At 30.2% G+C, this 72,089-nt stretch overlaps 5 protein-coding genes across 6 annotated transcripts in view; 3 read left to right on the top strand and 2 right to left on the bottom strand.

The window, feature by feature from the left end:
* LOC114173667 (peroxisomal adenine nucleotide carrier 1) overlaps nucleotides 1-1,848 on the bottom strand; it is a 3,659-nt gene extending 1,811 nt beyond the window's left edge. Inside the window, exons 1-2 of the mRNA XM_028058175.2 lie at nucleotides 1,433-1,848; nucleotides 1-6 (exon numbers count right to left, since the gene is read on the bottom strand). The exon at nucleotides 1-6 is cut by the window's left edge and continues 226 nt beyond it. Of these exons, the coding sequence (XP_027913976.1) occupies nucleotides 1-6; nucleotides 1,433-1,575 (149 nt within the window). The 5' untranslated portion in view covers nucleotides 1,576-1,848. The remainder of the gene's footprint in view (nucleotides 7-1,432) is intronic.
* An 18,759-nt stretch (nucleotides 1,849-20,607) lies between these two features.
* LOC114173894 (delta(8)-fatty-acid desaturase 1-like) lies at nucleotides 20,608-22,470 on the top strand. The gene has a single exon (XM_028058562.2). The coding sequence runs from the start codon at nucleotides 20,901-20,903 to the stop codon at nucleotides 22,242-22,244; it is 1,344 nt and encodes a 447-aa protein (XP_027914363.1). The 5' UTR covers nucleotides 20,608-20,900; the 3' UTR covers nucleotides 22,245-22,470.
* Nucleotides 22,471-30,298: 7,828 nt separating this feature from the next.
* On the bottom strand, nucleotides 30,299-36,522 carry LOC114170504 (Haloacid dehalogenase-like hydrolase (HAD) superfamily protein). Of its 2 annotated transcripts, none has more exons than XM_028055997.2 (9): nucleotides 36,352-36,522; nucleotides 36,070-36,180; nucleotides 35,685-35,767; nucleotides 35,146-35,229; nucleotides 34,486-34,561; nucleotides 34,301-34,373; nucleotides 34,101-34,174; nucleotides 33,888-33,981; nucleotides 30,299-30,713 (listed from the first exon to the last, which is right to left on the bottom strand). In XM_028055997.2, exons 1-9 carry the CDS (start codon nucleotides 36,464-36,466, stop codon nucleotides 30,647-30,649), a joined length of 777 nt encoding a protein of 258 aa, XP_027911798.1. In that variant the 5' UTR covers nucleotides 36,467-36,522; the 3' UTR covers nucleotides 30,299-30,646. The 2 variants fall into 2 exon arrangements, with proteins under 2 accessions (XP_027911798.1, XP_027911805.1); XM_028056004.2 differs by lacking the exon at nucleotides 30,299-30,713 and adding an exon at nucleotides 30,766-32,022.
* A 4,795-nt stretch (nucleotides 36,523-41,317) lies between these two features.
* LOC114173152 (origin of replication complex subunit 6) lies at nucleotides 41,318-44,696 on the top strand. Its single transcript, XM_028057398.2, has 9 exons — nucleotides 41,318-41,547; nucleotides 41,631-41,782; nucleotides 41,905-41,985; nucleotides 42,075-42,186; nucleotides 42,469-42,531; nucleotides 42,642-42,729; nucleotides 42,852-42,922; nucleotides 44,092-44,188; nucleotides 44,279-44,696. Exons 1-9 carry the CDS (start codon nucleotides 41,428-41,430, stop codon nucleotides 44,356-44,358), a joined length of 864 nt encoding a protein of 287 aa, XP_027913199.1. The 5' UTR covers nucleotides 41,318-41,427; the 3' UTR covers nucleotides 44,359-44,696.
* A 5,178-nt stretch (nucleotides 44,697-49,874) lies between these two features.
* On the top strand, nucleotides 49,875-53,804 carry SBH1 (sphingoid base hydroxylase 1). The gene is made up of 2 exons (XM_028058099.2): nucleotides 49,875-50,390; nucleotides 52,943-53,804. The coding sequence occupies exons 1-2, from the start codon at nucleotides 50,166-50,168 to the stop codon at nucleotides 53,495-53,497; spliced, it is 780 nt and encodes a 259-aa protein (XP_027913900.1). The 5' UTR covers nucleotides 49,875-50,165; the 3' UTR covers nucleotides 53,498-53,804.
* Nucleotides 53,805-72,089: the final 18,285 nt, after the last annotated feature.

Genomic DNA, 72,089 nt, shown 5'->3' with positions numbered 1-72,089 from the left:
AGATTCCTGCAAATGTGAAAACAATTAGAATGGAAGTAAGTAAGTATACATACCCAAGAGATACATTCTCTTGGATAATTTTGACACACAATGGCCAAGAGCTAAGATCAATCCCCCACTCAACCTCCATACTCAACCCAAGAAATTCCAATGTTACAAAATGATACTTTGATGCAAATGCAATTTGGTACACTACATGCAGAATAGTTTTATCATTTGTAAAATAAGAATGTTTCACTGTTCCCTGTTTAATTCCTTTAAAAGAAACATAAAGTGTAAGAGTCTCAATGAAAAATTAAACTATTAAGCAGACTAAACGACTTGATGGGTTCGAATAAGACTTAGTCTCCTTAATTTGGTCCCTCTACTTCCAATATTCATAATTGAAAGCTAAAGGGTCTAATTAGTCCAATACACAGGGGACAAGGTTTAGACATCAGAAATGTGTTCAAGGGACAAGCCCTTTCAGATGTTATTAAAGACAAACAAATTTTAGAAAACAGAAAGCTGTATATTGGAGTTAAAGATGAAGGAACACAAGCTGGTTAGTTATTCCATATATATAAGTTTGTTATTAGCTCCTTCCTGCTGCTATAAAGAGACTCCCCTGATATTTCAAACAGAGTGCATTTTTCAATCACAAAAGGTGTTATTCGGTTTCTTTCTGTTTTCTCTTATAATATGGTATAATTTTTCAGTAGGATATCTTTTCTGTGCTTCTCTTAGCCATCAAATACCGCAGAGACTGAGATCAGTCAATCTGCCACCGACAACCAGTGCCTCCGTTCCGTTCATCCAATACCATTTTTTGAAAACAGTAAGCAAATAAATGTTTAAACTTTTAAATTGATCTTAGGGGGTTTATACATTCTAGAATCTTTAAATCTTAAACAGTAAATAATCATTGTTGGGTGATCCGGTTACCTTGGAAAGTCCATCCCAAAGAATTGAGAACCAAAACCAGATAGAGAAAACTAGAATTACAATACCCCCAAGCTAAAAAGAATACACCTTTCAAGATCAACGATAATTTATCCCAGACTCCAAAACAAATACTTGAAAAGGGCAGGGCAATTACGCAGGTCTTTGATCACCATCTCCTCAACATGAGTATATTCACATTTAATAGAAACTTTTAGTACGCAAATTTCCCAAGGTGAAATTTCTATTCTAATTGAAGATCAGCATCAAAAGTTTTGTCTTCAAAATAAACCCAAGCTAAAAAATTACATCTTTCATCGTTGATCACCATCTCCCGAACACAACACTACAAGACAAAGTCCCGATCCAGAACACCCAATTCTGGGAGGAACACGGAGAAACCATTTACGATCACCCCATGAAGAAGGGGTGAGCATGGGGAGAAGAAATTGAAATTCAATTAACGATAAGAAGATAATATAGAAAGAAAAAAAGGTGGGGATTAAAGAACCTGTATCTGGTGCGACCATGGGAACGAGCATCGGCTTGGTACTTGGTCTTGCAGGTGTCAAGCGGGTAGAGAATAGTGGTGCTGATGAGTGATCCTATGGCCCCAGAAGTGGCCTCTGCTAATGACTCCAGATCCACGTTCATCTTCCTTCTGGGTGGGTTGTTGGAGAATAGAGGGTATGTATATTTTTTAACAGTAACAAAAATATTATATATAATGCAGAAATATAGTATAAGAGAGGGAACAAAAATGGGTGCTACAGAGAGAAAATAAAGAGGAAATGGAAAAGGAAAATATGGTTTGTAGGAACTAATTCACCAAGACAAAGAAGGGTGAGAGGGTCGTGGAAGGTCAACACCACCTAACGTTGTGAAAACATTTTATAGGGTTCCACGAAAGCAATGGACAGAACAAAAACGTGAGTGGCGTGGTACGTTGTGTTACGTTATAGAACCATGCTATCTACCCAAGTAAGTCCGTGTAGAACTAGCGCGTTATTGTGTGCGAGCTTCTTCTTTCTTGACTAAACGGTGTTTTCAACAAATAAAAGACACACTGTGTATATCCGACCCATGTGGATAAATACAGGGTGAAAAAGACACCACCGTGACGCATGCAAATACATATGATGATTATGTTAACACAATTTTTTTTTAAGTATTAAAATAGAATTGAAAAGGAACAAAAATGATAGAATAAATGGTTAGTGTATCATGGAATATATGATTATTATAAAGTTCAAATATGTTTTTAATTCTGTAATTACCAAATTGAAATGCATTTTTATATTCTAGTAATACATGAAATTTGTCTTACAAGATAGACGAATTTAACTTTTAACTCACATGTCTAATCATCATGAAATTTGTCAGGACATAATATTTTACCAAGAGGAGGTTTAAGATTTTCAACAGCTTTATAGATTGACTTTCAGATATAGATATGATGAATGTTAATCATCGTACGTAGCTTTGGTAATGTTTTATAACACCAATATTATGATAAACCATGGTTTTGCTATTTTTGATTAAAAAAATGGTTGACACATGTAATTTAAATTTTTCTTTTTTTCATTTTGATTCTAGAGGATGTAATTCATATATTATTAAAGTACGTGGATAAATTTTATATAAATTTTGAGGATGAGGGATAAATTTCAATTTCGCATGTAACTAAAAATATACTTAGCAGAATTAGTTATTTGAAATATTCATTATTTTAAGTTTAATTTAATTTAAATTATTTTAATTTTATAGTAATTCAATTTTAATTTTAAATTTAAATATAACCCAAATTTAAACTCCTATATTATTTATTTATTTTACTTTTTTTTTGTTTTGTTATAAAAGGGTGATAAGATGATAAATATTTATAGTATCTTTGGATTCATGTTAATTAATTTTTATTTATAATTTAATTATAAATTATTTAAATAATTTAATGACATGATTTTACTTTGAAATATATATATTTTTTATTTTAATCTACACTAATAGAAAATAACACATAATTTTTGTAATATATTAATTATTGTTGTATTAAAAAAAGGTAAAATTGGATCGACCAGAACATACAATTAATGATTTTATTTTCCCTTAGCATAAGTGACTCTTTATTCATGTCACATAAAGTCGATCATTTAATGGTCGTGATCCAATGATAATGAGCCTATCACTACACAGTCCCTTCAACATAAGCATTACACGCTAAATAAAACTATCAGAATTTGACCTGAAATGGAGTTAATGAAATTGAACCATACACCACAATTATATGTAATAAGATATTAATTCATAATAATTTTTTTTAATTTAGAAAATACGTAATATTTCAATAAATACTTCATTCAACCAACTTATATTTTAGAAAAAATGTTAACATTTCAATATTAATTTATATAAGTATTATCATTTAACACTTGTATAACACAATAATCAATTAATTAGTTCAAACAACTATTTTTGCTGAGAATGCTTTTAGTTTATAAATTTACATGCGAAATTAGAATTTGTCCCTCTTCCTCAAAGTTCATATCAAATTTGTCACTATACTTTAGTAATGCATAGAATATGTCCTCCAGAGCCAAAAGAAAAAAATATATATAAAACTTAATTTTTTTTAAAAATTACATGTGTCAGTCATATGCTTGTCAAGTGTTTTGACATGTCAGTTCAGTCAACTTGATCGTTAGCCATGTTAGCTAAAAGTTAACGTTGTCTGTTTTAGAGGACGAATTTCATGCATTACTAAAGTTGTTGAAAGTTTCACATAGACTAGAGATAAGACAATTTCATAATATATAAGTAGGGTGCAAACCTCACCTTACAAGCCAATTTTGTGGGGTTGAGTTAGGCTTAAAAGTCCACTTTCTAACAAAAGTATAAGGACAAATTTTATATGAACTTTCAGAGAGAGGTGAATTCCAATTTTGCATGTAAGTACATGGACTAAAAACATACTTAACACTTATTATAATATAATATGTTCTCTAATTATATTTTTGACTAGTGTGAGATCCTTAAAACAAAGTTTTTTTTTTAATATAATAGGCTCAGTTATAAATAGGCTTACTGTTAAGAAAGTTAAGTACACACAAAATTGTTCATCTTTGTAGAAAATATTTCTTCTAATTTCTCTGTCCTTTTTCTAGAAGATCTCACTCATATCTTATTTATTTTTCAATCAGAACCTACCTTTGGAATCACCGCAGAGAACTCTATAACTCTAGTCGATCAAAATCGCAAATAGAGTAAGTTCTCTTTCTTTCACGTTTATAGTGGTCCAATATGTGTTTTCTCATTCTCTGTGTATGGTTGAGTTTCATGTGGACTAATTATGTTCATATGTACTTCATGCATGTTTGTTGTTGTAACCGCGAAATAACGATGTGATGGCGAACAAAAAAATTAATTTTAAAAATATATAAATTTTACAAAGGAAGTCGCCACCATAGTTTATTAAGAGGAACTATGGAAAACCTAAAAATAAATTGGTTTGTGAAACCATATTAGGTCTGGGAGTTGGTTATGTGTGGGAAAAGTATTAGCATGCCACCAAGTATGTCCAAAAATAGTTCCCTTTAATCAAATGTGCAAAACTATCAAAATTTTCAAACATTTATTTTTCCCAAAGAATCAAATAAACATACAAATGTGAATAAAGAAAACATTTTTTCAATTTTTTAATTGGGCCCGACAAGTTGCTTGACCTTGCTCCTATGTATTCTCATTGAAAATGAGAAATTAAGGTTATGTAGTTCTTTTTAAAAAACAAATTATTTAGAAAAACCTTGATTTGATTAATATTTTTAAATTTCAAATTTTAATGTATTTTTTAGTTATCAAGTGAATATGAGATTTAACGTGATAAAAATTTATCATTAAGCAAGCCTAAGACTAGACGTGACGATTATATACTTTTAAAATTTTGTTAAAAAATCAATTATCAAGTAAATCCAAGACTCAACGTGATAATCATTTTATCTAAGAGTGAAAGATTCAATTATCAAGTAAGTCCGAGACTTAACATGATAATCAATTTTTTATTTAAGAATTTAGATTTAATTATCAAGTAAGTCTGAAACTTAACGTGATAGTCAAGTTGTATTCAAGAACTTAGATTTACTTAACAAGTAAGTATGAGACTTAATGTGATAATCAAATTGTATTTAAGAGTTTTAGATTTAATTATTAAGTAAGTTTGAGACTTAACGTGATAATCAAATTTTATTCAAAATGAAATATTTAATTATCAAGCAAGTTCGAAATTTAAGGTAATAGTCAAAACGTTTAAATTTTATAAAAATGAATTATCAAGGAAATCCAAGACTTAACATTGATAATTACCAATTTTTAGTATAATTATAAAATTTTTAATTTGTAATTTGGATTTAAAATACAAAAATTGGTTTGTACTAAAAATGCGAAATGACAAATAGTGGAACTATTGTAACTATAAAAACATGAATCCCAAATAAAAATGTGATTAAGAGTAAAAACAAGGGTGCAAACAACATAACTAATAATACAAGGGTATAAGATATAGTGTCAAGTTGTTGAAAATGATGACAAGTAAAATGATAATCTATTTCAATATATTTGGTTCGCTCATGAAAAATAGTGTTGCGAGCATTATAAATAACACTTTCATTGTAACAATGTAGAGGTGTAGGATCTTTCAAATAGACACTCATTATGCAATTAATCAATGGAGCTAAATAATCTCACAGATAGTCAAAGTCATGGCACAATACTTAACTTATGTGGACGATCGAGATTTAACATCTCATTTCTTACTCTTCCATAATTTCATGATATAAGTGAACCACAAAAAAAAAATCACTACCCAATATAATATTATTTATTTTTCCCCTTAAAACTTATGGTTTTATGGAATATTCATATCTAAATATTAAAACTAACATTATCTCACCCTATCATGCTTAAATGAAATTTTCCTAAAAAATTTACATATAAGATTCTTAATTTCAAAATTTATTAAGAAAATTCTTATATTTTAGTTTTGTAAATAAAATATTTGGAATTACAATACATAAACTTAAAAAAAAATTGAGAAATTTAACAAAATAAATTAAAGAAAAATATGAAAGGAAACAAAAATTTCAATTTCTGTTTTTATAAGTTTAATAAGTATATAGCATAAGTATAATATGCGATATATTATTAATAAGTTAAAATGATTTTTAAATATCTATAAAAAAAAATCCACCTATCTATTTTGTACTACGATTCAAACATGGTTGTTTATTTTATTTAAGTGGTATGTATATTAAAAAAGGGAGGTTCAATGAAAAACCCTTAGATCCTCAACCATATCAAATTGAAATTATTTTCATGGGAATGTCGGGTTGAATTTCTGCGTTTGATTTGAAGGCAACCCCGTTTGTTTGCCATGTGTGTGGATAATACGTTTAACATGTTCATCGTACAGAGAGCAACAGTTGAAAAGAAATCTGTATATAAAGAACTAAACAAAATATACATATTTAACATTCTGCTGTTTCCTAAATATATTTTTACTGAATATCTTCAGTGAACATCCCAATTAATTCTTAAAAGGTAATTAGGTTGATTTGTCTCTAATTAATAATTAATAATTTTATACTGTTGAAAAAAAAAAGAATTTACTTAGTATTCAAGTTATTTCTTATCAAATATAAGACATTTATCTTTGTGGACTTATTCGAATATTTATTCTATTTTTTTAATTAAAACAACAAAGCTTATATATGGTGAGATTTTGTTGTCAGCATTTTTTATCCCATGACAATTATTCCATTAAAATACCATCAAAGTATATAGTGATGCGGGATCTACCATCTTTTGGAGACATTGAGAAATTAAAAAAAAAGGAAAATATAAATATCTATATATTAAATAAAATAAATTTAATATAAAACAAACAAATTTAAAACTTTTGTTTCAAAATGTTTAGGGCTACATAAGAGTGGTTCATTGCCATTGCTATTCACCCTCTCCTAGGGTAAAACCAGCATTACCAAAAAATTAGGGATAAAAGTGGGATTATAAAACTTATGGGGTGCAGGAAAAAGAAAGGAAGAATTGGCTTGATTCAAACTAGCAATTTAGAAAACAAAATTTGGATTATATTGAGGATTTTTCTTCCTGAACCCCCCATATATTTCTTCTGCACCTCAAAATCTTCGGCAAAATCCACAACTACCCTTTGACCACCTGATTCCGCTGCATTAATGTTTGAAAATTTGAATCTCTCTCTTATTTAATGAAAACGAATTTTCCCACTTTTTTAACCTAGTCGTCCTCACCCCCAAATCCCACTTTGCCTCACTCTCCTTCCTCGCACCTCAATCTTTCCTCCCTACAATAGTGGTTGTCGTCTCTCTGGTCTCCCACATTCGTAACACTTAAAAAAGTAATGTTCATCTTCCTTGGTTTATGTTGTTTTGGCTGTTGTTGCCATGTTTGCCATGTATACATAGGTAATATAGGAATCATTTAGTTTATATGAGAATAAATGTACACGAAGCGAAACGGTGTCGAAAAACTGAACCCTAAATTGAAAGTCGACTTCCATAAACGAATTTCAAAGAACCTATTTTGGGAGTCAACTTTCGTAAACCATTGATTACTGGAAGTTGACTTCCGTAGAACAACGTTGACAAACCGTAAGTCACTGTCACATCCGTAAGATAATATGATTTTCGTAAAGCAATGTAAAATATTTTAGTTATGTAATTTTTTTTAGGATTGTTATGCTATTTTTATTTGTAGTTAATTTTAAATTAAATACCATTTTTTCAAAATAAAAAATATAAAAACAAAATTAAAATATTCATGTAACTATAAAATAAAAAAAAATAAAGCATAAATAATGATAGGAAACCGTAACAAAATATCAATTCAAACTAAATAAAATTAAAACAAGAAAAAAAATCAATTAAAAAAAATAACCATAAATAACTTGTAAACTAAACAAATAACAATTAAAATACAAAAGAAATATAACAATCACAAATATAAAAATAAAAAAAATATATTCATGTAACTAAAAAGTAAAATATAAAACAAAAGTAAATAAAAAATAAAGAATAAGTAATTACTAAAACATAAAAATATTACCAATAAAAACAAAAATAATAAAATAATAAAAATTTATAATTTTTACCGGAGAACTTCCAGATAAAACACGACAAAAATAAACAATGCAACAAAATACATAAAAACACTCATGGCATTCATGTAACAGTAGCACATAATATTAAGAATAAAATAACTCAATTTTCCCCTTAAACATATGCACCTTGCAACCAAATAAAACTCCCAAAGTGAGAATGGACATTCCAGATGTGGAGATTTATTTTATTGTGTTTCGAAAGTCGATTTTCGCAACTTGGGGTGCAACGCGTAAATATATATTAAATACTGTCAATTAATAACTTTGTTCAGGCAACTAATAACTCTGTAACTTCATAATTATTTAATTATTACGATTACATAATTCATTTTTTTATTTTAATTTAATTTTTTAAGAACATAAATGGAAGAGTACAAATCTTTGGCGATGCAGAAGAAATATTGGGATGCAGGAAAAATACCCTTATATCGAACACCATGGCCCATTATATATCTACTGTCTCGTGGCCAGTTAGGATTCGTCGCTTTTACTCCATTTGATTAAAAAACTATAGTCACTTATTTTCTTTCATTGATTTGATACTTGTGTAGTAGGTACAAAAGGATGGGTGAAGAATGTAATTTCATAATTAAGAAAAATTATATTTTTACGAGGTAATCTAGGAAATTGAAGAGTTTAAATTTTGTTACCCATTAAAGTAATTTATTTGGATACAATATTTGACTGATGGAAGGATAGAGTTGAATTATTCAAATATCTTTTAAATAAATTTTATTTTAAAAAATAAAATTTAAGATACTTCTATTATTTATCTAAACGTATTATTTAAAAAATAAAAGAAAATTATAAATTATTCAAGTGATATATTTAATTTTTTTTAACATTATAAAATATTAAAAATATCATATTATTTTACTTTTTTTAAAATTATTAAAATTCTTTATTCCATCACATTATACAAAATCCGAGTCAATGTAATAATATCCTATAAATTCTATTAATCTTATTTTGGAATTAGTTTCATAAACTCAGGAATAAAAGTGTAGACATTTTAATTTATATTTTTTTATAATTTATTAATACATCATAACGATTTTGACTGTTTTTTATTGTTTTTCACTGAGTTGTATCTTCTTCCATTAAAACTTTCAATTAGAAAGACAATATGAAGATTATTGAAGTGACATAAAAGGAACGGGTCTTGAAGTAGGGACACACAAGGTGCATCCTTGACCAAAACTTAAATAACTGTCATGGAAAAATTATAATTTTTTTTATTATATGAAGAATAAAAAAGATTGATGTTGTTTCCTTTTATTAAGGAAGAAAATTGACATAATATAAGAACTAATTTGTTGATATTTAGGTATATGTATCAAATATCTCACACAAAAAGTAGAGTTTACAAAACCAGAGAACCTGCATGATTTGGTATTATTATTATTATTATTATTATTATTATGATTATTATTATTATTTTGTGTTAACTCCCTCTATGAATGTTTTGTTAGAGGGAAACACATATGCTAACAGAAATTAAGTTTTGTGGAAGTAGGTAGCATTGGTGGTTTTAGAGAGAGAAAAGAGATAAAATGGGAGATAGCAAACATGTTCCACAAATGACGATGAAGAAGATAGGTCATGTGAGGTGGGACAAGTGTGAACTGTGAAGACAACTCTTTCATTCTGTCATGCTGTCCCTTCTCAACAACATCTATTTTCTTCTTTCTATAAAATGGAATAATATTAATTATACAAAACTAGGTGAATTTATAAAATAATATTAATTACAAAAAAAAAACTGGGTAAATTTCTTCCTATAGTTTATAAAAAGTGAAGTTTACATGGATTCTTAGTAAATTTTAAGTTAATTCAATTTTATAAAATCAGTTTATAAGATAAAATTTACACTCGTTGTTAAGAAGTGAATTTTAAGTCTAACTCAACCTTATCAAATCAAATTTTAAAGGAAGGTTTCCACCAACTTATATATCGTGAATTGGTATTATCTCTGATCGATATAAATCTTCCAATACATATTACTCATGTCGATGTATATACATATTGTGCATGAGACTAAACATTAATGAGTAGTTCGATAGTGAATAAAATAATATATTCAAAAAACAACAAATTTCACTAAAATATGTTTTAACTCATGATCTTGATACCATACTAAGAAGTAAATTTTAAGCTTAACTCAATCCTACAAAGCTAGTTTTGTAAGGTGAGTTAAGTTTAAAGTTCACTTCTTAATACCCATTTATATATTGTAAATTTGTCTTATTTGTAATCGATGCAGAATTTTCAACAAATGAATCACTAAAGCTATTATAAAATCAATTATGAAATATTTCACATTAATTAAAAATAAAATAAAATTCTAATATATAATATGTATTAGAGGATTGAGGAGGGGCACCTTGACCAACACGTTAGCATAAGATGAGATGTCTTTAGCATAAGATGAGATGTCTTGGGACAACAACATAAACAACATTACACTAAACATAAACTATAATTAAATGGTAATTGATTAAAGGTAACTAATCAAGTCATGAAACCCTAAAACAAAATAAACCTATAGGTCCTAGGCCCAAGAAAGATAGGATCCTTGAAAATACTATAAATAGTTACTAATAACGAGATATGTCGGCGGTTAGAAATATTAGTATAATTTAAAAAATAATAAAAATAAAAATTATTATAATAAAATCTTATTGTTACAAATGTTTTAAGCAATATTAATTTTTGTGATAAATGTTGTTTATGATAAACGGTTTTTCAGTTATTTTATTAATCGTCAGTTATTATTTTCTTTAACTAGACTAATTACAATTGATTCTTAAGTATCTCTCCTTTACCTATAATTTTTCTATCTATAAATACTATCCGACTACATGAGGAAAAGACATAACAAAAAATACATCAACTCAAAAGTGTTTCGATCTTCATCTCTATATTTTCATTTAAAAAATTAATGTTCATAAGATTCAGAAATTATTCACTATACTGGATCAACATAATAATTTATATATTTCTTATTAAAGACGAATATTTTGCTTGTCTAACTCAAAATAATAAAAAGAAAAGATGGACACATGTAATTGTATATACATCTCAATTTAACAAGAACATAATAAAAATACATTTTATTATATGGACCAATCTTAACCTAGAAGACTTTGTTTGGTACTTAATAATAGCGTATGAAGGAGGGACCCCTTAAGCAAGACCCAAAAGTGTAGGTGTTACCATCACCCATCCAAGCCAATTCATTTCTTTGCCTTTTTCCATAAATTTTGGTAGGCCTCACTATCGTACTTCGTTTTCATCTTCACATGTCTCGTATAATGTCTAATTGGGAGGCTCTTTTGAGGAAAGTAGATAAAAAAACAAACACAATCAATTTACTTTTAATGTATATTTTCTAATCAAATCCTCTATGTGGTTTTTATCCTAAACAACAAAACTATGTGAGTTTGTGTGTGTGGTGTGTCTTGTCATGATCTAAAGTACTACACCAACAAATCGTACTAAAAGACACTTTTTTTTTTCCAATTTGGGTTTTCTACTTGTTTTGCACCCTTAAATTTGTGTCTTTGATGCGAATATTCTGCGGTTTGAAAACCATCATCAACGCAATACAATAATGTGCTGCATGTAAGGAAATTGCTTATTCTCTTAAATTAATTATTTTTTAATATTTAATTAAATTCTAAATATTTCATAGATGTGTGTATTTCGAATTGAACATTTAGGTGTTGGAAATATTTTTTTTTTGTTTGAATTTTGTTGTCAATAGATGTTTTTTTATTAATAAGATGATATAAATGTTATTTTTATTTTTTTAATTTACTGATTGACTTTTATTTTTTTAATTTTATTTATTAACTCATTTTTTTCCTTAAAAACAAGTTCATAGAAAAACTGAAAAAAAATTAAAAAGAAAAATAAGTTAATCGACAAATAAAAACAAATAAAAATAAAAGTCACATTATTTCATTAATAATGAAAATAAATATACTTAAACAAAAATAAAAATATTTTAAATATTTCATAAAGCTTTTTTTTTATATATATCTTAACTAGAAATATCTAAATTTACAAATTACATAAAATTTAATCAAGTTGTTTTTCTAATTTGGTTTATAATATGCGAAGTAAAGTTGAATAACAATATACGGTTCCGTCGAAATGGAACTAACCTACAAAATAACATTCAAAATTCAACAACGATAATGTGAAAATAGAATTGTAAGAGAACTTTAATTTGATAATGGAGATTCTTTTAATAAAAGAACACGGTAATTTTTCAGTAAAATATACTATAATTTATTAATTAATTAATTTTTATTATTTTATTATTTGAAACAAAATTAAAAAAAAATCATTCAAAATTATGTACAATTGCATTTTATAGAAAATATTAAAAGTAAATGTCATTTTCTATTACCCCGGTTTACTATAGAAGACAAGGAAATGTCAGAAAACAATTTCCGCTGGTTTTGGATGATGAGAGATGTGCAATTAGTTTTCTTCCAAATTTTTAATTGAACATTTTTACGTTGAATATATTGTATAGATTAAATAGTTTTTGTAAAGTTAAATTAGATTTAATTTTTTTTAAAACAAATCTTATTTTAAAAGTAATATATCTTTAATTTTTGCTAAAAAATCAAATCTTTATCGATATTTTAAAAATTGTTTTCAATAGCTTTCTAAAAAGTATAATTATAATTATTTCAAACTTGGAATAATTTTATAGTTATAACTTTACAAAAATTAAGTTTAATCAAATGTGTTATCAATATAGTATACACAAATTACATTATCAATTAATAGAAATTATGATAGATGTACTATATGACCTATTAACCTCTCTAGCCAGATCCATCGGTCAGGTGGTCCAAGGATAAACGGTCGAAGGTCGTCCGTTATAGGCGGATAACCCCGTGAGTTGTTGATGTGGCAATTTCTCTGGAATGATTTTAGAAAGCTCACAACCGAGCGACTCGGCCATATGTAATTGATCACATTGAGACCCTCTTAATGTAAGTGTCGACGAACAAAGACCATGATTCGCCATTCTCGTCCAACTATAAGGGGACAACAACAACATAGTCGATCGATCAGCCGAATGAACCAAGAGGTAAAACCTAGATTAAAAGTAAAGCAAGTCAGTAATTAAGTTTAAACAGCGATTGGACCCTGATTAAGAAAACCCTAAACACAAACCCATATAAAAAACTATATAAATAGGAATCCAAGGTAAGTCGGTAGGAACTTTTATTTCACATTTATTACAGCATTAATTGCATTCGACTTGAACTAACTTAAGTATTGGAGTCTTATTAACGGGTAACCCGATCGTCTAAACTGCCGAATGGGAGAGAAAGAAAGGAGACCGCACGAGAGAAACTATAATGAAGAGAAAATAGACAAATTGAATATTTTAAATAGATATTTAGTGCATGTAACCAAAACAATAAATATATTTTCTAAATAAGTATATACAAATAAACATGATACTATACTACGAATACGTACTATATTTTTATGCTGCAAATTTATTTATAAAATTCTTTTACGAGCATAAGTTATGTTTTATATGAAATTTCTACAAAAAGACAAATAACATTGTCATACATTTTTAATTTTATTAAAAACCTCAAAGAAACGAATCTTGTCTAGATTTTTTTTTAAATTCGTTGAAAAAAATAGCGTCTAGACTGCAATTTTCCACGATATTGAATCTCATCTAACTTCACTTTACACTATTCCTCCTAATAAATCGAATGAGACTTTTCCCAAGAACAATAAGTTCCTTTACATAGGCATAATCTTATATATATATATATATATATATATATATATATATATATATATATATATATATATATATATATATATATATATATATAGTGGTAATGATTTTGAATTATTCCTACTCACTCGAATTCAACTATTCCCATTTTGTTATTCCTGAGTCATGGACTACAATTTCCCCAACACTTTGAATGAATACTCGTGAATTTTCATTCAAATTAATTTCTAGAATGAGCACAAAATATAAGAAATTATGTTTTTGTGTAATTAAAATAAGTGCATGGTTTTATTTAAAAGTGTTAATTGGGATTAAGTTGTGCTTAAGCCTCAATGAGAAGTGGATTGTTATGTATATGTTTAAATGGGTGGTGTAGTAACTCATTGGACTTTACAATATGGTCTAAAATAGAGAAGAAACCAAACCCTGTGAGTGAATTTATCAATAGTTTGAATAGCAAATTTTAGTTTTCCCTTTCTACCATCTTCAAAGGAAACTACTTCAATTTCTTCTTCTTTCTTTGTTTCCTTTTTTTTTCTTTATCAAAGTTCACTTCCTTTGCTTCTTCTCTCTAACCCACTTTTAGTTTCCTATAATAGATAAGGTTGTCTTAAGGGTGAAGTAGATAAAACACTTGTTTTAGGTTTAAAATGAAAGACCTTAATTTTTTTGGGTACTAATATGTTTTCCTAAAAATCCATGTAGGTCATGCATTGATAGTTTATATTACCTTTTTTATATGTGAGAATTATCTCCATATGTTTATTGGAATTTCGATTTTCAACAAACCCTAAATCTATGATCCTGATAACAAGTTTCCATGTTTCTCTTTGTCCATCAATATCTTTTACCATGTCAAAATTCTTTGTCATCTAATAAATGACCTTGTAAACATAATACAAAACTTTAGAAATGGCGTTTTAGAATTTATGGTGGTTTAAAAATAGTAAGATTCAATTATTTTAATTTTAAAAGGTTTAAGTATAAATAGAATTTATATAAACGAGTTTCACTATTTTAAAACACACAATCTTTCTAAAAATAACTTTTCTAGATTTTTATAACTTCTCTTTAAGGGTTCTTCCACTTTGCTTGTCCGATTGAAGATTTGAGATCCTAGGAGTGATCCTCGCAAATGTTTCTCTTCTTCAACCAATATCTTTTACCATATCAAAAGTCGTTGTCATCCAATAAATGACCTTGTAGATATAACATAAAATCGTATAAAATGATGTTTTAAAATTTATGGTGGTTTAAAAATAGCGAAACTCGATTGATTATTTTAATATTAAAATATTTTAGTATAAGTATAATTATTATAAACGAGATTCATTATTTTAAAACACACAATCTCTCTAGAATTTGCTTGTCTAATTGAAGATCTGAGACCGTAGGAGTGATTCTCATTGTGAGCTCTTCAATTTGGACCGATAAGTTTTCTCATTCACGTAAATTGAGTTTCAACCCTTTTTCTTGGTCTTCCTTTTGTATGTGACCATTTTTCCACTTGCATGTGTCTTTTTAATCTTCTATATGAGTTTTTGTTGATTAATGATCATAATGGTGGGTCTTGATCGTTATTGTGATGTTTCTATGTGTAGATGGAGCATCATGTGTGGTTTGGGGTCGTTTGGAGGTCTTAAAATTGTTTGGGTCTTGAGAGCTGCTTTGTCAGGTAAGGGAAACTAGTGGTTTTTTGTGTGCGTGAGTTTGATAAATTTGATGTTTTGCACGTTGATGAAATCTGAATTATTTGATGAACATGAGTTGATGTGTATGTATTGATGTGAATTGATATGTTATATATGTGAATTGATGGTTGAATGGTTTGGTGGGATTTTGTGTTGATTGGGATATTTGGAATTTGAGCAATTGAACAAATTGATACTCTTTGCCATGTGGTAAAACTGTTTTGAATCACTATACAGAGGAAGGGATACCAATTTGAACAATTGGTCAGGTCCAAGTTCACTCAACATAAAAAATGGAGTTGTTGTCATCTAGTACAACGCTAAACGATGCTAGGGTGGTGTTGAGCGACAATTCCATTGCAATTCTAGGCACATTTTGGCTTCAGGGCACTGAGCATCAAACTTTGCCATTGAGCGTTAGTTTTTCCGAATGGTCTAGCGCTCAACGATGGCATGATGCCGCTAAGCACCAGTTTTTGTTAGGTAAATGATGTTAAATGCCAAATGCTCTGCTTTACCTATTTTTATTTTTTGGTTGTTTTTGAATGTTAGTAATCGATGTGAAAATGTTGTGATAGACTTATTTATGTTATAACTATGAATTCTAATGAGTTTAATGTAAAATTGTTGTGTGAGCATGTGTAATGATAATGATGTTTAAGGAATTTCAAGGAGAAATTCCTTATGGTAATGGTTGTGGTGGTATTGTTAGTGTGCCTTGACGTAAGGAGGTTCATGAAGGAGGTACCCTGAACTCTAATAACTATTCACACTCAAGTAGAATATAATAGGTTATATGGTGAAAGTCGCAAGAGGTCCAAGTCATTGGACTTGTTTGGTCCTAGGTGTGAAAGGGACTACTTACCTTGTGTGTGGTTGGATGATAACCGTTTGAGACCAAGCTCTACAGAGCCTAGGAACCACCACAGGTGCACAGTTACGTTGGGTCCAACATCATTATCATGTATTTAAATAAATGAGTTAATGTTAATGTCAATTGTTTGTGTGTATATATGTGTTCTCATGTGTTAACCATGCTTATTAGTATTTATTATGCTTTAATTGTGTAGGATAACTCTTTTATACACCACCTTACCCTTTTTGTGTGCTTTGTGTTTTTTTGTGTTGTTTCTTTTTTTCTTTTGTGATGATCACATATTCGGTGGAGAAGATGAAGTTGCAGGTTTAGAGACACCTTTGAAGGATGATGACCATCAGTTAGAGTTGTGGTAGGTCTCAAGGAACTTTAGTTTTTATATAAAGTTTGTTGGTTTAGTTTGAGTGTACAAGTATTATATTTTTATAGTCATATCTTTTATAAGATTGTATTAATGTACTTCATACACTAGATTACCTATTTTGAATACTGTGATGAAGTGTTCTATTTTATTAGTTTTAAGCTACTCAAATGGGGTGTTACACATAAACCACAATAAAGAAAAAAATGTAAATGATATTGAACAATAACTTTGTCACATAAAAGCAAACAACACAACTCAACCACAAAATACAAACTTGTGTCATAATAGATGGTGGTGAACAAAGGTCAAATAACTTAAATGACAAAAAAACAAACTTGAAACCAACAAACTTTGTCAAAGCAAACAACACAACTCAACCACAAAATATAACTTAAATGACAAAAAAGAAAACTTCAAACCAACAATAATCATAAATCATGACAAAAACAAAATAGAAACATCTGTCAAAAAGAAAATCAATGCAAAAAATATATGCACACCTAAGGAGAAGATGCAAAGATGAAAAAGTTTCATTCTTTGACAAAAAAGACATGAAAAAAAGAAGAGAACATATAGCACATAAAAAAAATCTTCTATCACAATCATGCTAAAAAAACTAAGATATGAAGATAAGAAGGAGAAGATACCTAGCAAAAGATACGCAAATGAAAATGTTGCTTTAAGAACAAACACATTAAAAAAGAAATGGATTCAAAAGACCTAACATGCAACTTCATGTGAAAGAAAGAAGAAGATGAAGGAACGGGGAACCATGTCCAACACGTCTATGAATCATTTCCATCTTGTTTATTGAGCATAGTGAGTGATCATCAAAACAGAAAGAAACAACAATCAAAATACAAAAATATCACAACATAAGATGACATAAAAAACATAAAATTGAGGCTAAAATGTTCAATTCACCACATAATTTTGAAATGACAAAAAAAATTAAAAGTTTAGACATATGTCAAATAACTTATATGAAACAATTATGTCATTAACCTAATGGTATATATATATATATATATATATATATATATATATGTATATATATATATATATATGTATATATATATATATATATAAACCACACTGCCATATATAATTAAGTACCAAATAAAATTTTAGTTATTGCATAAAGAGCAATATATGTTTCATTATATTAAAAGTGAAAATGGAAAAATAACGGTAGTATTAAAAATACATTTTATCCTTATTTTTATCAATTTATTCAAACTCACCTGATGAAGCAAGAGAGACAATGTCTTCCGTCCTTGGATACCTAATTGGCACATCTTGATTCTTTCAATAATTTGTAGTTAGCCAAACGTTATTTTTTTACAACTTTTTCATGCATATATTTTTATATAATTCTCTCTTAATTTTATAATTTTTCATGAAAGTTAGCTGTAAGGTATATTCTGGCATCTGCTTCACGCCTGTTTACTAGTTTATGAGGAAGGAGAACATGTTTTATTCAATTGCTAACGATGGCATTTTAATTCTCACATTATTTATAACACGTCAAACACATAATTTACTTTTTCTACGAATAATTCTTCTCAATTTATTTTTTAATTGGTCAAGAGGTACTAAACCAGTTCATATAGATGTAATTATTCTGTTGTGCCACATCATCATTATTTTTACAGATTCTTAATTAACTTCTTTATGTGCATACAGCACATCTTTATTTTGTTTTTACACTATATATAATAAAACTGATTTTTATAATCATACTATTTTGTACTTGAAAATCCGATGGAAGATTTTTAGGAACCTTCTTTCTTATTTTCTAACTAAAATTATTATTTTTTTCTTTCATTTTGTAAATTTCTCTCTATAGTCAATTCATTTCATATGAAATTAAAATTACTAAAAAGAAACGGATAATAAATAACAAATGTATAACATATAATTTGATTAAATATTGGTAACATTTGTAACGTTGAAGAGCAGAAGAATGCAGTTACTAAGATTTTAGACGGAAAACTCTAGTTCATAATTATCTATTGTTTGAATTAATTATATATATAAATTTTTTACCATTAAAAAAGGAGTTCTGAACTTATAACCTGTAGTGCCAATTAAGAAAAAGGTGTCAGTTTTGTCTGTGTGATTTGGCTGACAAGGTTGTTAATGGGAAGCATAACAGCAAAATATCTTGGGTAGGGTCCACACTAATTCAGAAAAACCCATTCCATAAGAGCCGTTGAATAAAGAAGGACCATGAAATCCAGCGAAGCAACAACCTCATACATAGCACAAACAACACGTTACGACCACACCTTTTCGACTGCTTAACGAGGTGGTTTTGCTCTGCCTTTTCTTCGCCCCACAATTTTCTCTCTTTAAACAAATACCAATTCTGCTTATTTTTCTTTTTCCTTCTTTACTCCATAGTTTATCATCATATCGTGTACCCATCATTTTCTCATCCCACCAAGTGTGATGGTATCTTCGGCTGGGTAGGCATAAACTCAAATAAAAAACTGAAACTTGAATTTAAGAAAAGCTAAATTAAACTCATTTTTATTTGTTAGTCAACATTTTCACTCTTAATTTTGCAACCAAACAAAAAAAAAATACATTATCTGTTATTTTTTCGGTTCTTATTTTCTTTCCACCGAGTCAAATATATTGATATTTATGTATACAATAATTATAATGCAGATTGGTTTTGATAAATGTTTTATTATGTAATTGTTTTTGTTAACCAGCTTTCTCTTTTCTTAAAGAGTAAGAAATTACTTAACATGATTGCTTTTATTTTTATTTTGATAATAATTATAGTAATTGGTTTTTTAATTATGTTGAATCTTTTTGTTATCATAAAAAATAGATATAAAGGGACAGAAAGACAAAGAAAATAAATGGGGGAGAAAAAAAATTAAAGCTTGGATGATTTAATTACTAGTTATTACAATTATATATGTACTTCCACGAGTAAGGGGGGAAATATATAGAAGAGAGAGAAAATAGATGAAAGAAAAAAATATATACAGAGAAGAGAGAAAGAAAATAAATGGAAGAGAAAAAAAAAATTAAAGCTTGATTGATTTAATTACTAGTTATTATAATTATATATAAGAGAGATCTTATCAGAATTATATTTTGTAATTTTTTTATTTATACTTCAATAAGAATGATTTAATTATTACAATTAAATATTAATTTATTGGTAACGGTTTGAAAATAAATATTCATATTTTATATTTTTCTTCTTAAAACTTATGGATTTATGCAATATTCAAATCTAAGTATTAAAACTTACATTATCTCACCCCAACATGTTTAAATGAATTTTTTTAAAATAATTACATATAAGATGCTTAATTTAAAAATTTATTAAGAAAATTTTTATATTTTAGATTTTGTAATTTAACAAATTAGTTTTGTAATTATTAAAAAATTAGAACATATGAGTAATTTAACAAAATTTAATTAAAAAAATATGAAAGAAAACAAAAATTTAAATTTCTTTTTCTACCTATCTTATAAGTTATATATATATATATATATATATATATATATATATATATATATATATATCATAAGTATAACATGTGTTCTATTATTAATAAGTTAAAATGATTTTTAAATAATTATTAAAAATAAAAAAATTCACCTATCTATATCTATTTTGTGTTACTATTCAAACATGATCGTTTATTTTATTTAAGTGGTACAAAAAGGAGGTTTGAAAAAAAAAAAAAAAAAAACCCTTCTTTTTGCGCTGTAACGTGCTGGTGGCACCTTAAAACATTCAAACTCCAGAGCACAATAAAACAAGGACACAAAAGAAAACTTTCAGGAGAGAGAAAGTGAGAGAGAGGGTGAAGGGGTATTAGATCCTCAACCAGATCAAATTGAAATTCCTTTCATGGGGTTATTTTCGTGAACGAAAATAACAACCCTATTGCAGAAAAAGGGGATTCTTTGGTGTAGATTTGTTTGCATTGCAGAACCAGATACTCCATTATTGTTGTTATCACATCTATCTGTATCATCTTCTTGTTTCTGCTCTCATTGTGTTTGATTTGTGTTGTTTTTGTTGGTCCAACACAAGCATGGAGTGTGAGAAGAAGTACATGACCTCTGAGGAGCTGAAGGATCACAACAAGGAGGGAGATTTGTGGATCTCCATTCAAGGTAAGGTGTACAATGTGTCTGATTGGTTGAAGGAGCACCCTGGTGGTGATATTCCCATTTTGAACCTTGCTGGCCAGGATGTAACAGATGCATTCATAGCTTACCACCCTGGCACAGCCTGGTCACACCTTGAAAGATTTTTCACTGGCTACTACCTCAGTGATTTCAAGGTCTCTGAGGTGTCCAGGGACTACAGAAAGCTTGCATCTGAGTTTTCCAAAATGGGTCTCTTTGACACCAAAGGGCATGTCACATCCTACACCCTTTCAGCAGTTGCTGTTATGTTCCTCATTGTGCTATATGGTGTGTTGAGGTGCACTAGTGTGTGGGCTCATCTGGGCTCAGGCATGCTTCTGGGGCTTCTCTGGATGCAAAGTGCTTATGTTGGCCATGATTCTGGCCACTATGTGGTTATGACAAACAATGGTTACAACAAATTTGCGCAGCTTCTCTCCGGGAACTGCCTCACCGGGATAAGCATTGCTTGGTGGAAGTGGACTCACAATGCTCACCACATTGCCTGCAACAGCCTTGACCATGACCCTGATCTACAACACATGCCGGTTTTCGCTGTGTCCTCGCGCTTCTTCAATTCATTAACTTCTCATTTCTATGGGAGAAAGTTGGAGTTTGATTACGTTGCCAGGTTCTTGATCTGTTACCAGCACTTTACCTTTTACCCGGTCATGTGTGTTGCCAGGGTCAACTTGTATCTGCAGACGATTCTGCTCTTGTTTTCAAAACGTAAAGTGCAGGATAGAGCCTTGAACCTGATGGGGATCTTTGTGTTCTGGACTTGGTTCCCTCTTTTGGTGTCTTGCTTGCCAAATTGGCCTGAGAGGGTTATGTTTGTTATGAGTAGCTTTACTGTTTGTTCCATTCAGCACATTCAGTTCTGCTTGAACCACTTTGCTGCAAATGTGTATGTTGGGCTACCCAAAGGGAATGACTGGTTTGAGAAGCAGACAAGTGGGACATTGGACATATCTTGTTCCTCCTGGATGGATTGGTTCTTTGGTGGCCTGCAGTTTCAGCTTGAGCATCATTTGTTTCCAAGGCTACCTAGGTGTCAATTGAGGAAGATTTCACCTTTGGTTAGTGACCTTTGCAAGAAGCATAATTTGCCTTACAGGAGCTTGTCATTTTGGGAGGCCAATCAGTGGACAATTAGGACCCTCAGGACTGCTGCCCTTCAGGCCAGGGACTTGAGCAACCCTGCCCCAAAGAATTTGTTGTGGGATGCTGTTAATACCCATGGTTGAGGCACGAGAAGTTTTTAGAAAAGTTTAGGATTTTGTCAAGGTGCTTTTTGAGTTGTTTTTCCTCTTGTAAAAGAAAAAAAAAAATTCTTCTTGTGATTTTGCTAGCCCCCACTTTTCCAGATTGGGCTTTGAATTTAACTTTTTGTTAGGTGTGTGTAGAAATGGATGGTGATCCAGGTGTTACCACAGTTCATGTGCTTTGCATCAATACAAAATTCATATCCTATATGCCTTTTTGCCTTTTATTGGTTTTTGTCTTACCTTGGCATAGTTTCTTACTGTCTGAAAGTTATTATACCATGGTTGATCATAATAGAAGGTAGAAAGATTTCATCAGATTGTGTATGTATGTACTTTTGTGTGTGTTTACTGTTGTATCCATCAGTTGTTGGTCAGAATATTTCTTCTTTAATTCTGGTTTTGTTGGTGAGAGAGGACAGAATTATGGCAATATACGGCATATTGATATTCAAGCCATTTTCATATTCGGGCCATTTTCCTGTGCCTGAAAATAGAAGGAAAATGAGCTCTGTTCGTATGTCAATATAATAGCTCAACCCTTGTATTCCAAGTGAAGTTTTGTGTATCAATCAGAAGTTTGTTGGAAATGAAGCCATCAGAATGAATTTGACTTCTGCTATAAGAATGATTCATGCTGGAGAATGTGGCATCAAGGTTTAAAAGTGTTGATTCTCAGCAACAACTAAATCCCATAGGAAGCAATGCTTGATATTAGAAAGGAATGGTAAGCTAGAATGGATCAATTAATGTATTTGAGTCACTAAGAATGATTTTGTTTATGTAGAAGCTAGTTGGTATTAATCTGGCATAGAGAATAAGCAATTGAAATGGTGATTTCATCTATAGCTAGAATGGAGTAATGAATGTGTATGATGCCTTCAGAATGGATTTGTCTGGCTTCTACAAGAAGAATGCTTCATGTTGAGAAAACTTATGGAAGTGGAAACATATCCTCTGCTGTTTAGAATTTAATTTTAAGTTTGATCCAGTAGTTGGAAATTCTTCAACCTGAGCTTTCTAAAGTTGTTTTATCATCACAAAACATAACTCAAAGGTTGATATTTTGCTGTTGTAAAGGATTGTAGTTGGAAATTAATTTTGTGGTGCCAGCAACAGAAGTTGACATGCTTCATGGTGAGGCATTGTTGTAATGATTGATGTATTCCATTTTTCCTTGATATTATTTACAAGATTTAATCCTTTTTTGTGCTAGTTATTTGGTAACAAAGTTTAGATTTGGGTAAAAAAAAAAGTTATATGTTTCGTATTGATATACTCGCTCTGTAAACGTATTTCTTTGTAAATTTGCTTCAGGTGTACATTTGACTGTTGACTGTTTTCTTATCCAGCATGTTATAAAAATAGTAATATAACTAGTGTGGTTAAACTTTTTAGTAAACGTTTTCACATAAAAAATTAGAAGAAAAAAATAAAATAGGTTTATTCATCATCTAAAATTAATTTTATAAAATAGTATAAAAACTTTCTCTCATTAATTTATAAAAAATAATAACTTGCATAAACTAGTCTTATTTTTTTTTTCTCTTAAAAATACTTGTAACAAAATTTATCCAAACGAGCTTATAATAATAAATAAAATGACGTCAACATCAATATGTGTTGAGAAAACAAACTCCAATTAAGCTTGTAATTGAGAGAAATAGTAAATGTTCTTATACTTTTTTTATATACTATAAGAGAAAAAAAAATGTAACAAGCTTTTCCAAAATTTAAATTTAGTTTATTAACATGTGTGGAATGCAAAGATAGGAGGTGTGAATTTGTAAATTAGAGTTCGAAAATCAATGAAAAAACACAAAAAATCTAAGTAATAGTTTTTTGAAAACTTACCACGCAGCGTAGCAAATAAAATCAGAGAAAGGTGCAAAATTTAATATAATCAGTTATGTTGTTAATAAATACAATAAAACATTTATTTCAAATTTATAATACAAATATTTAAATAAATAATATTATAATAATAAATATAATTTAATATTTAATAATAAATATGATTTATTATTAAATAATTAGATTTAAAAATATATTTAATTAATTAATTAAACCTTTTTTATCTATCACACTTATCACACAATTCACAATTTTTTATAAACTTTTCGTTCATTTCTTTTAATTTCCATTATTCATCCTTCAATCCAAACAAATCCACTTTCCACTCTATGTTTTTTCAAATCCATATTTTTCACTTCTTCAAATTCATTTTTCAATCTAAAAGCCTTAAAAGATTAAAACATTAGTAGATAGATTCATAAATAACTTTTTGATATAAATGAGTCATTGAATATTAGCTTAGTTGGCATGTTAGTTTCTACGTTATTTCAAATTTCACTTAATGTTCCATTCACTTCTCGGTTAATGGAGTTTCCACATTTGTACAAATAGATTGTTTGTACTCTGATGAATATAATCCTCTCTTAGTGTATGATCTAGTCTCCCTATAACTTGTTTTTCTTATAGGGATTCCAATGCCATTATTTGATGAAGGAGAAACACTCATTTTCCTTCTCAAACTTTCATTGTTGTGAAAATTTTCATCAATACAATTAATGGTTGCATTTATGCTATGAACTTGTATTTGTAAGCTAAGCTGCTCAAATTTTATCTTCTCCAAGTGAAGGAGACTCATCTTTAAGAAAATGAAGACAAGCTCAATGGAAGGTGATTGTGATGCACTCATTCTAAAGTTTTATAGGGGAGAAGATTTTGATAATGAAAAAGAATTCTAGTATGAAGCCACGTCTATGAGCATCACTCTTTAGTACTTGCAAATAATTTTGATCCTTCAATAACAAAAGTTTACAATGGTAGGAAGAACGGGCTCATCAAAGAGAATAATGGTGTTAATTTAGATATTATTGTCGAAGTGCAACAAGGGCTTTGGGTTTACATGAGTGGTTATTTAGCAAGATTTCAAAGTTAACATAAATACTTAGATGCAAATGATCAATTATTTAAGAATATTTTTACATACATTTAAGTCTCATTCAATTGTGTCTCATGCCTAGGAGTCATGAAAGAGTAAGAAACATATCACTATATTAAGAGTCTAACTTACAAAAAAGACTTCTATGCAAGATGAAACATTATTCAAGAATCCATTTATATGAAAAAAAATCTAAGGACCTAGTAATCAATCTTTCAATCTTTCAAAGATTAAATTTGGATATTTAGTCTTTAAGCTTCGATGTTTACCTAAAATTATCACTCAAGTGTGGTCAATACAACAAAACTAGTTGCTAAGATAAAATTGTGCTTTACATTAATAAAAAGTGCTCTATAACAAAAGTGTCAACATAAAGTTTAACAATATTTGAAAGACATGACGCAAAAAATAGAGCATAAAGCACTAGATCGCAACAAATCTTTTAGTGATTCCTCTAAATAGAAGTTATGTCATGCATATGAGCTAGTCAGACATAGATAAGCTCATATGAGAATACATGATTCTTTCATTCTTTGGCTTCTAAGTGGTTAGCAATTTTTCTTTTTGCTAGACGATATAGAAAGAACAAGCTTAATTTATAAACTCTTCACTATTGTGAAGTTATCTCTTAGTAAAATGAGTGTTCATATTTCATATTTTTTCTTTTGATAGTGAACATTGTATAAACAACTTTATTTTTGTATGGTATGAGTAGAATAATGTACTCATTATTAATCTCGAGGGAAAATTAGTTGATAATCAGGAGAGACTGTATTTACTTATTATAAACCCACAATGGCAGTAAGAGTTGTAATAATTTTTTTTATTGGTGAAACCTTTTTCAATTAACAAAGAAGAATTAGATGTTGTCCATGTTAAGGGTGAACTAATATAAACCAAAGTGTTCATTGTTGCTTCCCATTATTTTATTTTTTTAACTACAACTGGTCATCATTAAAGTGCTTATATAAGCATTTATATACCCATTTATATACCCATTTATACACTACAAAAAAATATCATCTTATCGACAAAATAGTAAAATAGCATTTATCGACTAATTTTACTAATGGAAAAAAATTGTGTGTAAAAAAGAATTTAATGCAAAATTTTACTAATACATTTTATGATTTTAATTGCAAACAAAAATATTCATCAATAATGGATTCATCAATAAAATTCGTTGGTAATTCAGAACTTTTATTACCACCATTAGTAAAGTTCGATGATAAAATGGGCACAAAAAACTCTCGCACTTTAGCTTTGACCATGTCGTAGTAAATCAGTCGATAATAATTTTTTTCAAAAATTTCGTCATTAATGATTTTTTACAAAAAAAATGTCGATAATTGAATTTTTTTAAATTTGTCTGTAATTAAATTTTAAAAATTCATCGATAAATCTATTGATAATTGTATTTTTTGAATATCATTGGTAACTTTGTTGATAAAATAGACGTCAATTTTTTTGTCAAGTCTAATAAAATATTTGTTATAAATTAAATATATATGTGTGAGAAGAGGAAGAGAAAAAGGAGGGAAGAAAAAGGAAGAGGAAGAGGAGGCGATGACGACAACTATGGTGGTGGCGAAGGTGACAGTACTGGCGGCAGCAACAACTGTGACAAAGGAGGAGAGGAAGAGGAAAAGAATGAGAATGCAAAGGAAGAAGAGGAGGAAACACAACAATAATGGCAATGGTGGACACCACAACGATGGCAAAAGTGATGGAGGAGGAGAGGAAGAGAAAGAAAAAAATAAGAGAAATGAGAGGAAGAAAAACATCAAATCATAATATAATAACCGACGGATCTAGGCCATCGATAATAACTGATGATTTTTTTTTTGTCAGTAATTACTAAAAAAAAAATTTATTCATCAATAAAATTTATCAACGAAAGATATTTTACCATTGGTAATTTTGTTTTTTTTTTTTTAAAGAAATAATATGGTCTCTCCAAATGTATTCTCTCCTACTTGGAAAACAATTAATAATACATCATAAACCTATATTGAAGCGATTTGTTTCATATAATGCTTCAATCAAAACTATCTTAATATGATTTTTAGGATTTATAGTTAGAGCATTTAGAATTGAGTCCTTTATCCACATAAATGTAAGGTGTATTTTATAAGTCCAATATAATTGTTATGCTATTAGCAAATCTCAACTAATATTATTCCATTTTCGTCAAATATTTGAATATCTACGAAGGATGTGTTGCTTATATTTTAGGTTACTCGTCGAATTAATTAGTAATGATTTAAAAATAGATATAGTATTCACATTTTATATTTTTTCTTAAAATTTATAGATTTATGCAATATTCAAATCTAAGTCACATTCACATGTTTAAATGAAATTTCCTTAAAACAATTGCATATAAGATTATTATTTAAAAATTTATTAAAAAAATTCATATATTTTAGTTTTATAAATAAAAAAATTGAAATTACAAGCGATGACTTTTAAATACAGAAACTTAAAAACAAAATCAGAGCAAGTGAGTAATTTAACAATTTAATTAGAAAAGAATAGGAAAGAAAACAAAAATTTAAATTTATGTTTCTTCAAGTTTATTTTATAATTTTTATAAGTACATATCATAAGTATAATATGCATTATATTTACTTTCATTGATGGGTTCTCTTTTATAAATTTATCTATTAATTTTATTTACAAAACAAATGCAGAAAGAGTTAATATTATAATGGTTTTTTATAAAATGTTCACTCTAATAAATTGTTCACTCTAACATAATTCTTAAATTTTTGTATGATATTATAATTTTGCGTGTACAAAATATTACATAATAATTTATTTAAGATTTAAATGATGCATTTTTTATGATATAAGTATTTAGAGTGTAGATTATAATAAGTCAGTAATAGGTTTCATCTATTAGGCAAGGCAATGGATCAGGTTAAAGAAGATATCGTTAAAGAGATTAACGGTGACAAGAAATCGAAATGTTTTTCTATTGAAATTCTGGTAGCCACTAAGCAATATTTGATTTGAAGGATGCCGGATCAAATTATCCTAGTATGTTATGTTTGATTTTTAATATTCAAAATAAATATTAAAATTCATATCAAATAACTATATTAATGCGTATCATTATCCATAACAAGTTTGCTTACAAATTAAAATATAAAATTATAAAAAGTAAAATTAAAAAATATAAATTTAGTCTAAGCAAATGTTCACCCTAGAATAGTTATGTAATTATTTCTATAATATTTGAATGGTACATTTCCTATATAATTAGGGATGACCGTTTTGGCCCGTCCCGCGTTTTGGTTCGCAAAGTGCGGGCAGGGTTGGTTTGTCTCGCAGTTTAATTTTGAGTTCACTTTTCTAGTCCGTCCTGTCCCGCGGGTGGGCCTGCAGACCCGCAGGTTGGCCTGCATTTGTGATGACTGAAATTTTTTTTTGTGATGAGCAAAATATTTATTTTTATTTTTTCATAATAATTGATATTCATTTTCTATCGAAATAATTCCAATTAGTTTACCTAATCAAAGACCAAAAAAAATAACAACGAAGATTATAGTTAAAATACAATAGCAACATGTCACCTTACAAGACATCTACTTTAAAATGCATAAAAAGATATTCTATATTCAAAAATTAAAATCATTATCTTATATACAATGATTATACATAAACATAATAATAAAAATAATAAAAATAAAAAGAATTTAAAGAAACAACATGATTAATGATGTGAAAACTAAAAAAATGAGAACATATAATTTTGTAAGCGGACCAATCCGTCCCGCCCTACCTTTAGCACGTACGAACTGTGGACCTATACGGGATGGGTCATTGTGGGCCAACGAATTCAATATCCCAACCTACTCCGCGTTTTTTTGTGCGGGACTGCGGACCAGCCTGCCTGGTCCACCCCAAATTGCCATCCCATACTTATAAGGATAAATTATGATAATAAGTTAGTCACAGATTTCATATACAAGACAAGACAATGAATCATGATAAGAGATGTATGTAATTTATTAATGTACAAATTAAAATTTTGTTTTATATTTATTTTTAACTCCTTATATAAGAAAAGTGAAAATTTAAATTTAAATGATACTCAAAAATTAAGGGAGAGAATGATTAAAGATCAAATCCAAATTGTTGATAAAAAGATCAATGTTCTTCACTCTATAGGAGGAAAATGTTCTTGTTCATGTCCTTAAAAAATAGCTCATGTCCTTAAAAAATAGCTAATAAAAATCTTTTCGTTTTTGTTTTAAGTCTGATGAAGTATTAAAAAAAAAGGTATGAATTTTACTAAATGTTTTAAGGATATAAAAATATATATTAACACTTTATACATCAGAAAATAAAGAAACATGACAAATATATATATATATATATATATATATATATATATATATATATATATATATATATATAAAGTTATCACGTGGTTCTTCTTTATTGGATGTAAAAATTATCACTTCCCTTCAACTAAATTCACTCTTCTACCATTATAAATTTTAATAAATTGATTGAAATTTATATTTATATTTTTATTAAACAATTGAAGCCTAAATATCAATGATAAAACAAAAACTTAATATCATTTTCAAAATCAAATTTAACAAAAATTGAAAATTGAGGATATTAATGACCAAATAAACATATGAAAACAGAGATAAACTAATTATTGCCAACTTGACACTTTATTAAAAATAATAATAATAATTAACGTAGAATATGATACAATAAAAATAAAATAAAAAAGAAGAAAAAACTATTGTCAACCTGACACTTTATTAAAAAATAATAATAATTAATATAGAATATGATACCATAAAAATAAAAAGTAATAATATTTAGTGAGAAAGAAACCTAAACTCACTCACCATATATATTTTACATCTATATTTCACGTCATTTTATTTCATTATATATATATATATATATATATATATATATATATATATATATATATATATATATATATATATATATATATATTATGATGTGTTGCATAAATTTAGTTTAATGCCAGGACAACAAAAAAATTAAAATATTTTTTATTTTATGTGTAGTTTTATTCGATTCACAACCAGCAGACAGGAACAGTTTAGCATTCATCAAAAAACACAAACTGTTTCCAGACATAAATAGACAATTGTCGTTTTATTGTGTAATTTGCAAAGTATTTAAGTGGAAATAAGAAACTTGAATTCTTCTCCTTACCCCCTCTCTCTCAAGATGGATAGTACTTGTGAGTTAGATCTGGAGGACAAATCCGATCTCTTTTGAAAGAGATAACATCAATCTTGGTATTTAGCAAAACTTGGCAACCAAGGTCATATCAAGATTTTTTTCATCATTCATTGAAAAATTAAAAACTATCCCCTCTATGAAATGCTAGCTATTAGTATAAACAAATCAGAGTTACAAGCCACATCCGTCGTTAAGCCTCTGAATTGAGAATGCGATTTTGTATATCGGAGAATGTTTTCACATCAATACCCCATAACCTGTTTTTTACAAAAGAATTGAAATCATTGAGATACAAAGGTGAATTTAATATTATAAAAAAAATCATGAGATTTCTATAGAATTTTCTCCACGTAATATTTTTTTTGAAATTTTTTTTCTCAAATGAATCCTTTGATAGACGATAGATGAGTCAACTGAGACAAGTCTAATGATTATCTATGTTCTAAATGTTGTATAATAAGTAACTTTTCTGTTTAAGTACACACATGTTTTCTAAACTCTTTAGAACATCTAGTTTATTGATGCTGCAGTGAATCTTTGAACGTACTTATAAAGATTTGATTTGCTAATAAATTTCCTTTTAGAGTTTCTTATGCTAAAAAATGAAAATAAGTGTCTAATAATGGAAATTATGCATAATAAAATATTTAGTGTTTTAAAGCTGTAAAAATTATATAAAGAGTTGAAGACTAAAGAGAATGACTATTGAAAACTCCACCAAACACACTAGATTAGGCTCCACTTTTCTCAATTTTGTATTAGTTTTTTTTTCACATGAAAAACTATTTTTTTTAGGTTGATTCTCTTGTTAATTTACAATGAATTATGGAGATTTGTTCTAATCAAGTTTACTTCTCTAATTCTACACTAAAGTGCGCTTACATCGTATGCTCTTCTTGAATTATGATTTCTGCTATTGAAATTGTTTTTGAAAGTGCGCTTAACGCACATCTATCTTGTCCACTCACATCAACGGATTCAACATAATTCTCACATACTAGTCTCTCTTAAGGCAGCCTGATCTGCAAATCAGCAAAAAGTTATTGGTTGACCCTCTCACAATTGAGGCAAGGCTGCTTCACTATCTAATTGTATGGATTTTGTGCCCACGTGGCACCAATCATGCTCAATGCAATGAAGTCGATCTACTGATCATCTACTGCTTAACAAATCATATTATGATTGATTGGTCAATGATGTTTATGAAAACCATGCTCAAGGCAAGGAAGCTTACTCAATATCCTCTTCCATACTCTATTCTCATATCTCGCATATGTGAGTACAAATAGGTTCCAATCGAGGGGGAGCTTTGTCAAAGCACTTCTCTTTCTAATGAAATCTCTGACTCTTCCCTCAAGCAAATGAAAATTGTGCAATTTGGAGGTGGGTATGTTCATAAAGATGATGTTCCTAACTATGAAGATGATGAAGGGACTCCCTCACCAGATCTTGTCCATCGTCCAACCAATGTTGGTTCTTCAAGTAATGTTGCAACACGATCCTCCACCTCCTTAGAAGACCACATTCTTGGTCTGAACCAAAGACTTCAAGACTTCTTCCTTCTATCTACATCTCACCATGAAGAGGTTCTTAAATCCATCGGAGAAGTCAATACTAGGATCTCCAATTTAGAAACAAAATTTGATGCATTCACTCATGATGTTGATGACATGAGTGAAGAATTTTAAGGAGAGCTAGTTGTTCACTTTACTGTTATTGCTTCTTGTGTTATGACCTTTTCTTTGAATAACAATTCTCTATGTCATATTTGTCTAGTGTGTTATTTATCTCTTTCATAAACCTTTTTTATCTTCTGATCAAAATAGGGGGAAAAAATTTAAAGGGTTGTTTCACTATTAATATTTCTTTCCCATAAGTTGTTTAAATGCAGGAATTTCAGAAACTTTAACCATATATTTGATCGTCATAAAAAAGGGGGAGATTGTTGACAAAAGAAAAAGATTGATTAAAAAGATTTTGATGATGATAAAGATACCGAAGAAAATACTTGAAGATGTTGAAGACAATATATTTTATGTTTAACGTTCTTGTTGTAATAGGCTTAACTTTTTCTAGTTAGGTGTAAGATTGTTAGAATAACAGCTAGCTCGCAACTCCTCTAAGAAAAACTAATTTTTTGCAAAAATTAGTATGGTAACTAATTACCAACTTATAATAATCGATTATCAACTCAATTTCTATTTTTCGAAAATCCAATTAAGATAATCGATTACAACGAATGATAATCGATTACCACTGGCAGTTATAACTTGGCTCTTGAAAAACGACTCGAAATAATCGATTACCATTTCTAGTAATCGATTACCACTAGCAGTTATAAAATTATTTTTTTAAATTTGTACATGAGATAATCGATTGCCATTTTGGGTAATCGATTACCACTTTCGAAAATCACTAGAATAATCGATTATCTTAAGTGGTGATTGGTTATCCTTGGCAGTTTCAGTTAAACTCTTCATTTCTAACTCAGCTTTCGAAAATCTCTCTAAATAAAACTCAGTTTCCAAACTTCAAACTACCTTTTTAAGATTCAGAGTTCTTGTGTTGTGACTGCAAAATGTTAATCTGTGAGATTCTTAAAAATAGCTTTGAAAAGCCTAGTGTGAGTGAGCGATAACTTTTTCTAAGTTCTTAAAAGATTGAGTGTTGTGTTGTTGCTAGGAAAGTTGGTCATCCTCTGTGTCATCCTCTGTGTGACTCAGGGGGAGTTTTTGTTCATCTCTTGTGGTTGTTCAAGAGAGGTGTTTTCTAATCCTTACTCTTTTATAATTTGTTTGTAATAATCTGATTATTATAGTGATTGAGTTAATCTCTTTGTTTAAGAGATTAACAACTGGATATAGGGTCTTTTGATCCGAACCAATATAAATATCAGTGTGCATCTTCTTCCCTTAACTCTTTATTTGTCTGCACTCGCATTTAAAGTAGCTGTGATTTTAAGTTAAACCTGTTAAGTTTTATAAAAATCCAATTCACCTCCTTTTGATTTTTTGACCTCTGATTAGTCATTCCGCTGCACGATACTAACATATCTTCTTGGTCTACTCTCCCAAAAGAATATACTATGATATATTATTAATAATACGATTACCAAAACTAAACTAAACTAATTAATCATAAAATCATACCACATATAACAAAAGTTTTACGGTGTCCATCTTTATGTTTCTCAACATTGGCAAAGTAATTTATCATTATATACATAGCAACAAAAATTAATAAATTAACCTTTCTTTCCAATTGTTTACCCCAGTTAATTAACATTGATTTTTTTAAAACCACAACAGTAATTTTTCACTTCATATATCCAGTTGGGGAAGATTCTCTTAATAAAATATAATTTGTGGAAAAAATTCGACTTTTATATCAATATAAACAAGGGATATTTACTTCACACAAAAAGTTCTTACCAGCAATCAATCCCCACGTTATTGGCCCCCAGTTTATCTGCCTTTTCATCATCTCCAATGTGTAAGGCTTTGCAAGCCTCTACATTTACTTCATCTAAGAACCGGAAAACATTAGAACATAGTTTTGCTGCAGTCTCAGAAATTATACTTTCAAATCTTCTGTTTACAGCTAAATAGGGTGAAAAGGATTCAAGTCACATAATCATTTATTACCTAGAGCAGCTTGGAATATTCTTGAATCTGGTTTTTCATATCCGACCTCTGATGATATAATGACAGCATCAAATCTGAGGTGAAACCAGAAAATGATACATTGAAAGCTATGTATGCATCAGAATTTGTTAAATTTCTTCAAACTAAAGTTCAACAAGCAATCTTAGTCACAACACATTCAAGGAATGACCGATACTCACAGATTTAAGACATTAAGATCCTTCAATAGCTTCCTTAAGCGGTTGTCAAAATTGGATACAACAGCCATCTTAACTGCGTACTGCTTGTCACGTTAGTAAGGACTAACTTCAAAGTAAGTAGGAAATGATAACGTTAAGTTTTTGACAATGTTACTTTTTTTCAGATAACAAGAGATAATTGTTACCTCCAGCATCCTTCAGAAGAGTAATTGCTTCATGAGCTCCATCCGGAAGATGCCACGCATCCCCTCTTGCATAGTACTGACAAAATCAAAAACAACACTTGAAGTTCAGAGACAAATGTTGAAACACTCTCCTCTCAAAAATTGTTTTATCTTTAGTCGATGTGGGACTTCCAATACACCCTCTTACGCTGATGCATGGGAATAGAGATGGGTGATTTGATAGCAGCTCGATATAACGGGTGGAATAAAATGTCCAAAAAATCTCGTTAGAATAGACATTTTTTTTTTAAATAATGGCTCTGATATCATGTTAGAAAAGTAAACTTTAAACCTAATTCAACCCCATAAAACCGACTTGTAAGGTGAGGTTTGCACCCCACTTATATACTATGAAATTGTCTTATCTCTAGTCAACGTAGGATTTCCAACAAGTTAAGCAATAATATCTAGAAACAACAAGAAAAAGACCAAAAACTACAACCTTAAAATCTATACATCATATAATATGGTCATATTACAAATGATTTCAAAAAGATTAAATTGTTCCGAAAACCTATAATTTCTTTTTTTCAAAAAGATTAAATTGTTTCGGGTAGAATCATTGTAAATTAGAAATGAAGGTAATTACAAATAAAACAGTCTGCTGCTAAGAAAGGCTACCTCATAAACTTCCTCAAAATAGTCCTCATCTCCACAACCAGTGGCTTCAGAAACTACAAGTTTCCAAAATGGCCTCCCATCTCCCTGCAGTGAAGTAAAGAGTGTATATTACTGCCATTGCATTTTCAAATTACATGGTCTTTAGTTTGCATGTCTTGTTGAAAGAAATTAAACATGATGCTGGTAAATAGGTAAATAAATGGAAAAGCAAACTGACATCAATATCTTGTAATGGCAACAACCTAAAGTTGGTTTCAAAGTGACATCCTAGTCAAGAAAGTATGTCAAATCCTGTAAACTTACAACATTTCTCTCTTTCTTTCCCTTATAGACAACAGCAAGCTTCCCGGTAAAGTTCATTTTACTAAGCACATTTTCTAAACACCCATCTTTCTAGAGTAAGAGTGCAGTATCTTGAGAAATACTGAAAGAGAGTTATCGGAAACAAGGACGCAGAACAGAGAAACATCAAAACATCAAAACTTAACAGGCAATCACACATAACATTAAAAGAAAATGATCAAAGGTATGGCACAAACCTGGTACCGTAGCTTTTCAGGCCACGGAGCAGCAAATGCTCTCTTAAATCCTTGCTTTATCTTAGCTGGATCCATGATTACTCCTGAAGAAAGTCATCACAAGCGTGAATATTCAGACGGATAAACATCTCAGACATAGATGGAAAATATTGATAATATTAACAGAGAACCTTACAGTAAGAGTGACATATGAGAAAGAGAAATGTTTTTTAACAAGTCTCTCAGGCACATTCTTTATTTTTGGCTGAAATTAATAGGAAATCACAATCTAATTTCTCATTTAATAAATTCAAACTCATGAATTTCTAGTTTCCAATAAATTTTCACATAGTTAGTATGCTAAAAGGGGTCTGTTACTGATAGAACGAAAGAGCAAGAAACACACCATATTTGGATCCAATAGCGGCATAAGTGTCCGCAACTGGCTTTGCCAATTGCAAAAGGGTACCCCCAGCATCCAACAACAATGCATCATATGCCTTCTTCCCACCAGTTCCTTTGATGTTGCCAACAATACACAGTTAAATTCAGCATCATTAAATAACAATAACATCAGCAAAACTACATAACGTATTAGATAATTTTTTTTGGAGGTAGAACAAACATCTCATTTCGAAATTATCAAGGAAAAGATGAATGAGTGAAAAAAGGAGGTTCCTTTACTTGCCTTTGTTGATGGGCATTGAAGAAATTGACAGAGAAGAATAGCGGGATTTGGCTCCGAAAGCTCTGAACAGTGCGTTGGTGTGGGAGCATCTCATCAGAGCAGTGTTGTTCATCATCTTATTCCTCTGCTCTTCTCTCTCGTAGCTATCATTTGTAAAACCCAAAAACCTACCGAAGCGAATCTAACAATTATAAAAAAAAAAAAATAGGGTAAATTATAATTTGTTCTATTTTTTTAACAAAATATCAATTTGATTTTATTATTTTATTTTATTTTAATTTAATTTCTATTACATAATTGAGATATTAAATTGATTAATTTAAAAATACAGAAATCAATTAAGATACCAAATTAATAATTATATAATTTTTAATATTCTGCACTAGTTTTTACCGATTATACAAACGTTGGTTTTATACAAACTTATTAATTATTAACTAACTGGATTTTATTCGATACACACCGATTCTATTTTTTTAAATCCTGCTATTTTGACATGCGTGGGAGATATTTAAATTTTGACATTAACCCGTTATTATAAGCTACATGACGAAAAAAATATTTAAAGATAAAATTTAATTATATTTTGTTTAAAAGTTAGTCTGATAAAGAAAAGAGAAGAGTCACATTAGACGTTAATCATCGAAAATATTTTAAAATAATTTAAAAAATACATAATTAAAATATTATTATAGGATTATTAATATTTTTATAAAATTTTAAATTATATTGATAAATATTTTTTGTAATTAATATCTATATGTTTTTATTATGAATTAATATTTTATTTAATCAAATATGATTGACTATTTAAATTATAAATATCTTTATAATAAAGTTATCTAACAAACACTAAAGTTCTCATAAGAGTATTTAGTATTTTTTTCTATATTATTTTTTTATAATTGTATTTATATCATCCATAATTGAATAGTACAACCACTCATCCTAAGTGATTTCAAATATATTCTGCATGTTTATGTACAATGACATTTTAGCTTAGCTAGAATTGTTTCACTGGAGCAAATATCATCCTTGCTTAAAAAAAAAAATGAGTCATATAAGATTTTTTCTTTTGGAAGATTTTCAGTTAAGTAAAATCACTTCTAATTGAATTCGTTCCTCTCAGTTCACTTTAACTTCAGCAACCAAAGTATCATTCGAGGAAAAAATCTATAAACTAAAAACCTACGTAATGTGTAATGCTATGTTCGTTTCATATTTTGTTTAATGTTGTTCAGTGATGTCAAAGACAATTATGTCCATTTGGTAAGTTGCTTGCTTCAATCTGTTAAATCACGCTCCCTTAGAATGAAACTGGTAAGTTCACAACTAATTTTCTTATGTGACAAGAGTTTGTTTGGGAAAAAGATTAAGCACTGATTAACCTGTTAGTATTTTTCTAGAAAACATAAAACCTTATTCGTTATTGAATTCTTACTTCTTCTTTTTTTGTTTGCAAACAATACTTGCTTTGGTGGGTATAAAGTCTCAATTCTTTTGTTTAGGTTGTTGTTGGTCAACAACATTACCATTTTATTTCTTTTTTTTTAATTCAAATAGAATTGTTATTACTTTCTTGGTGATGCCTCTGCTCACTCTGCAATTTCTTCCTTTATGCATACAATAATTTGTCTGATGGATATTGTACAATGTTCTTTCTTTTTGTGTTTAAAATTTCAATTTCAAATTCTGGTACAACATTCTCTTTGTTCACTATTTTTATGAGTCTTGAATGATCTTTATTTGAAGATAATCTTTATCTGTATATGTATTCTTTTATTGTTGGTTTATATCATCTGATGAATGCAGGAATATGATTCTGTTGAGAATAAATTTGGATCTCAAAGAAAATGAGTTATCTTATTGGGAGAAAAACTGTCAATGGTCAGTGGCTGAATATTATTGATTCATTTTTCCCTGACTTTTTCAAGTTTTGGGAATTCAAAAGTCAGTGGTACTCGGTCATTGTGTAATTGAAATGTTATTAAGTTGTCAAAGTGGTCATAAAATTACTATGTTATGACAATGTTTTTCTATTAAATGATTTACGCCTATGATCCTATACTTTTGTTTTCTCTGTTGAATACAACTTGGATTTTTGCAGGTCGAGTTGTAAAGACTTATTGATGAACAAATATTAGTCTTGATGTCAAGTAGTAATTTTAGGTGGAATCGATTAAGAAAAGAAAATTCTTCGAAGATCGATTGAAGGATAAATTGGCAAGATTAGAGAAAAAAAAAACTGAAATGAATCACATGGAAAATGGGAGCAAGCATTGGAAGAGACAACATAGAAGCTTATTGAGAAAGAATGTGTGAACAAGCTTTGAAGGAAAGAGAGAAGTACATTTCAAATATGTGAAAAGATGTTTTAGTCGTTCTTTTTTTATTATATAGTGATAGTTTGATCGGTTTCTTTTTACATGCTTTCAGTTATCTATTTTTATATTTTTAGTAGTATAATGTGACGATACTGATTGAAATGATGAATTAAGTAAAAAAATTGATCAAAATATCATTTTTTATTATTTTACATTATTTTATTTGTGTATTGGGTTTGATTATAAAGGGAAAATGTTAAACTCTAAAAAATGACATTTTATAAGTGATAGAGGTTTAAAAATAGTGAAATTCAATTATTTTAATATTAAAAGATTTTAATACAAATAAAATCGTTCTAAAAGAGTTTCATTATTTAAAAACACATTATGTCTCTAGAAACTACTTTTCTAGATCTTTCTGACATCTCTCTAGGAGTTCTGTCTTTCTGATCGTCTGATTGAAGAACCGAGACTGTAGGATCGATCCTCTCAGCGAGATGTTCAAGTTGGACCGATAAGTTTTTTCGTTATTCTAAGTTGAGTTTCTGCCCTTTTTTTAGTCTAATTTTGTTTTCGGTCGCATGTGAGGCATCGTCTGCTTGCATGCGTCGTTTTAATCATCAGTATGAGTATCTGTTGATCAGTGATCATAATGGTATGTTCTTATTGTTTTTGTAATGTTTTTATGTGTAGATAGAAGATCACGTGGAGTTAGAAGCGTTTGACGTTTATAAAGCGACTTAAGCAGGATAACAAATTAGAGAAGTTAATAACTTTTAGAGTTAGTGAGTTATATCTTGTATGATTGTGAAGTATTTGATATGCTATGATGATTTATTGATGCTTGTGATTGTGGTATGTTGATCTTTTAAATGATTGAATTGAAATTGATTGTATTGTTTGAATTTAATTTGTAGGAACTGTTGCTCAAATTTAGAATTGGTTATTAGTTAATTCATATAAATGTTATACTTTTATAATTTATCTGTTCTTTGACTTTATACACTGGGTCTTCTGTTTTGACTCATATATTGAAGCAATCATATTTTATATATTTTTAAGTTTCTAAAATTGGGATAAATTTTTTTAATCCATGCATTTTTAAATTGGGTTCTTCTATTTATGTTTTGGATTTTTTTTAATTTAAATTATTAAAATTTTTAAAGTCCATTTACAACTATTAACTATAGAAATTGTTAAAACATTTTTCATCAATTAATCAATAATTATTTTCATTAATTATTTTGAATTTATTTCATTATTTTACTTTATTTAATCATATTTTGCTGAATTAATAATAATAATAATAATAATAATAATTACCTATATTTTTACTAAGTAATATTTTTCCAAAATTCTCAACTAGAAAGTATAAATAAACAATTGAATATTTATATCATATTTTAATCAAAGTTGCTATTGTTTAATAAAATTATATATGAATAAAACATACAGATAAAAAAATATATAAAAGAGATTTTTATTTCATTATTGAAATGAACAATTGTTTTAAAAGGACATTAATAATAATTCTCTTTGTATATTGTAGTATTTTTAATTTTTATGAACTAACTTTTATATAATTTCTTTAATATTATTATAAAATAGATAGTTTTATTTATGAAATTAGAAAGTAAAATTTAAATATAATAAAAAACATTTAAATTTAGATTACCATAAATATTTTGCCAAATAATTATTCAATGAAAAAGTCAAAATAACTTTTTATTTGATCAATCTATTTTAGTAACTTATAAAATATTCAAATCAGCTTTAATTAAATTATAATTAGTGTTTAAAAATAATTTTAAATAAATATCTAGATACCTTTTTATGTTGATTACAAATTATTCAAGATTTTAATTTATAAATAAAAGTTTTAAACATTTAATATATATATATATATATATATATATATATATTAATAAAATTATATAATAAATATATTACAATTTTTTCAAAAATAAAATTATACTTGCTGAATATTTTACTTCTAATTATATCAATATATTAATTAATATAATAAAATTAAGTACATAAATGAAACGAATAATTGTTTTAAAATGACATTAATATTAATTCTCTATGCATATTGTAGCATTTTTAATCTTTATGAACTAATTTATATAATTTCTTTAATATTATTATAAAATAGATAATTTTATTTTATGGAATTAGAAGGTAAAATTTAAATATAATTTATCAAATAACATATACTACATGCAACATACAAATTTCAAAATTATTTTTATTTAATAAAAATATTTAAATTTATATTATCTTAAATATTTTGTCAAATAATTATTCAATGAAAAAGTCAAAATAAATTTTTATTTGATGAATCTATTTTAGTTACTTATAAATTAAAATCAGCCTTAATTAAATTATAATTAGTTTTTAAAAATAATTTTATTTTAAATAAATAACTAGATACTTTTTCATGTTGATTACAAATTATTCAAGATTTTAATTTATAAAGATAAGTTTTAAACATTTTATATTTATATATGTATATATCATTATTATTTTTTAAAACAAAATTTGCCTAAATATTCAATGAAGAATGATTTCAGCAGTCGCGCCAATCGAAATCTTCCCGCAAACTAAATGCGCGCGCGAATATTCAAATGGGTATATCAAGTTATTTGGATTCCATTTCACGATCTCTTACTCTATTCCCGCCATTATTCCCTCTCTAATCCCATCCCTTCAAAATCGGAGTTAGTGTCAGCGTTTGGGATCCAAACCTAGGATGGACGTTTCGGAGCTGGCCAAGAAGCTCGATCTCTCCGATTCCAAACTCGTTGTCCGAAAAGCCGCTGAGATCCGTCGCCTCTGTGATGTGCAGTTCGATTCCTCCGTCATAGGAGTCGTATGTCCTGATCTCTTTCTTCTGTCCTGTATCATTGATATCCCTTCGATTCGATTCTGAAGCTCTTTGTTTGGTTTTCTCAGGGCGAAGTTGCCAAATCTCTTATTTGCTTGGAAATCGCGGCCACAAGGCTCGGTGTTCTTTTCGACCGATCTTCTGCTGTGAGGCTCAGTGGAATGTCCGAAAAAGCTTACATCAGATCCTACAATTCTCTCCACAACGGCCTTGGCGTCAAGTTCGTTTCTTTTCCCTTTCTCTCTTTTTCAGCTTTCATTTTTTAAAGCTTTTTATTCATGAAATGTTTGCTTTCATTTTCTAAAGCTTTTTATTCATGAAATGTTTGGTTGGTGTTTTTAGGACAAAGATAGATGTGAGGGAATTGGCGATTCAGTTTGGTTGCGTTCGTATCATTCCTTTCGTTCGCGACGGTCTCAAGCTGTGAGTTACCATCTGCCACGTGTTTGATTAAATGCTAAAATGCTGTTGAAACTTCATGTGTTGCTGAACTTTGTGCTATTATCATGAAGGTATAAGGATCGCTTTGTTTCATCTTTGCCGGCTTCTCGTCGTGCAAGTGCTGATTTCACGCGTCCAGTGTTCACTGCGGTTGCTTTTTATTTATGTGCTAAAAAACACAAGGTACCATTAAAGAACTTATTTTGATATTACATAGCTATAGGTGGTTATCTTAAGATGTTGATTGTGTCGAAATTTTAGTATTATTAGGTAACTTTGGTGTATAAGTCCTTTCAGAACGGTTTGCAACCGTAATTATTGTTGCAATCTCACTGTTTTAATAGTACAAATGTTGATAGTGCGTTTGCCTGTAATTTTCTTCAATATGAAGGATTGCGAGGAATGTCATGAACTATTTGTTTTGTTCTGGTTTAAGTTGTGATAGGGGTTGTGTTTGTGTTGCAGCTCAAAGTGGACAAGCTGAAGTTAATTGAGCTTTGTGGTACATCTGAATCCGAGTTTTCAAGTGTAAGTGGCTGTATGTGTAGTCCATGTTGAATGTGCGATTATTTTATTGTATTTTCAATTGAGTGGTGTTATTGATTTTGAACCGGGTGTGAATGGCCGGCCTGCTGTAGGTTTCTGTCACCATGAAGGATTTGTGTCATGACGTGTTTGGGGTTGCAAAGGAAAAAAAGGATGCTAGGGAAGTGCAATCAAATCGAGGTATGTACTTTTCTCTATTCAGTAGTTGATTGTAATGTATTCTGAGATGTGAGCTATTCTGTCCATTATTTTAATATTTACTTTGCATTGAAAATTTGTTTTTGTATCCCACTTTTTTGCAGATTTGCTTGACGCTTTGCCAAGTAAAAGAAAAGCTGAGGATGGAGGTTATTTGTCCGATGATGGTCCTGAGGTACTAATGTCTAGCTTCTCTTTGTAATTTGCAGACATTTTGGTTACCTTGTGAAAGGGTTTTTAACCCTAATGTTTTATAGACATTCAAACAGCCGTTGCATAAATGTACTGTTGTTTTGAGTTAACCTGTTGGTTCTTAAATTATGAATAAAATTCTAAGGTGTGTTTTTATACAATTCTTTCACATGTAGCTCAACCTTAAGTTTTCTTTTTCAACGCTCATTGTTTTGAAGCTCGGCTTTCTCAACTTTCTTCAATGTTGACGCAACACATTGTTGATGCCTTTCTATCTTTTATTGTCACTGTCTTTTTACTGTAATTCTGTGTTGCAGTATTAAAAAGACTACATCTTTCTAGACTGAATCCATTAGTATCTCCTTTTGTTTGAAAATTGTAACCATTAACTATCATTTACAAACATAGTTGCAGAGTCCTAACTTGGGTAATTGACTAATTGTTCCCAAAGTCCTTTGTAAGTTAAAACCAACATCTGACCGGAGATTTCTTAACTCTTTCTTCACTTGCTATTGCATAGTCGATACATGGTGTACTTCACACAACAAACCGGGTATAGAGTTAGGTGCGTTACATGGAGCGTATAGGGTTAGAGTTAAATCACTGACTTGGATATTATTGAAGTACCCGCCAAAGGCTTACCTTTGTTCGCGTTCGCATTCTTGTGGTTTTCTTGAGATACGATAATACCGGCTGGCTCTCCAGGGCAATGTCTCCTCCATTTTAAGTTTGTGCTCAATATTCATAAGTATTTGCTTATTGTATAGTGTCCTCTCTATTCAGCAAAGGGTCTCTGTTAGTTGTTCCATCAAATTATAATGATTTTAATTTGGCAAATAACTTGTTGAGGGATAACTGTGGCCTCAAATGTATGTACCAGGAAGTGTAGTTGAATTATTTATGTTCTCCAAAATAAGTTCACTACAATCTGGTCTCCATCTTGTATTTGGTTTAAAAAGTGATGATGGTCACGATTAAATGCAAGATCTATCCCATGCGTTTTAATCCTCTAGTGCTCTTGTTTTCTCATCATTGTGCTGTCTTGAAGGTGCATTTAGTACTTTTGTTGGATATTTGCGGTAGGGTGTGGTTTCCAAATTTTATGTTGGTATAATTTGACTGTAATTCAAACTAACATTTGTGTTTATACAGCTTTCATGTTATAAAAAACGCAAGCAAATGGAAACACGTGATTATGAAAAGTGGAAATCCTCAGTAGTTGCATCCAATCAGCAAAACAAAAAAGAAGGTATTGAATCAATATTTGGATTTTCTCTTTATTGGCTAAGAGCCAAAAATTCATGATGCTTGACCCTGTTTACTTTCTCACTTTTTGTAGCTCCTTGCAAACGAACCAAACAAAGTCGTCTCAACTTTATTAAGAAATCTTCCGATACTCAGGAATTAGAGGCCATGTGAGATGGTATTGCTATGCCTTATGATAATACATGATTTTGTTAGAAGTTCAGCACATTATGAGAGATGGATGCAGAAATATGACATGTATTGATGCCTCTACAATGGAGCTCAATTTTGTTTAAAAAATGTATTTTCTGGAATTTCCAAAGCAGTAGTGTACAGTAATAACTCTTTTCAGGCCGGAATTCCAATTTTCTTTTCTTTTCTTTTTCTATCAATGTTAATTAGCTTTTAAACGGTTTGCTAACAGTTTGTACATGCGAAGAAGTTAATTCCTCCATTACTCGACATAACGATTTGACTTTTAATTTTTTATTTAGTTCTGGATTTTATTTTTAGATGGGCATACCTGGAGGCTTGCATGATAATATTAATAATCATTGTAACAGCTGGAAACGTGATTTCTAACATTCATTGCTAAACAAATTATTCTATTAAGACTTAACTTTATTTACACGTTGACCAGTTGAAGTTTGATATCTATTATATATGTATGGCGTCACGGAGTATTAGTAATTAATATGTGCAAGTGGAATCTGTAGAAGGTCAAAGATGTTTAGCATTATATGCATTTCTGGGAGTGTTTATAATTTAGTGGTTAAAAGAAAGGATGTTATGAGTAACAATAGTTTAATGAAATTTATTATGCAACATTTTAAAATATATTTAACATATGTTCAAAATTCATATCTCAATTTATTGATGGTCATTTAACATATATTCACCATTTGTCTTGATGTGAATCTTAGAGGAGTTGAATTGTTTTAGTATCTCTCTTGATCAAACAATTGGTTAATATGTATAGGATTAAATATGATTTTAGTCCTTTAATTTTCAGTAAATTTTGAAATTAGTTTATTTTAAAACTTTAGACAAATTTAGTTTTTCATCTCTCGAAATACGTTAATTTAGTCTTTTTAAACAAATTTTGTTAGGTTTATTTGATGTTTCGTACGTATTTCAGGATTGTATTTGAGTTGTTTATATGGTTTGATATATTTTTGCTTTAATGTTAATACAAATATTATTATGAAATGCGTTTGAAATGTCAAATAAATTTAATGAAATTTGATTAAAAGGATTAATCCACGTATTTAAAAAAATGAAAGATTAAATTGGTTTAAAATTTCGAAATGAACTAATTCCAAAATTCACTGAAAATTAAGGGACAAAAACATATTTAACCCAAATGTATATAGTATTCACTTAATGTTCTCATAAGCTTCTAGGGTTAAAAAAAAAAAAACCCATAAAAGTTGGTTAAAGTGAAAGTCTTCCAAATTTGGAAGAAGGTCTAAGGTTTGGACAAAGTCTCATAATAATTGACCCTTTGATAACCTCTAACTTGGTCCACTTGTAGAAAATACAATTATTTATCAGTTTTTGGTAAAATTGTTGAAAATATTCTGTTGTCATTTCTTAGCCCCCAGAAAAACAAAAAACCATACTCTATATGGCCATCGGTTTGTAAAACAAACACTTCTCCATTCATATTTTTAATTTTTGTTTTCTTTATATAAAACATCAACTAGTCATTAAAAAATATTAAAGGTAAAGTACTATTTACATATGACTGGAACGAAATTGATTTTATCCGAATTTTTTATTGTTACGTAGGAAAATAAACTATCTTCTAAGTATAATAAAGTTGAGAAGACTTGTTGTCAATTCTTCTTGCATAATTATGTACCTTCTTGGTAAAATTCAACATTCTCATGTTGTACATTAAAATAAGTTAAATTACTACTTTGGTTCAGGAATTTTTTTTTCAGTGTTTATATTTAGAAACGATCTCTTCTGATATATATTTAAATCTCTTTTAGGCATCGCATAATATTTGAACCCTTGTTAGATATAGTTTATACCTGTATTTTAGTATAAAAAATATAAATACAATAAAATAAAATACTTTAAACGATTAGTATGTTAATCTTAGGTTTGAGAATAAACTTAAATTCTCTATTGAGTTTATGGTCTAAATCTTAAAAATATATACTAATTTTAATATTTTAAAATATATTAAAAACTTCTTTAGTATAATAATATTTTTAAAATTCAATAAAAAAATCTGAGATCGAGAATGAAGTCTGTAAAATCTGCATCCTAAATCCACTAAACTAAAAGTGTTTATATATTTGTTACATATTTTAAGATAGAGTAAAATAAATTATGAGAGCTATTTATGGAATGATTCAACAACCGACCATTTGATTTTACTAATAAATGCATTAATAACTTAATATGTTTAAGGAGAATGCTAACCAGTGCTCTTAGGACACTGGTTAAGAAATAATAATTGTGCTTTGATATCATCATTTTTATATTGAAAGTTGAAATAATTAAATACAGTAATTAAAATAGTATAAATGTACATAATCAATCTTATAACGACAAAAATACCATTTTAAATGTGTAGACAATAAATTACTGTTACAAAACAAGATTTTGAAATTTTTAAGGTCTTTACTAAAAAGAAAAAAAATCAATTAAGTCTTAAATTGACACTTTAATTATTCATTTTTTGTAACATTTTTAGATGTTTAACACTATTTTTTTGTTGGTTTTTCTATTAATTTATACGTTCTTATGTTATTTTTTTTTAAGTTTTAGATGTTTAACACTATTTTTTTTGTTAATTTAAATTTTCTTGTATCTAATTTTTAGCAACATTAAAATATAGTTATTTTATTATTTAATTAGTTTTTAAATTTTATTTGTGAACATTAAATAAAATATTAAATACACATGTACAATATTTATGGACATTTTTGTCTTTTAAAGAAAATAAAGTTGCATTAATGATTATTAGATCAAGTTTTATTTAATATTACACTTATCTATGTACTTTTGTAGGATTCAATGTATATTAATTATCCTTAACCAGTGTCCTTAAGGCATTGGTTAGCAAGATCCTATGTTTAATTATTCCTCGAGATGTTTCTACTTGTTGGTAATTACAACTACCACCCACTACAGTGGGAAGTAATTAATTGTAACCATTATCTTAACTATGGGCTAATTAAGCATGTATCTTAATTTCTTAACCCTAACCTATATATATATATATATATATATATATATATATATATATATATATATATATATATATAGTTAGTTAGTTTGTTAGTTTGTAATTACAATTACCGCCCATCCAAGTGGCCAAGTAATTAATGATAACCATCATCATAGTTTAAATTTGGCTTAAATATCTTTTTCGTCCTTCTTTTCGTAGTGTTTGTTGTAGATGGTCATCATTTTGACATAATGTTTAAAATGATCCTCATTTTTATCAAATGTTTAAAATTGTTCTTATTTTCGCAATTCGTATTTTATTTGGTCATTTTATGTAACGCCGTTTAAATCAATAACAGAGCATTGTACATGTGGCACTGTTTGTATTACGTTACATTGAGGTGTGTTACGTGTATTGTACATATGACTAATTAACATTAACTTTTCAATTTGGGGGAAATTTTGCAATTAGAGCTTGAGTTGGATTGCAGTCGCGTTCTTCATAGTTGGAGGCGATTTCTTCATCTTCGTCTTTATTGAGCTCAGATTTGCAAAGGAATCAACTAATACTTATCATTTCATTATTGGATTGCAGCCGCGCTCTTCATTTCAATTTTCCAGTTAATCATCATCAACGAGGTAAGTGGGTTTAGGGTTTTTTAAATTGTGTTTGCTCGTGGGGTAGGATTTTCGTAATTCTATTTTGAGGTTTGTTTCTGCTTGGATTGTTGTGATGTTCTGAATGGTTTCTAAATTACCACACCTGTACAGTACACGTAAAATACCCCAATGCAACGTAATACAAATAGTGCCACCTGTACTCTGTTACGAATTTAAACGGTGTCACAGGAAAGGACCAAATAAAACACGAATTGCGAAAATGAGGACCATCCACAACAAACACTACGAAAATGAGGACGAAAAAAATATTTAAGCATTTAAATGTTAATAATTTTAAGAGAATAAGAAAAAAAATAAAAAATAACTTAAAAGTGAATAAATTTTAGTTTTGTAATATAATTTAGAATTATTGGTTTTTTCAATATAATAAAAACTGTAATTTTAGTTTTAGACTTTTAAATTAAAAAATAAATTTAATAATTTAAATAAAATAAATATTATTTTATTTAAATAATAAAAACTTAAAGTGTTTTTTTACCTTTTCCCTAGTCTATCAAAATCTAATCTCAATATTTTTAATTAATTATTTTAAAATTCTCATTTATATACTATTTTTATTTATTAATATAATTTGAAAAATTATATTTATATTTTATCCTTTTTTTAAAATTTTATTATATATATATTTTAAAATCCTTTAAAATATTTAATGATTAATAATAATAATCTTATAAAATTTAAAATTTTTCTTTATTTACAAATTATTATAATAGTAACAAATTTAATTACAAAATAAAACTTTATTTATCTCTAAATTATTTTTTATTTTTTAATTCTCTAAAAAAAATTAAAATTTAATTTCCATATTTTCAACTAATTATTTAAAATTAGTTTTCTACAATCTTAATTATTTTTTCTGTCCTTTTTAAATAAAAACCAAAAAGTCATTTCAAAATTTGATTCTTCAAAGCCAAATGTAGAAGGATTTTCGAAATCGACAGAAAAAAAAATTAGTCGAGGAAACCAAATTCTCAATTATTACCGTAAAGAAATCCATTTAGAGAAATAATGTTGGTTGTCATCAATTTAAGAATATCTTTTTATAAATAATTATATTTAGAAAAAAAATCCTTCTATGGTATGGGAATTATTAATTATTTTACCGCTGAATATTACATTTTAAGTATTTGTATCTATATTTATTAGAGTTATAATTGATCTTGCATAACGTGCACACTAAACAGGATATATTACAGCAGAGATTAAATATGCAGATTAAAATATAAGTTGTAATGATTTAAGCATACACAATAACTACAGAATTATACATATTTATAGAAATTATATACTTACATATCACAGTAGTACGTGTATTTATAGAAATTATATAATTATGATATATATAGAAATTATTATTATTATTTCTACATCTAAAAGTTAAACTATTTTCTTAATTTGGAAGTAGAATGTTTTTTAGTTAAAACATTTTGTACTGAAAATTAAAAACGGAACAGCACCCGTTCCGAATTATGATTGTCTTAGTCGTTTGTCGCGCATAACTGACTGACTCTCTGTCAACTCAAACGGCCACACATTCAAAACAAGTTCCCCACCTTAACCGGTCAAACTCGGCGTCGTTTCGATAATCTCACAAAGCCACGTTTCCAATCCTCTGCAAACGCACCCACACAAATTCCCTACTCCAAACCAGTTAGAAAACAGTTTCCACTAACCAACTCCACTGCCTTTTCTACACGAGGGAGGTAACCACCGTAACCTCTTACGCCTCCACGCACAAGATCGCACGATATTTTCTTTCCCAAAGCGTGAAGAGTCACCTCCCTGCAAGCATTTTCGACATTTTCTTTCTCTTCTCTCTCTCTTTGGAATCTTCCTTCTGCGCGGAACCCTAACTCTGTTATGTACCTACCCATTATTTAATTGGGTCGTTTTTATAATTGGGGTTGCCGGCTTAACAAATCAATCATTTGGGGTTGGAGGAACAAGAGGAGTGAGGGGTTCACTTTTACGGTTTTTAATTAGGGTTCTTTGTCTTGTGCCGATCCTGTCATTTCTTGATTCTCTGACATCGATGCAAATTTTGGGTCTGGTGGGTGATTGTTGAATCAAATCCGCGGAAAGTATTGTTCTTTTCCTTCCTCTGGGGTCGTGGAATGGATTTGGGGGTTTCTGATGAGATGTTAGGCACTTTTGTGCCTATAGTAGTTTACTGGATTTATTCTGGGATTTACGTTGTTTTGGGGTCGTTTGCTGAGAGTTATCGGTTACATTCGAAGCAGGAAGAGGACCAAAAAAATTTGGTGTCAAAGGGTGCTGTGGTTAAAGGTGTTCTCCTTCAACAACTAGTTCAGGCTGTGGTTGCAACCCTCTTGTTTGCGGTAAGTTTTTCGCGGTGTGATGAGTTTGCAGTTTCTTTCTTTTTGTGAATGATTTTATATTTTTTACGTGAAGATGCATTAATGAAGTGAATCTTGCATTACCGAAACGGCTTTTAAGACGTTTAATTGCTCAACACGTTTATGTTTTGGCTTCTTTATGTCTTTTGGGAAATGCTAGACACTATACTCCAGACAAACTGTTTTCGTTTCTTTTTGGTTTGGTTGTGTTTATTACGTCACAAGTAACACTCCTTTGCAAAGATTTTGTGTGCTTGATCCAGTATGGTGTGTAATAATGATATATATTTTTTCTTTCTATTATTGATTATGATAAAGTTTGATTGCTATTTGGCATATGTGAGTTTAGTACTCTATTCTTCATTAGAGGTTGAACATTTAGTGCGTGTGTGATTGAATTGTTGTTTGACCTATATGTTTATCATAGGCTACTTCATAAGGGATAGTTTGGCCTATAGATACTTTAATGGGTTATTCTTGTAACCTTTTTCTTAATGGTAGTAAATATGCTATTAGCCCAAAACGAGTTACCTTCAAAAGAAGATGACGTGTGCTGAGCTCCAGAGAAAAAAGTTTCTTTGAGGGGTGGATGGTGTTGGTTTTGCGCCGATTGAGCGAAAGATATAGAAAATCGATTAAAGTGGATCGAAGTAGATTGCATGATTTTTAGTCCAGTGAAAAGTAGAAGAGAGAGACCAAAACGTTGGAAGAAGTTGGCGGGGAAAATCTTAGGCTAAATAATACTCTTGAAGCATTGGCTTTTAACCATGTCAAACAGGATTAAGTTCGAGTCTGGATTCTAGACTGATTTTTTTTTTTGATCTTCTATTAAACATTAAAAATACATTGTGTTAATATTTTAAATAATTTTTTAATATATTTTAAAACAACAAAATTAATGATAATTAATATATTATAGAGATAAAATAGAAAAATAACAAAACAAAATCTAATAGAGAATTCGGTTAAGTTTTAATGGTTGTTTGGTGGAAGTTTCATTTAATCATGAATACTTAGAATCATTCATTATTCGATGAATGATTAGAATCTATTTGATTGATCATAAATTATATAAATTATTTATTATCTATTCAGTTTAAAATGAAATCATTTATAGTTGTATTAAATGAGGAATAAGGTGATGTAATAGTGTGGTATTTTTACAGCATAAATAACATGTTTGGAAAAGCTTATGGCAGCATAACAAGTTCTTTATAAAAATATATAAAATAAGCTGCATGTTTTGAACATTAGTTGACATTTAACAACTTTTCTTTTCTCTGAAAAATAAATAATTTTCATGATCTGAAATTTGTAGCTTATGATTATTTTCTAACAGCCTTTTCCCTTTTAACTTGAAACACAGTCTTACGGAAAATGAATTTTTTTCTTACATCTAAACAAAATTAATTACTTTAGAACTACCCCTTTAGCAAACTTTCCCTACAGAAACTGATTTTTTATTGAAATTATCTAATTTTCACAGTTGTCCCAATCACATCCGATGATTTAACTTTTCTCTCAGCTTTGGAAAGTTAGATTCCCACTTATCACGTTAGAATTACTTTGTTAGAAACATGTAAAAAAATTATTGGGAAACAATGTTTTTATATAATAAATAAATAAAATAAGAAACAAACATTTTCAGCGTCTAATTCCTGGGAAACTAAATATTTTCCTTGTACCAAATGTCTCCTTTGTGTCCTCTTCAGCTTCCCCTGACTAAGAGGACATATGCTCTTGATTATATCTTTATAATTCTAATTCTTTAAGTACTCCTCTTTAGCTTCACCTGATTTTATCTTTTATAATTTATTTTTTGTTGCTTGGGGACGTTGAAAAGTATTAGGAATATATACACTAATAGTAGTTCCCCTTATATAAAAGTGATATCCTAAATGATTTTTCACTTATTTTGCTGTTTGACTGAAGTATGCCAAGCGGATTTTAAGAACTTTATGACAAAAAAAAAATGAAAATTCACATGCATGACATATGTAAGAAATGTAATATATTTTCTTATAAGCAGAGAGATATATAATTGTATTAAGTATTATGAAAGAAAGTTAAAGTATTACCTCTAAAATCAAATATTATAATTAAAAATATTAAATATAAAACAGAGTTAAAATATTCCCCACTCCCTCTGCCCCTGCTAACCTTAATCTTCCTTGAGTAAGGAAACACATTAAGTAAAATAATCCAGCTTTAATGAAACTGTTTGCTTATTGCATGGTTATCCGAGCTCTGGGGTATGTATGCATTAAACCCTTAGAGGAGAAATTTTGTTGTTCATAGTAGGTTTATCTAGCTTTAGTAGTATTGCTTCTTGTGGTCTCATCCCTAAAATATTCTTTGATTCTTAAAGAAATTCTCTACGACAGAAAAGTTACCAGTTTTTAGAGTGTTCTGTTCTTGTTGTGTGAAATTTTATCGTGTAACTCATTGATCCAATTGTAGCTTTTGTGTTTAATATAGGACACATGATTGATTCTAGATAACAACATTGTAATTGATATTTGTTAATTGTGTAGCTGACGGGAAGTGATAGCCAAAATACGACCAGCCAGAATACTTCTCTACTTGTTTTAGCAAGACAATTTGTTACTGCTATGCTTGTAATGGACGCATGGCAATACTTTATGCACAGATACATGCATCACAACAAGTTCCTATACAAACATATCCACTCTCTGCATCACAGACTGATTGTACCCTATTCATATGGAGCTCTATACAATCACCCTGTGGAGGGGCTTCTGAATGACACTGTTGGTGGAGCTTTATCTTTCTTAGTCTCAGGGATGAGTCCTCGAGCCTCCATCTTCTTCTTCTCGTTTGCCACCATTAAAACGGTGGATGATCACTGTGGGTTATTGATCCCTGGAAACCTTTTCCATATATTTTTCAAAAACAACTCAGCCTACCATGATGTACACCATCAGCTGTATGGCAACAAGTACAACTTCTCACAGCCATTCTTCATCATGTGGGACAGAATCTTGGGTACCTACATGCCATACACATTGGAGGAGAGGGAAGGTGGTGGTTTTGAAACTAAACCTTGCAAAGATTACAAGGATGATTAACCATTTAGCTTGATGAGCATTCTTTATCTGTACTAGTATCGTTTTCTCCTGGTATGAGCAGCACTGCCACAGTGATCATGTGATGCCTGTATATACATATGATGTGTCCTGTTCTATATTGTTATTTTTGTTTCCCCTATGTCCATACTAGATAGACATAATAAAGGAAATTGAGGTGCTACCTATTACCATTTGATTTTCACCCTTGTATTGCTTGCTGCTACACTCAGTTATACCTTGTATCCCTCATGTCTTACAATGTTTAACTTGCCTACGAATGCCATCTTACAATGTTTTTCTTGCTGAATTTTCTGTCTGGTTCTATTTTTCTGGCAGGGTTATTTAATGAATATTGTATCTGTAAAATGGACCTGTGTCTAATCATGTACAGGGTGGACCCCTTCATTTTTATGATTGAATGAGATAGGTGAATGTATCTGCTAACCATTTGTATTCTAGCGAACTCTTAATTGTTTGTGGGGGAAGACGTGTATTATGACAAGAAAAAATGCCAAATTTGCTTAAGCTTCTTCTTTGTCAAGTAATTCAGCTGTCTCACCCTATAGGCACAACATTGAACAAATTTTTTTATGTCTTTTGTTTCCTTTCTACTTTTTTCTCGCAAGAGACACTCTTTTGAAAAACAAGATTTAGATGATATCCATATTCATAGAATAATCCAGGTTAATTTAAAGTTTATTTAAGAGCCGTTACAAAATAAATGTTGGTTAATAACTTAAGGAAGGGTTTTGGTATTATAACCCCAAGGAGTGGAGCAAATAATCTTTCTGAAACAGTCTCTTCAAAGGAAAGTTGATAATTCATCCCTTTCTTATCCATGGCTTTTCGTTCCCTTTGCCATAACCACTAGTCAAGTTTTTCTTGTTTTCATTATATACTTCTGTTGAAGGAATCCAATGATTAAAAATAAATATTAAAAAGGTGCCTCGATATTTAATATACACCTAGAAAGAGAATAATAATGATAGGTTTATAGGATATATAAGACTTGATCAGAAGAAAAAGATAAAAAACACACAAGTGTGTAATAGGTGTATCATTGCACTTAAAAAAAGAATCCAATTTGATTTTAGAATAATTACCTTTTATTTATCTTAAATTAAATTTAAGATTTCAGGTTTTGAAAAATGAAAAGCAAATATTTTACTGGAATAAAAATTAGTTTGTGTTGAATAATACGTTGTTATTTAATTTCTATTCACTAAAATTTTAACCTTGACGAGACAAAGGTAGAAAAGAGAATGAAAGGATAATCGATCTCTCTCTTATTCTTTTCCTATCATTATTAGGTTTAATTATTGTAAACACTAAATTTTGTTTTGGTAAATAAAATGGATTTGCAAAAGTTTCAAAAAAATAGATAATAAATAATAAGGTTGTAAAATATTTCTTTTTCACAATTTTGTTTTAATTTTACTTTTTTTTTTAAATTTCTACATCATTCATATTTTTCTTTTACTCTTTATTTTTATTTTCATTTTTTTATTTGGTCCATGATATTTAATAGTATACCTTAGTTGTTGTCTTGTTTAAAATCTTAGTCCAAACTTTGTTTTAACATTTTCTTATTTATTTTTTTCTCTTTTGTTTGACCAAATTTAAGTTTTAACATTTACACTCCCAATATTTCTTTTTGAAACCCTATTTAAACTATCTTTGAATTCCGGAATGAATGACGCTTGCATGGTTACCACATCTTCCTTCACATCATTATCCACCTCCTACGCATCCACCATTTTTTGTGTAACAAAATCTAAAGAAAAGCCTATCCAAAAAAAAGTTGTTTTTGTCTAATGCACCAACACATTATGCAACATGCAGACCTAACCAATTCTTTTTTTCTTCTTTGATTCCACACCAACTTTTTGGGAGGCATCATTCTCCATACACGCCACCACCAATTTCATCACCAAAAATTTGTTTTTACCAAGGTGGGGGGCACTAAAAGAAAACGAAAACCAAAGGAGCTCATCTTCCAACTCCTTAAGAAATGATTTTTATTTGTTCTCTTCACTCCATACAGGAACCTATACAGAACAACCTCTTGGCAGCACTCACCCTTCACTCACCTCCATCCTTACAATCTCAACACCACATAACACTAACCCATCAACACCATCGTGAACCAACTTCACTATCACCCTCACCCACGCATAACACTCTCGATCCCCTTCCATCCTCCATTATGCACCATCTTCATTCACATTCACTGCCATTCTTATAAAAAAAGAAACACAGAACCTCCTCGCACAAGTTCTGAACACTCTAGATATATATAAAATTGGAGATCGCCAAATATATATCAAGGAGAGATATAAGAGAAGGAAAATCAAAGAAAAAAGAAGTGAATGAGCAGCAACATACGGGAACTCCAAGAGGTAAGTGTCGTGAGCCTTAAGTACTTGCATGAGCATGATCTTGATCTGATGTGTGTGGAGCTGTTGAGTGCTATTGAATGCTTGAATGAATATGTCGTAATTATATGTGAGTTTGCTGCATTTTATCTACTTTTGTTGTAAAACATGTTCCAATGTTTGCTATTGCTTGAGTGAGTGCTGGGAAACATCTTAAACATCAGCTTCATCCTCAATCGTTAATCTGCATTCTCCCCCTCCAACGTCCCCCACGCCATTATGCTCTCCATAGATCATCCTCCCCTACATCCCCACTCACCAGACTCTCACGTTCTCTCCCAACATCGATTAACCTTTTTCATCTACATTTTTTTTACCCACATCTTCATTGTTCACCTACGTAAAAGCCAAAGAAAAATAGAGATCCAAAATCAGCACCCACACACGGACATAAAAATCACAACCATTCCCTTCGGCTCTCACAGGAGCAAATTCAACCCCTTTCATCACCACCAATTTCAACCAACACAATCATTCATCCCCACCCATTCAAACACAAAATCAAAACAAATAATGCGAGGGAGAAAGCGTCTCAATAGAAAAGGGTTTTAGCAGCGGTCATGGGGCATTCAATGAAGGCGAATGTTGTCGTTGGCGGTGCTCGTCGGAGGAGGCTTGCGACAAGGGCACCTGTGTGCTCTTGAGTCCTTACGCGAGAGAGGAAAAGAAGGGTACGTGCTGTGTTGACGTCGGTAACAACTCCGGTGAATAATGGCATTATTGGTGACGTCGTTGGCATTGCAGTGAGGTGAAAGCTCGACGAAGGCTGCAACTCGCATGTATGAGGGAAGAAGAAGTTGTCCCATGGATTACGAAGGAGAAGTATTGTCGTTGTGCCTCTCACGATTGAAAAGGAGAATGAAAACCCTTATAGGGTTTGTGTTTTAGGATTATGAAAGTTGCGCTTGTTGGTATCGCACAGCAAAATGACTAAACAAGGGTCAAAAACCAAGAGGGTGGTGAATTGGATTTTTATAAGTTTTGACAGGTTTTAAAAATTTTCCTCAAAATTTAATTGATTAACTTAAAATAACACTTACTTTAAAAAGAAGTGCAGATAAATAAAGAGGTTAAGGGAGGAAGATGCACACTGATATTTATACTGGTTCAAATCAAAAGATCCTACGTCAAGTTGTTAATCTCTTAAACAAAGAGATTAACTCAATCACTATAATAATTAGATTACAATAGATTATAAAAGAGTAAGGATTAGAAAACACCTCTTTTGAACAACCACAAGAGATGAACAAAAGCTCCCCCTGAATTACACAGAGGATGACCAGCTTTCCTAGCAACAACACAACACTCAATCTTCTAAGAACTTTACTTAGAAAAAGTTATCACTCACTCACACTAGGCTTTTCAAAGCTATTTTTAAGAATCTCACAGAGTAACACTTTGCAGTCACAACACAAGAACTCTAAATCTTAAAAAGGTAGTTTGAAGTTTGGAAACTGAGTTCTATTTAAAGAGATTTTCGTAGGCTGAGTTAGAAATGAAGAGTTTAGCTGAAACTGCCAAGGATAATCGATTACCATTTAAGATAATCGATTACCATTTAAGATAATCGATTATTCCAGTGATTCTCGAAAACAAAGTTTTGTAGTGTTAATCGATTACCCAAAATGGTAATCGATTATCTCATGTACAAATTTGAACAAATATTTTTGTAACTGCTAGTGGTAATCGATTACTAGAAATGGTAATCGATTATTTCAAGTCGTTTTTCAAGAGCCAAGTTATAACTACCAGTGATAATTGATTACCATTCGTGGTAATCGATTATCTTAAGTGGGTTTTGAAAAATAGAATTTTTTGAGTTGGTAATCGATTACCATACTGATTTTTACGAAAAAATGAGTTTCTCTCAGAGGAGTTGCGAGCTGGCTGTTGTTCTAACAATTTTGCACCTAACTAGAAAAAGTTTAAGTCTATTACAATAAGAATTTTTAAACATAAACTATATTGTCTTCAATATCTTAAAGTGTTTTCTTCAGCATCTTTATCATCATCAAAATCTTTTAATCAATCTTTGTCAACAGTGCTTACCCAAGTTTTTTTCTCTCCTCAATGCACCCCTGTTTTAGTGTCTATACCCCTATGTTATTACTTGTGATTGGGTATGTTTCTGGATTAGTCGATGCACCTCCACATTTACTACACACACCTTCAATGACTACTTCCTACACCTCACACGTTACTTGTAAAATTTCCCACATTTCCTAGGCACTTGTACAAACTGAGATCCTGTAAAACTCATCAAGGGTTAAAGTAGATGAAATTATATTTCTAGCCTTAACATCATATTGAGCCCTTCTATTTTCTTCTGCAGTCCATTGCGAAAAGTACTTAGGTTCCTGCAAATTATTAACAGTAATAGTAGGAACAAAAGGACCATTTAAAATAGCATCCCAAATACCTCTATCAATAGACACCAAAAAGATTTGCATCCTGACTTTCCAGAAAGGATAATTTTCACCAATAAAAAGAGGAGGTCTTTTGATAGACGCACCCTCAGCAAAAGTTTGATTTTGTCGAATCATTTTCGAAAAAATTTGAATAACTATCAAAGCAACCTCTCATACCAATTGTTGGTATCACGCAACGGAATGACTAAACAAGGGTCAAAAACCAAGAGGGGGGTGAATTGGATTTTTATAAGTCTTGACAGGTTTTACAAATTTTCCTCAAAATTTAATTGATTAACTTAAGCTAACAGTTACTTTAAAACCAAGTGTAGATAAATAAAGAAGTTAAGGGAGGAAGATGCACACTGATATTTATACTGGTTCAGATCAAAAGACCCTACGTCAAGTTGTTAATCTCTTAAACAAAGAGATTAACTCAATCACTGTTATAATCAGATTACAATAGATTATAAAAGAGTAAGGATTATAAAACACCTCTCTTGAACAACCACAAGAGATGAACAAAAGCTCCCCCTGAATCACACAGAGGATGACCTGCTTTCCTAGCAATAACACAACACTCAATATTCTAAGAACTTTACTTAGAAAAAGTTATCACTCACTCACACTAGGCTTTTCAAAGCTATTTGTAAGAATTTCAAAGCTATTTGAATAACTATCAAAGCAAGCTCTGATACCAATTGTTGGTATCGCGCAGCGGAATGACTAAAGAAGGGTAAAAAACCAAGAGGGGGGGTGAATTGGATTTTTATAAGTCTTGATAGGTTTTAAAAATTTTCCTCAAAATTTAATTGATTAACTTAAAATAACAGTTACGTTAAAGCTAAATGCAGATAAATAAAGAGGTTAAGGGAGGAAGATGCACACTGATATTTATACTGGTTCAAATAAAAAGAACCTACGTCCAATTGTTAATCTCTTAAACAAAGAGATTAATTCAATCACTATAATAATCAGATTACAATAGATTATAAAAGAGTAAAGATTAGAAAACACCTCTCTTGAACAACCACAAGAGATGAACAAAAGCTCCCCTTGAATCACACAGAGGATGACCAGCTTTCCTAGCAACAACACAACATTCAATCTTCTAAGAACTTTACTTAGAAAAAGTTATCACTCACTCACACTAGGCTTTTCAAAGCTATTTTTAAGAATCTCACAGAGTAACACTTTGCAGTCACAACACAAGAACTCTAAATCTTAAAAAGGTAGTTTGAAGTTTGGAAACTGAGTTCTATTTAAAGAGATTTTCGTAGGCTGAGTTAGAAATGAAGAGTTTAGCTGAAACTGCCAAGGATAATCGATTACCATTTAAGATAATCGATTATTCCAGTGATTCTCGAAAACAAAGTTTTGCAGTGTTAATCGATTACCCAAAATGGTAATCGATTATCTCATGTACAAATTTGAACAAATATTTTTGTAACTGCTAGTGGTAATCGATTACTAGAAATGGTAATCGATTATTTCAAGTCGTTTTTCAAGAGCCAAGTTATAACTACCAGTGATAATCGATTACCATTCGTGGTAATCGATTATCTTAAGTGGGTTTTAAAAAATAGAATTTTTTGAGTTGGTAATCGATTATTATAAGTTGGTAATCGATTACCATACTGATTTTTGCGAAAAAATGAGTTTCTCTTAGAGGAGTTGCGAGCTGGCTGTTGTTCTAACAATTTTGCACCTAACTAGAAAAAGTTTAAGTCTAATACAATAAGAATCTTTAAACATAAACTATATTGTCTTCAATATCTTAAAGTGTTTTCTTCAGCATCTTTATCATCATCAAAATCTTTTAATCAATCTTTGTCAACAGCGCTGACCCAAGTTTTTTTCTCTCCTCAATGCACCCCTGTTTTAGTGTCTATACCCCTATGTTATTACTTGTGATTGGGTATGTTTCTGGATTAGTCGATGCACCTCCACATTTACTACACACACCTTCAATGACTACTTCCTACACCTCACACATTACTCATGCACCCCCATATTTTTATTTTCATCTTTTATCCCTTTTATTTTTTTTTTCTAAAAAAACAAAAATATTTGAAAATTATAAAAATATCAACATTGTGAAATACGTAGGAATAAAGCTTGTCCTTGTCAAGTTCACCTCATAAAAATCCAAAGTTATTTCCAAAATAGTTTTCCAAATATCTTTTAAAGAACTACATAATCCTGATTTCTCATTTTGAATGTGAATACGTAGGACCAAGGTCAATCCTTATCGGGCCCAAAAAACCAAAAAAATATTGTTGTTTTTTTTAGTATTATTTGTATTATTATTTTTGGGGAAAATTGACATTTTGAAAACCATATCGACCTTGCATGTTTAATTATAGGTACCACTCTCGAGTGGGCGTTGTAGGGTGCTAGCACTTTCCCTACGCGTAATCGACTCCCGGATTTGAAAATCTGGTTTTTCACAGACTTGTTTTATCTTTATGATTTTCCATAACTTTCCAGAAATAACTATGGTAGCGACTCCAAATATCTTTTTAAACTCGTTTCTTTTTTGGTTTGTCGTCCCGTCGCGATTTCGGTTGCGACAATTACTAATTCTTATATTTAGTTTTATGATTCATATGTTTTCTCATACTTTTTATTCAATTATGAGTTTCTATATTCTTTTTAAATAGAATCGATGTAGTCACTTATGTTAAATTAGTGTTACCCAGGTTTGGAAAGTGACCACGTGTAAGTCAAAATTCCTTCTTCCTCTCGAATCTCTTGTTCTTTAGTGATACAATCTACCTTCTCTGGAACCACATTAACTCTATTTAAAATATTTAGGCACTCAATTGAGTAAAAAAAGTACAGGAATAAAAAATTGAATTATAGGTCTAAATATAGGAATTAAATTACTAACTAAGTCTAATTATTATGACAATCATCATTGTCCTCAGATACAGTCGCGACCATCACCTCATTATTGTTTTCACTTTTACCATCATTGTTGAAACTACTCCCATATGCATCATTACCTTCATGGTCATCTTTATTATAATAAGAGAAAGATGAACAATATATAAGTATCTACCGTAGGGCTCGATCCCCCACCGCAACCGAACGATCCAAGGATAAGAGGTCGAAGGCTGCCCGTAACGGCCAGTCGATCCAACGGTTAGGATTGAAGTCGTGACTAGTTGATGTTGCAATCTCTCCGAAGTAATATTGAGGGCTTCACAACGACCGGGTGACCTAAAGCCATATTTGCTTTGTCAACAACTAACGGAAAATCACATTGAGACCCTTCTTGATGTGGTCTTTGGCAACACCGACCATGACTTTGCCATTCTCATCCGGCTGTTACGGCGCAAAGCCACAATTGATCAAGTTGCGCACGCACGAGAGCGTCAGTCGGACAGCGAAGCAAAAGAATTAAACTTTTGTAATTAAGGTAAAATAGGTCAGTAATCAAGTTTAAAAAGTAATTGGGCCTCAATTAAGAAAATCGTAATCATAGGCCCATATAAAAAAACTATAAATAGGATCCCAAGGTAAGTTGGTAAGGACTTTTACTTCGCATTTATTACAACATTAATTGCTAATCCCAAACAGACTTGAACTGACTTAAGCATCGAAGTCTAATTGATAGGTACCCCGATCCTGTAGACAACCAAGCGAGAAGGGAAAAGGAAACCGAGCAGAAGGAAGAAGGAGAATTAAGCGGTGACGAAGAGAAGGAAAACGGCAAGTTAGTGTTTAGAGAGGTGCTCAATCCCTATACCCGAAACAAGTAAGAAGATCCATAAATTAAAAGTTCAAGCAATTATGTTCTGTCATGATGAACGATGGTATAAGTAAGAGTCATTAGTGAGGTACTTGTAAGACCCAAGAAAATTAAATAGTTATTTAAATAATTATTTAATTATGGCGGGTAATAGAAGCATTTAAAGCAATTAATGTGTGGAACTATGACGTGGAAAAGTACTAGCTTAAGTGGTTGAGAGTACTTAGTTGTGTGTGAGGACTTGGGTTTGAGTCCTATGTATGCCACTTGAATGTTATTTAAAATTATGCATTTTTTAAAATTATATATTGAATGCTTGAAGTGATGATAAATTCCTAAATTTGTAGAAGTTATCATAAATATGAATTGGTTGTGCTCTTAACTTGGTGATTGATTGGTTGTGGGTTCAAGCCTTGCTAAGAACCAAATTAAACTCTCTTTTTGGCCTAATTTTATTTTTGCATGGGATTGAACAGGCGTGAAAACCCTATCTGCCGAGAGGGACAACTTAAGGGGCTGGAAACAATTGAATTGTCTCTTTTTGGCCTAATTTTATTTTTGCATGGGATTGAACAGGCGTGAAAACCCTATCTGCCGAGAGGGACAACTTAAGGGGCTGGAAACAATTGAATGGGGCCATGATTAACAATTAAACATGAAACTTAAATAACAATTTTCGTTTTGGTGTTGAGTGCACATAATTAGGGTAGTAAGTGAGAGAGAGAAGGTCATTAGAGGAGAAATAGAGTACTGTGAATTCGTGTTCATCATAGGCAAGGGTTTTCCAGAGTGTTGGTGTTGATTAAAAGGAGAGGTGAGACTGAAATCACGTAGGTTGGAGTGGAAAGCAAAGGCTAGGAAGGTTTTTGTGAAGGGATACACATAGAAATTTGAATTTAGCAAGGAATCCAGGTAAGGGGAGTTGCTTTTGATGTTTTAGATACATGTATATTGTACTGTGCCTTGGTTGATTGAAATTGCATGTTTTCCATTTGTTTCTGCACTGTTTGATCGAGTTTCTGGGTTTTTTCCAGAAACTGCCTGGCGGTTCAATCCCTACCGCCAAGCGGCTCATCAGTGGCGAGCGACTGTTCTTGTTTTGGTTTGAATCGCCTGGCGGCGATGGATCTCTACCAGGCGACGCGACGCTGTTCGCGTTCTTTCTGGGTTGTTTTGAGGCTGTTCGTGCGGAAATCATTGTGGTTTCTGAAATTGTTGTGTGTAGATCACATTGGGTGCATTGTTGATATGAAATTAACCCGAAGTTGGGGTATGGCAAAGTTCAGACATATTGTGTACAAAAATCTGTGATTCTATGTTCAAGTGTGAGAAGGAATGTAATTGGGGTTAAATTTGGAAGGTAAAAGCTAAGTAAGAAATTAAGAATTTGATCGAGAATAGGAAGTCCAGTTTATCATATAGGTATTACTGCAATTTAGTGTGTTGGGCAACAGGGATGGATTCATAAGAGGTATGAAGTCACTCACCGGTATGGGGGATTCTGCCTTTAGATGGGCACTCACCAGGGGTTGTTCTATGAAGTTCTGGCAGCCATGTACAAGACTGTCGGGAAGATCTGCGAGTCTGTTTTAGGGAGAAAGTATATGTGGATGAATTGTGGTTGAATTGGGCATGGGAAGACAATTAAAATAGGGACCTTAGAATGATTGAATTTTTAGTAACTGGATGTGGTAAGAAATAGGTGGGAGGCAGTAGCAATTAGCTAAGAGTTAAACAATCATTCTGCAAGGATTGAGTGTGAATCTTGAGTCCTTGGTGAGACTGTGGTATATTTGAGGGCGTGATTAAAGGTATTTGAAATGCTAGTTGTTTTCATAGGGTGGATGAAGTTGCGATTTTATGATAAAGCTCTTGTTAAATTGAGGAAACTTGAATGGATGGATTGATCATTGTAAAGTATAGGTACTTGATTACATATGATAGTTGTAGACTAACCATAATGAGGGTTTGATATTGGAGTTTCTAATTGGTCCATGAAAGTGAGTTATGCAGCAAGTTGGAATAATTGAGGTGCTAAAAACCAGTAAAGTACTGTTTCTGGTATGGCGCTTGGCGGTCTACTGGTAACCGCCGGGCGATAGGCTTAACGTGAGAGAGCTCTGCACTGAGTGGCGCCTGGCGGCACGGTGTGCTCCGCCAGGCGGTGACTGAAAAATAGTGGCTCTGGAAGGACGCTGGCACCTGACGGTGAGTGGATACCGCCAGGCGGTCTGGAACGATTTTGCCTGGCGGCGTGTAGGCCAAGCCAAGCAGAAATGCTATTGTCCTTTGTTTTGTTTTGTGTGTTGTTTGAGCAATGATGCTACACTTAGATCGGGAGATGTTGTGCCATGAGCGGGTAGGTTCATGGATGGTGGTTAACATGTGATGATATGAGCGAGGAGGTTCATATCCAGTTACTCTCACGTGGGGATACGAGCGAGGTAGGTTCGTATGTTCCGTACTCATGTTTGAGAGATGCCACGTGCGGGGAGGTACGGGGCTGGTGGATCACATGTGTTGAACTATGGGCGGGTAGGTCCGTAGAGCAGGACTACGAGCGGGGAGGTTCGTAGAGCAGGACTACGAGCGGGGAGGTTCGTAGAGGCAGGACCACGAGCGGGCAGGTTCGTGTGAGCATCATATTCCCGAGTGCGAGGCTAACCAATTGTGTGATTGAAGGCTATAACGCCTTGGGGTTAAGGTCTTGGCCAATAACTAATTAGATTGACTAAGATGAGTGTATGACTTATCTTGCTTATGTTATATGTGATGTTTTATTTTTCTCAGCTCACCCTTTCTGTTTGTGTATGGCGATGATCGTGTGATTCGTTACACGGGAGCAGATGTTGATACAGGTGATGTTGAGGATGTCCAGGCGACGGAGTGAGGGCTAGCTTTGGGATTAGAGCTAGGGGTTTTTCTCACATGTATTTTATTATGTTTTCATTTATGAACACGAATCTTGGGAACTTGTAACACGTTTATTATTTGTGTTATAAGTTTTGGCGGGAAGTTCATAAATTTAAATTTCCCGCGTTGGGAGTATTATTAATGCGACTTTTGACATATTTTATTTCTTTATTATTTATTTTAAGTAATATTCCTTAGGGATGTTACAGTACTCACAGTTAAAAGTGCTTCTGCTTGAGGGGATGTACTGATGTTGTAGAGGCTCATACTTGATGGAAAGATTATTAAAAGTCCAAATGTGAGACTAAGTTTCACATTAGGTAGTAATAAGAATGTCAAGAAATATAAAAGGAAGAATACTTTTAAATTTATTGTTTTAAGATTTTGAGTTACAAATAATAGTAATTTCTTATGTGAGTTTTTCTTATGTGAGTTTGACTTATATCTGATTATAATCATGTCTCTTGATGGATCCCTCGAAAGACCTATCAAAAATTTATTTATTATATCATTTCAAACTAATTTTTTAATTTATTATTTGAAAACAAATTTTTATGATAAATAAATTAGTTAGTAATATTTTATTTCGTTAAGTAGGTTAAAAACCGTCGGAGAATTTGAATATTATATATGTAGAGCTATTTTCTTAAAGATATATAACTCTCTTAAATGATTACAAAAGGAGATTTTTTTTTTCTATATTATTTTACATTCGATTGATTGCCATGAATGCTCATAAGATTTCATACAAAAATATATATATATTTCATGTGATGAATAGAAGTTTCATATGATGTATTACTACTTTTATTATAACATTTACTACAATCTCTAATCAGAACACATTTAACTTTATCGTTAGAATGTTTTCTGTGGGTACTACTCGAATGGTTTGAACGACTAAAAAGATCAAAGATTTGAGAAGACTCATTTTTGGATGAACTTGTTCTCTCTAAAGTTAATAAAATAGTGGTAAAGGAAGATGTACATTAATAGTTATTTTATTCGATAGAAAAAAAATATCACAAACAAGATAGAACCACAATTAAGAAAATAGTAGAGAGATAAAGACTAAAAGACCTTAAACATGATTTGATATTTTGTTTTATATTCACGCAAACATGTTATATATATATATATATATATATATATATATATATATATATATATATATATATATATATATATATATATATATATATATATATATATATATATATATATATATTTTGTAAGAAAATCTTCGATTAGAAAAAAAAATAGTTAGTCACTATAATAACCAATTTAGATACCGATTTATAAAATTGAAAATTATTGATTACTAAAATAATCACTATTATAAATAAAAAAATTATAATTGGTTACTAATTAATTAGAAACCAATTTATAAATTAAGTCATTTTAGTTGCTAAAATCTAAATAACTATTTTTTAGTGACCAATTTCTTTTAATAGTTAATTTTAAAGATCAATTTAATGATTAATTATTTTTTATTCATAATAGTGACCTGGGTGTATAAATTGAAGTCTCTCACTCAACAAAAAATACAAGACTCTCACCTACGAAAGAACCACTCACATCTTTTAGAATCAGGTGTCCAAATAGAAAACAATTTACAACTAATATTTATTCAAGGATTCAAATAAGGATTTACTAACATTTAACTTTTGAACATCTCAAGTATGGTGAGTGTTGGTTTTATCTTTTGTTTGTCATTATTATTTAAGCACCAAAAAATGTTTAGCCAACCATCTAAGTCAACAACCTTATTAAAAACATTTAGATGAGTAGAGAATATGTGGTTAGAATGATTAATCAACAATGTTAGGTCGTATTCATCATCCAACAACTAACAGATATACCTTCTTCACTATCTCTTCCCTCATGATATAGATTAGACATACATGATCTCCAGATATGGATTTACGAAGCATTTTTCAAGTTTAGAGGGGTTTTTTATTGCAAAAACTGAAGATGAATTAATTGTGTGATTCAAAATCACATCAATGAGACATGTGATGACTATACACAGTTTACAGTATATCCTAACAGAAAAAACTGACATAACATACTACCAGATCCTTAGGTGTATTATCAAATAACATGAAGCTTTAATATAGTCATATCTTTTGTGGCCCTCTGAACAATTGCAAATGCTCACAGGATCATCTCTGGTCTGTGCAATGTACATATTAAAAATGACAATACCATTTCTTGATTGGAGACGACCATTAATGTCTTGATTTACACCACTACAATGTCGCTCAAGTGATACAATTATCATAATGTATGTGTATCTAAACAAGTTCCACAATGACAAAAAAATAAAAAAATAAAATACACTTTAACAACTTCATTATATCTCTTATTAATACTAACATATCATTAATAAAAGAAGCAATTTGTTATCTGTCTTCATAAGTATTATTAATATTTTTTTTTACACAAGAAATAATAAACAGTAACATTATTATATTTTTTTATACGAGAAGTAATAAATACCAATGTTATAATTAATAAATATTAAACGTTATTATATTTTGGGTCTATATAAAAGTTATGACGACAAAATTGAAAAATTATAATTATTATGTTAAATTTTAATTGGTAAGTTTGTAGTGTATTACGACGGAATTATAATTATATTAATTATTTATTAAAAAATGAATTTTAATTTTAATTATATTAATATTTAATTTAATTAGGTGAAAAGTGATTATGTGACTGATAACATGTGTAACAATCTAAAATTTTAATTATGCATCAAAGAAAATTTATTAAAGAAGATGAACACAGGTAGTTCAACCGAAAATTCAAACAAAAAATAACGATTTATAAGATTTTTTTCGACGACATGTATCATGATTAAACGTTAAATCTGACTAGTAAACATTGTATACAATAAAGTAGCATCTTACGATTTCATAATTTAAATCTTAATTTTAATTACCTTGATTTTGATATTATTTTATGCTAAACATTAAAAATACACTATGTTGATATTTTTATTCTTTTTAATATATTTTAAAACTTTAAAATCAATTATTATAGACACAACAAAAGATCAACATAAAAAAATCAATTGAGTTAATCTAGACCTATTGATGTAAAAGTACATTAGAATACTATAGATAAGACACAATTAATTAATTATTATATTTATTATACTTCTTACGTCTTACTTATATGAATAATAGAGTATATCTCTATAGATATCTCATCTCTCTTCCCGACTTCTCCCTCATATCCAATCCAACTAATAAAGAATACAGAAAGGACATGTAGACTTCATTTGGATATATATATGTACATCTCTACTCTTCTCTTCTAAGTACAATTCCCAACACAATTATATAAAATTCAAAAAAATGAGACAAATTTTTTTACATGCAAGACTTAGTTTAAATATATTCACTTTCTTATAAGAAAAATATGTCATTTTATAAGTTATTGTAATTTTTTCAATAATTAGTTTTTATTAAAGGATTTGATGATCAATTTTAACAAGACTTTTTTTTTCTATTTACATTTTTTTATCAATAAAACTCGAATATCAAACCTTAGAGATTCCAAACAAACTATTCTTTTGCATGCAATCTCCTTTTTGCAGCATTAATATCTTATCTTCTTTTGCCTTTTTCAATAATGGCTGCATGTATATGGCCATTATTGTCTATGGTGGCCTGTGGGGAGAAGCCTCATTAATTGCTAAAAGTAGAAGTTTTAAATGGTGGCATTTAGAAGGAATGGATCCTCCTTCTAGCTAAGAAATACTTAACCCAGATACTGAAACCATTTTCACAAAACAAAAACCAGAGACATGAATCAAACTTCGCATTGAATCCAGCATTGATTTCTGCATAATATCAGAATATCATTCCAATGTTTTCATGTGCAGAGTATGAGGTTTTGAATAATTGGCATGAAAAAAGAAAGATGATTAATATGATGGTCCACATTATTTATGAGGTGGTTTTAGAATTAAAAGTTTCATAGCTTCATTCCTCAGTGCTCATGTTAAGGTGTCGCTTTTGCCAGTTAGATGGTGTGTAAGGACATTCTCTCCAAATTGAAGTTTCAGAGTTATCTGTTAGACACTGAAACTTCGTCTCATCAGAAGCTCCTCATTGGTTACATCTTTTGTTTTTGTTCCACATAAGCTCTTTCTATCACATGTTAAAGGGTGCTCTCGCATGAACCTTTTATCCATTCTACAAGAAAAGGAGAAATTATTACAACATCAATTTAAAGGATACTTTCTTTTTTTTCAGCTATTTGTTGGTATTCGAAAAGCATCATGAAAAGTGAAAACAAAACTGTTGAAAATATAAATATAATTCAAATAATAATGTCTCATGGTTCTTTCGAAGACGAAGACGAGTCCGAGCCCGTCAGTCGATTAACTTTTGACTCTCATATTATTAATGAATCTTTTAAAAGATAATTATTTAAGAGATACAACACCAATAAAATATAAGTCCAATTCACACATAAAAGTTTGATATCATCTTTAATTCAAAATTTTATAAATTTATGGATTTTCATCATTCTATATATATGTTGTTTAATTTTTTCATTTTTTATTCAAAGTGAGATTTAGACTCATTTAAATTCCTAACTCTGATTAACATTTAAAAAAATATCAAACAATTTATTCATTCTCCATACAATCCAAATATAAAATAAAAAAATTTGGGTACAAACTCGTTATAATCCATTTTTTTTTCAAATAAGTTAAATCAATAAAAGCAAACAAATCAATCTTAATATTTTTGAACTAACATTACAAAAAAATATCTTATTAACAACCAATTTTAATGATTAAGAGTTGTTAGTTACTATCGTGACTAATTTAGACACTATTCTACAAATCAAAAAATGATTGTCTACTAAAATAATCACAATTATGAATAAAAAAGTATAATTGATCATTAATTAATTAAAAACTAATTTAGAAACCAATTCATTTGATAGCAAAACTTTGTTATTTAATGTTTAATGACGAATTCCTTATAGTAGCTAAATTTTAGAAATCAATTTAAAAAACAATTATAATTTTTTATTTGTAATAATAATTATTTTAGTAATCAATAATTTTTTATTTTGTAAATTAATACTTAAATTCAATATTTTCTTGTATTGTAAAGACGTTAACGATCAAAATAACATTGTTGACTTTATCACAATTTGTTATAAGCAGTTTTCTTAAAAGGTTAAACAAAGCGAATGAAAATAAGTTGAAAAAAGTCCTCAGGTACCATAAAATTAAGGGATAAACATCCCAAAAAAGTATTGTATATAGATATTTATATACAATATTTTTAAAGTTTGATATATAGATATTAAAATAAAACTAGAAATGAGTAATCATAATTCTTAATTTTGATTGGTATTTCTATTTCTAGTTATAACAATAACATTATATGCTTTATGCACTAAGTATGACCGTAACAATTGTACAACATATATGAGGATGGGCTAATTATAACTAAAGTACCATAATAATACACAAGTTCACACACACACGTGTGTGTGTGTGTGTGTGTGTGTGTGTGTGTGTGTGTGTGTGTGTGTGTGTGTGTGTGTGTGTGTGTGTGTGTGTGTGTGTGTGTGTGTGTGTGTGTGTGTGTGTGTGTGTGTGTGTGTGTGTGTGTGTGTGTGTGTGTGTGTGTGTGTGTGTGTGTGTGTGTGTGTGTGTGTGTGTGTGTGTGTGTGTGTGTGTGTGTGTGTGTGTGTGTGTGTGTGTGTGTGTGTGTGTGTGTGTGTGTGTGTGTGTGTGTGTGTGTGTGTGTGTGTGTGTGTGTGTGTGTGTGTGTGTGTGTGTGTGTGTGTGTGTGTGTGTGTGTGTGTGTGTGTGTGTGTGTGTGTGTGTGTGTGTGTGTGTGTGTGTGTGTGTGTGTGTGTGTGTGTGTGTGTGTGTGTGTGTGTGTGTGTGTGTGTGTGTGTGTGTGTGTGTGTGTGTCTATATATATATATATATATATTGTCTATATATATATATATATATATATATATATATATACATATATATATATATACCAGTGTAATAAGGACTTTACATATATATATATATACCAGTGTAATAAGGACTTTTGGCTCCGGTTATTTTCATCATTCTGCCTCGGTTTTAGACTCGAGGCATATTGGGACGAGACCAAAAGTTTGGTCTCGGTTGTAAAGAACCGAAGCCATAGAGACTTTTTTTGTTTCGCGCACTAGCCACCATTCACGCACCAGCCACCATGTCCTTCAGCTTCTTCCCCAACCCGCTCACCACCGATGTCCTCGTCCGGTCCACCGACGACCCCGGCCTGTACCCGATTGGAAATTGGAAATGCAATGATGGCTGCTCCTCTGCTGCCGGCGCTGGCTCGTCCACGGTAGTGCTACTGCAACGCCGCTCTAACGTGATGGAAACTTCTGTGTTGGCTGCGTGACTGGTGTGGGTTGTTGTGTTTCGTTCACGGCGCAGTGGTGCGTTGCGGTGGCTCTTCCGCTACTGCTGTAGTGCGGACTCGCAGGTGGATGCTGTAGAGAGCTAAACTCGCAGGTGCAGATGCGTGGAACCTCGGCGTGGTGGTTCTGGTTCTCCATCTTTGACCTGGTTTTGCTGTTTCGTGGTTCGCGAGAAGAAGAACTCGCGGTGGGCGTGGCTGCAAGGTGTGTGGAGGCGCTGCAGTGCCAGTGAAGGTGTGTGGAGGTGCCACAGGGTTCGCGAATTTGGAACTAGAACCCTAAATAAGGTCTATGGCCTCGGTTCCATTAATGACCGAGGCATAAAGTCGTATAGGCCTCGGTCCTATTCCACCCGAGGCCAAAGCCTCTGCTGTCAGTGGCAATTTCAAAATTTTGGGGAACACTGACAAGTTATAGGCCTCGGTTGAGTGATAACCGAAGCATAAAATCTCTTATAGGCTTCGGTTGGATAGATACCCGAGGCAAAAAGGTTCGAAAAATTTCAAAAATGCCACCGCGTCCTTATAGTCTTCGGTTCTGCAGTAACCGAAGCCTATAAGACGAGTTAAAAACGTGATTCTGCACTAGTGATATATATATATATATATATATATATATATATA

The sequence above is a fragment of the Vigna unguiculata genome, chromosome 2, assembly GCF_037176805.1.
Source record: "Vigna unguiculata cultivar grain cowpea cultivar isolate G323 ecotype 2 chromosome 2, ASM3717680v1, whole genome shotgun sequence".
NCBI lineage: Eukaryota > Viridiplantae > Streptophyta > Magnoliopsida > Fabales > Fabaceae > Vigna > Vigna unguiculata.
The sequence above is the reverse complement of the archived record's forward strand: the minus strand, read 5'-3'. Positions and strand labels throughout refer to the sequence as shown.

Excerpts from the sequence above, each read along its gene's own strand:
- LOC114173152 (XM_028057398.2), top strand. The coding sequence starts at position 41,428 with ATGGACGTTTCGGAGCTGGCCAAGAAGCTCGATCTCTCCGATTCCAAA. Across the intron at positions 42,532-42,641 it reads CTGAATCCGAGTTTTCAAGT|GTTTCTGTCACCATGAAGGA; the intron begins GTAAGTGGCTGT and ends GGCCTGCTGTAG. Across the intron at positions 42,730-42,851 it reads GGAAGTGCAATCAAATCGAG|ATTTGCTTGACGCTTTGCCA; the intron begins GTATGTACTTTT and ends ACTTTTTTGCAG.
- SBH1 (XM_028058099.2), top strand. The coding sequence starts at position 50,166 with ATGGATTTGGGGGTTTCTGATGAGATGTTAGGCACTTTTGTGCCTATA. Across the intron at positions 50,391-52,942 it reads TTGCAACCCTCTTGTTTGCG|CTGACGGGAAGTGATAGCCA; the intron begins GTAAGTTTTTCG and ends TTAATTGTGTAG.
- LOC114170504 (XM_028055997.2), bottom strand. The coding sequence starts at position 36,466 with ATGATGAACAACACTGCTCTGATGAGATGCTCCCACACCAACGCACTG. Across the intron at positions 35,768-36,069 it reads CGCTATTGGATCCAAATATG|GAGTAATCATGGATCCAGCT; the intron begins GTGTGTTTCTTG and ends GACTTTCTTCAG. Across the intron at positions 30,714-33,887 it reads AACGTGGGGATTGATTGCTG|GTTATGGGGTATTGATGTGA; the intron begins GTAAGAACTTTT and ends TGTAAAAAACAG.
- LOC114173894 (XM_028058562.2), top strand. The coding sequence starts at position 20,901 with ATGGAGTGTGAGAAGAAGTACATGACCTCTGAGGAGCTGAAGGATCAC.